The 72,089-nt window shown below is 46.0% G+C and overlaps 1 protein-coding gene across 2 annotated transcripts; it reads right to left on the bottom strand.

The window, feature by feature from the left end:
• Positions 1 to 34,760: 34,760 nt before the first annotated feature.
• PPRC1 (PPARG related coactivator 1) lies at positions 34,761 to 69,648 on the bottom strand. Of its 2 annotated transcripts, none has more exons than XM_044298369.1 (14): positions 69,532 to 69,648; positions 59,234 to 59,380; positions 58,703 to 58,855; positions 58,499 to 58,579; positions 53,764 to 56,548; positions 51,438 to 51,491; positions 50,596 to 50,653; positions 49,366 to 49,433; positions 47,343 to 48,156; positions 41,843 to 42,016; positions 41,690 to 41,747; positions 39,468 to 39,589; positions 38,459 to 38,610; positions 34,761 to 35,155 (listed from the first exon to the last, which is right to left on the bottom strand). In XM_044298369.1, exons 1-14 carry the CDS (start codon positions 69,610 to 69,612, stop codon positions 35,052 to 35,054), a joined length of 4,851 nt encoding a protein of 1,616 aa, XP_044154304.1. In that variant the 5' UTR covers positions 69,613 to 69,648; the 3' UTR covers positions 34,761 to 35,051. The 2 variants fall into 2 exon arrangements, with proteins under 2 accessions (XP_044154304.1, XP_044154305.1); XM_044298370.1 differs by lacking the exon at positions 69,532 to 69,648 and adding an exon at positions 64,955 to 65,102.
• Between the last annotated feature and the right edge of the window lie 2,441 nt (positions 69,649 to 72,089).

The following is a 72,089-nucleotide window of genomic DNA, read 5'->3' as shown; positions in this document are numbered from 1 at the left end:
CCCCTCCCAGTAATCTGTCAACCCGATCCGCGATGTGTCGAACTCTAGCGCCAGGAAGACAGCACACTGTTCGGCAATTACGGTCTTTGTGACAGATTTCCCTATCTGCTCCCCTAATAATTGAGTCTCCCACTACCAGCACCTGTCTGGCCTGCCCTGCTCTCCTGGTCCCCTGCTTACCGGAGCTGACAGTCCCCTGACTGGCAGAGGAAGTGTCCGGCTGCAGCAGTGCCGTCCCTGGACTGACATCCCCCTCATCTGCCAAACGTGCAAACTTGTTGGGGTGTGTCAGATCAGGGCTAGCCTCCCTGGCACTCTTCCCTCTACCCCGCTTTCTAACTGTTACCCAGCTAGCTACCTCACTTTCCTCAGCCTCCTCTCTGTCACCCTCCCCCTCATCTACCCCAAAGAGTGCTTGCTCGGTGAGAAGCAAACTCTTTTGCAAATTGTCAATGCCTCTCAGTGTTGCAACTTGCCCGTTTAGAGACTCGATTAGCGATTCCAAACGGGTAATTTGCTCACATCTTGAACAAAGATATGCACCCTCCAACCGCTGTTCCAGGACTGCGAACATCATGCAAGATGTGCACTGGACTGCGCTGTTAATTGTGCAACACATACTAAATGGGGATTACACCAGCAAAGTAAAAAATACAATATAATGTAGTACTAAGAAACTGGCAAATTACAATCCCCCACTGAAGTCCCTGAATCTAAAGTCACTTAATCTTAAGTCACACACTTAATCAACCACGCGTCGCGGTCAAACTCGCGTTATATATCTCCTTATATAAATAAATATAGATGCAGCTCACTACACCAGCCTGGTTTGTCTCCCCTCTGGATTCATGTCCCATTTGAAGCCCCCCTGATGCACCCTTACAGTAGAAACTCCCAAAAAATGACCCCATTTTGAAAACTAGGAAATAAGGTGCCAGTTTTATTGGTACTATTTTGGGGGTACATATGATTTTTAATTGCTCTAAATCACATTTTATGTGAAGCAAGGTAACCAAAAAAATAGCTGTTATGGCACCATTTTAAATTTTTTTACAACATTCATCTGACAGGTTAGATAATGTGCTATTTTTATAGAGAAGGTTGTTACGGACGCAATGATTTCAAATATGTCTACTTTGTTTGCTTCAGTTTTACATAATAAAGCATCTTTGAAAAAAAAATATGTTTTTTTGTCTCCATTTTCTGAACGCCATATTTTTTTTATTTTTCTGCCTATCGTCTTGTGCAGGGGCTCGTTTTTTGCATAAAGAGTTGATCATTTTAATTTGTACCATTTTTGGGTACATATGATTTTTTTGATCATTCATTATCACACTTTATGGGGAAAGGTGACCAAAAAAATTGGTTGTTTTGGCACAGTGTAATGCTGCAGAACCCCAAGCAACCAGGCAAAGATCTGAACAAACGTGGATTTATTGAAAACACAGCAGTAAAGTGCAAGCCAGAAATCATACAGAAATAACGTAGTCCAAATAATAAATTACCTTTGTGGGAAAACGTCAGAGAAAAGCCAGACCAGGCTAAAAATCATACAGAAGAGTCCGTGAAACCAAATACCTAAGGATGAGACGGTGAAGTATCCAAGGTCCCATCCGAGGCCACACACCAGGCATCCTCAAACTGCGGCCCTCCAGCTGTTGCAAAACTACAACTCCCAGCATGCCCGAACAGCCTACAGGTATCAGCCTACAGCAGGGCATTGTGGGAGTTGTAGTTTTACAACAGTTGGAGGGCCGCAGTTTGAGGATGCCTGCCACACACGGTGCAACTGTAGAGCAGAGACAAGGTTTCCAGAGGCATTCACTAGATGGAGACACACAGAGTTGCATGCATGGAACAAACTTTGTGAATCTGAACCAGCATACTTCCAAGTTGTAGAGACAACAGTGAGCACTGATCACCCCGGGAGATCACCTTTTAAACACCTGTTGGCCAATCACAGAGTGCTGCTTGTCAGAACCTCATAGGTCATGTGATGATCCCACTCATTAGCACCTGTGCAGCAAATTCCTAATCAACTTTTAATTTGTGCACAGATGCTTTACCTGCCAGTGGCCGACGTAGCGCATAAGATGCACGCACACTTGGCCGCGCATTCCTTTGCGAATCACCCCTCGGGCGTGCATGCAGACGCCCAACAGATTCGGCACGGGATTGTGCCAGCATGGACGCCGGAACGGAACCCGCAGAAGACACCAGAGGCAGGACCGGCCGCGACGTATTGCCATCAGCCCGGCAATTCTGCCTCAGAGATCCCCTCGGCCCTCCCCTCCGGCGCCCATGCGGACGCCCCACCGTATCTGCCCGCAAGGGAACCAAAACCGCAGACTCCCTTTTATTCTTTTTTACAGCGTTCACCTGAGGGGTTAGGTCATGTGAAATTATAATAAAGTAGATCATTACGAACGTGGCAATGCCTAATATGTATACTTTTTCTTATTTATTTAAGTTTTACACAATATTAGCATTTTTGAAACCAAAAAAATTATGTTTTAGTGTCTCCATAGTCTGAGAGCCATAGCTTTTTTGTTTTTTGACCGATTATCTTAGGTAGGATCTCATTTTTTGCGGAATGAGGTGACGGTTTGATTTTGATCGCTTGGTGTTGCACTTTATGTGATGTTAGGTGACAAAAAATAGCTTTTTTCGCACAGTTTTTTTACGGTGTTCATCTGAGGGGTTCGGTCATGTGATATTTTTATAAAGCTGGTTGTTACAGATGTGGTGATACCCTCGCCTGCCGCATGCACCTTCTATGCTGCGGTCAGTGCTGACCACGGCATAGAAGGGGTTAATCCGCCGGCATCGGCTTTTACAGCGATGCCGGCAGATACAGCAGGGCTCCGGGCCTATGCAGTGATCATAGGCACACCGCTCCGGTGCCCGCCCGATCACCATGACGTAATAGTACGTCAAAATGCGGCAAGTCACTTGCCCCCATGACGTACTATTACGTCATATGTCGGGAAGGGGTTAAAGAAAACAAACAAGAAAAATAATTGATGAGTGCTGCTGAGTGTTATGGAAGTGGATGTGGATCCGGTTCATCACTTGAAAAGTAATCTCTGTTTAGTTGAGAGCTGGCCCATGGGGATCAAGAGACACGAGTACAGAGCACTAAGGAATCAGGCAAAACCATAGTCAGTAGCAGGAAGAGTTCAGGACAGGCAGAGTTCATGCAATCCAGTAATCCGTCCAAGGGTCCACAGGCCACTCAGGGTTGGTACGAGTAACCAGGCAGAGATCAGATCAGGCAGCAAAGGTTCAAATGTGGAAACAGGCAGAGGTCAGTACATGGCAAGCCAACAGTACTATGATGCACCTTTGCAGGACACTATGCAGCTAGAATTGATTGCTCATGGACTTTCCAGTAAGGAAAGATGTTTAGAATGTTCTAAGGTGGCCAGCCATTGGCTTGAGAAGACTGAGACACACCAACACTGACCCTTTAAGAGCCAGAGTAGGCACACGTGTGGGGAGAGGCAGAGCAAGTGAGAAGGAGGCCTCAGCCTGCGAGCATTGGACAGAGCCGCGCTGCTACGACGTCCCACTGGGAGGGAACAGCAGGATGTCAGCAAGCACAGAGGAAACATCAGTGGAAAGAAGGTGATCACTCCGGTGGCCGTGGCCACTGGAGAAAGAGAGGTGGCGGCAGACGTGGACCACCTGCATAATGCTGAAGACCTCAAGGCTTATTATCATGGCCGTATTAGCATTGCACATAAGGATCATATGTAGAGCCAAAAACAGAATTAGATCCCATCCTGTGAGATGCTTGGGGAAAGCTTCCATGATCTCACAGGGAAGAATCTGATTCCACCCTTGATTTAACTTTAGTGCACAAAGTCATCATACAGCATCATGCACAAAATCTAAAGGAGCCAGTAGACCTTCAAAGGCTGTAAACTGCCAACTCTCCCATGTGTATACATGCTCAGTTCAGCTAAGTGTAGAATAGATGTGTTGTTAATGGGGAGAGGGAAGAAAGCCGCTATCAGACAACTCTGGTGGTGGCTTATGTCCAGGGGGAACAAAAAGGTGTTGAAATTCAGTGAGTCAAATCCTTCTCTCCCCGACCTCATCTGTTGGGAGAGTATCGAGAGCTCTTCATACACGTTACATTGTTGACTCGTCCTGCCAAAAACGGTGGGTTCACCAACAATAGTTTACTGTGTATGGAGACCTTAAAAGTATGTTGGATGTCAAGAGAAAGAAGCAGATCAAAGCTGTTCTTTTTGAAGGCACCAAAAATATGAACATGTTAAAACATGATAAAACTTGGGTCATTTGAAAAGGACAGTTTTTCTCCCAGGAGTTGTAAGTGAATAAGGAAGAAGGTGACCAGAAACAAGCTAGAGACCAGTCCGAAACTCAGGAACCCACCATTAAGAAGCCTAAAACCAAAACCAGAACCTTCCGAAGAATGTTCTCAGTTGTTCCCGTTGGCCCCATAGACATCAACTGTATTGGCAAGGCAGCCGTGCAGTGAGGAGGAACATGGGTGTCCTAGTGATCAGAGACTGTGGATAGGTGATAAATGTCCATTGTGGCGCAATCCCTTTAAAGGCACTTACTTGACTTGGCTGCCGCTATCTAGCAACTTGTTTTCTCCTTGACTTTTCCTTCTACTTTTTCTGCCTTGTTTAAAAAAACATGAGATACAGAATTGTATCTGAAAATAGGGGTCATTTATCAAACTTTTCACTCTGGCGTTTCCCCTCCTTGCTGTCGGAGGAAGCTCCTAATTTATGATGAGGTGCAGGCCCCATCAGAAATTAGGTGCACCTCTGGCAGTCTGTGTACCTTGAGTGAAAAACTATGCCAGAACCTGACTGGGGTCGTTTTTACTCCAGTTTCCAGGTTTAAATGTGATGGGGCCGATGTCCTGGCCCCTACCACATCCCCACAACTCCCAAGTAGTGAGGACTGTGTAAAAACGTCTTTCGCATGGGTGTCGCAACAGTTGCAAAAAGGGGCCTTGCAACTTTTTATTATGCCAAAAACTGGCATAACGATGTTAGTAAATGACCCCCAATATGTGTTGGGTCTTCATTTGGTCATCATGATATTTTTACGGTGATATGTGTTGCGTGACAATTCATGTAATGACAGTTAATGTTGTCACAATGCAACATGCGTAAAGCTGCGACATGCTGGATTTTGTTTAGGAAGTCACATGGCGTGCTCAACTTATAGTCCATTGGCTTTGATGTAAGTTGCCCACAAAACGCAACTCACCCGCGACTTTGCTGTTTTTTTCACAGCTCTAAAATAACCGCGCAACAGCAAGTTACACATATTTACGTGTCGCACAACACACGTCGCTGTGTAGCTGCACATGGTTGTTGCTGTTTTTGCGGTCCTCAAAAAGCAGATCCGCTAAACGTGGTACTGACCGCGTGCGTTACGCATTTTACAGAACGTCCTGCGCTCTGTTGAACAGTTCTATCCTCCTCCATTAAACGGATGTTCTATTTTTATGCGGAACGGACATATGGATGCGGAAAGCATCTTCTGTGGCATCCGACCCACAGAAAATGCAGATCAGACGCGGACAAAAACCACGGTCGTGTGCATGAGCCCTAACACTGATACTTTTGGAGTACCAGATAATACTGCTCCAGGGGTCTGCACCCTCCGGTACTCCAGCTGATGCCAAATACGACTCCCAGCAGTGAACAAACGAATCCAAGACCCTCCGCTTCCTTCAGTCAATTCTAATTTCGTACAATTAAAAGGCGCTCATTTCCGTTAAAAAGACTTGATGGAAAACACTAGCATGTAAACGCAGCGCTGTTAATTATAATCCAGATTGGATCCTACCTCGTGAAGATCAGCCTGATTGAGACGTGATCAGTTCCCCTTTGTCACACGTAGATTAGGTACTTGTATTTAATGGAAAAAGGGGGGCTGAAAAATGAAATTCCAAGGATTCCGTGTTCCTAATCATATTGAAAATCTAAAAACCTAGCAAAAAAATAAAAAATAACATTAAAAAATCCTAACACGACCTATAATGATCAAGCCGAGGCAGGCGGTAAAGGGTTAAAACGATTCTACGAACCCAAATCCTGCACTTTGCTGCTAAAAGTAGACTTTGGAACATATGCCAAGCATAAATATGTTTTTGTCGTACGATATAGATAACTTTTCTTCAGTTGCTGTCTTTCTTATCTGTTTCATTTACTTTATTTCACTGAATGCGACTAATTACTTATTAACAGCTCTCCTACCTCGCCGCACGCCCTTCCACCACCTCCCCCCCCTCTCCCCCCGCCTGCTAGTTAAAAGTCAAATCTTATTAAATTTTAAAAGGAGGTTATTTCCGTAGACCTTTGGAAGGAGGTGGGTTGAGTGCGGCTGCATTTGCAAATTTTAGCAGATTGCCGTGGGGGAGGGGACCCTGTGAAGAAACATTTGTTTCTTTGTGTTAGGATCTGTGTCATGCCGGCAGCACACGTGTAAGAAAATGGCGAAGAGTGTCAAAAAAACATTTAGAATTTAGAGATGTAACAGCTACAGTTACTTTTAATAATTCCGCGACATTTCACGTGCTAAAATCTTGCCGATCTCTCGGTTCTCAGCTCTGCAACGTGCATGCTTGGTTTAATGGCCTCCTAATGAAGATTTGCAAAGAGGGCATAATATTCAAGGCGCGCATAAATATGAAAGAGGACTGCGGATGTATCTGTGGGTTAGGGATCTTATACATGGAAGGCGCGCATCATGGTTTCTTTCATTCCTATCTACCCACAGTTAGGGCTCATGCACACGACCGTATGTATTTTGTGGTCCGCAAAAAACGAATCCGCAAAAAATACGGATGACACGTTCTTGTGCATTCTGCATTTTGCGGAACGGAACAGCTGGCCCTTAATAGAACAGTCCTAATCCTTGTCGGTAATGCGGACAATAATAAGACATGTTCTATTGTTTCGCGGAACGGTCGTAAGGAAATGGGATGCGCACGGAGTAACTTGTGGCTCCGCGTACGGTTCACAAAATAAACCCAGAACGGACACGGAAAGAAAATGCGTTCGTGTGCATGAGCCCTTATATTACAGAAGTTGGATTTTTGTATGGATATTTTCGTAATGATTCTTTGAGGGGATGTCCATATATAGACACCCCTTCCTGGAATACCGGTGGAGAAATATATACTTACCTGCTCAGTTCTAGGGCTTCTTAGCTCCCGGGCTCTTGGTCTTCTGTTCCCCATCTTCTGTTTCCGAGTAGACATGGTCACGTACGTTGCTGCAGCCAATGACTGGCCTCAGCACATCAATGCTGCTTGGGGACACATGAATGCTGAGGCCTGTCATTGGCGCACTTGATCCCATCCGTGTGGAACTTTACAGACAGGGACTGGAAGACCAGTGAAAGGAACCCAGGAGCCAAGATGGCCACATCTTAGTGTCATTAGACAGCGATGCCTATTTCTGTTGCTCTGACAAATAACACAAAGCTGCTGAATGACTGCAGAATGAGCACACGAGAAGTTTAACGAGCTATCAAACATTATCCAAAAATTCCTGTATTTCAGAAGAACTGGCATTGCCAAAAGGAACATGTTGAGCCTTGAAAATATGTTGCACAAGCAGTACTGATCCATCACCTCCATTATACGCAGCCCACATATCAGTGAATGGAGCCCATATTGATAAACTGTTGCCTTTGGACATTCAAGATTAGGCTAGAGTTGAAATTCTTTGCATTGTCAGAGGTTTTTGCAGATATCGTTATCCTCAGACTCCTTTTTAGAACTTGAACACATGGGGGGGGGGGGCATTTACAAAGACTGGCTTTTTACACCAGTCTTTGATACCCCCTGGACTGCCAGATGATTTGCCTAACTTATGACATAGGTGCGTCACAAATTAGAAGCACCTTACGGCAGTTCATATGCCTGGAGTAAAAACTCCTTCAGCCCTTGACTGCGCCTGTTTTAATGTTTAAATCTTAGTAAAAAGCCCCTTGCCATGCCCCTACCACTCCTAAGTGGTGAGGACGGCGACTATTATTACTCCAAAAACTGACGCACGTAAATTATCTCCATGGTTGGAGCCGTGGTGACAGGGCAGTCATAGACCTCTGTGTGGCCCTACTGGATCCTAAAGAAATAAATGTGTGGCATGTTCCCTTGGGGTATTATGGCGATATTCTCCTCTAGAAACATTTTTTCTAGGAGGGCATACCTCCAACACATGGCACTACATGGATCACCATATGGTAGCACACAGACCCACAGAGTCCCTAATGAAGCCACAAGTAATTGCACATGCTGCTGTACAGCATACTATACTATACACGGCTCTGCCATGCACATAAGGCCTTGATAGGGAATTTTCATCTGTTGATTCTGTTATGGAAAGTGGGTGTGGAACCACTGCACAATCCAACAGGCTTGACTTAGGACTAGTCCTAAGAGCATTATCCTTGCAGTCTGGTATTCACCCTTTAACCCCTATACAGGGATCTGGACTTTGCTGCAGGGGAACCACCAGGCCACTACCTCTTGGAATAGTCTCAATGTGGTTGGCTGCTGTCCCATGAGGTCCTGAGACATGAATGCGAAGCACTCAGGGGTTAGGCAATACTTGTAGTCAGGAAACAGGCAGAGGTCAGGCCTGGTAGAGTTCATACAAAACTGTAAAACTAGTCCGACATCAGGGCAAGCAGCAAAGGGTCAATAGAGTAAGCAGGCTAAGGTAAGAGAAGGCAGCAGAGTGTCAGAGTCGTTAAACACACACAGGTCAGTACACGGACAGACAAACAGAACAGCACATCTTCACTAGGAACTAGTAAGCAAGATAACTTAAAAGCTCAAGCACCCTCCCCCCTAGGAAAAGGTGCCTTAAGTACCCGGAAGTGACCAACCATTGGCTGGGGAAGACTATGGTGAGCATGCGCTGGCTTTTTAAGAGCAATAGAGCGTGTGCGTGCCCTAGAAACAAACCTAGGGGACCTGGAGGAAAAATCGCAGGCCACAGCCTGCATATGGAATGCCGAAAGTCAGGACTGCTGCTAATAGCCAGAAGAGGACAAGTGGATCTGGACCACTGGGAAGCAGAGGAGCCGGCTGGGTGACTAATGCAACGCCCGTGTCTGTTCGGAGGAGCTCGGCATAAACCTCCTGCATAATAGATACCATTACGATTTTAGGGCTGAAACGCTGCAGAATAATTTCTTCATATATTATTACTGTGGGCAGAGAGACGTTTTTCGAATACAGAGCTCCAAATTCTCTGCATAGGCATAGAGGTAATAGTTAAGTAGCTACCTGCAGCCACCACTAGAGGGAGCTCAGAAACTTAGGACTACAACCCTCCTCAGCGCCACTGCCACCACTACCATCCTCTACACACCTTTTCCCTGTGGACCGGTGCATTGCAGCTGTAGATACATAAAAGGAAATTTGTAATGCAGATTAGTTGCTTCATTTTTCATTGTAGATGCACTGGGACAATACAAAATGGGCATAGCCTTTAAGCATAAATATTACCCATATCATATCTCAGTTACACTGTATACTCAGGTATACTGTGCTTGGGGTTAGGCCGGATTTTACTGGGCCGTTTGTTTGTTTTCAGGTTCAGTTAAGAATGTGACTGCTGTAGCATGCTTGATTCGAGTGCTTTGCAATCTACATGTGCGCCAAGACTCCCGACCAAAGCATTTTTGCTAAATTCTTCAACTCCCAGGCATTTGACCTCTGCAGTCATCACTAAAGTTTGGAACAAGCAAGTTTTTATTAATTGAAAGAAGCTAGCAATGCGGGGGAGACTTATTGTGGTACTACTGTAGTCCAGTTCAGTCCGGTCTGGTAATGTGGCATCCATGTATTAGTAGTCAGCGGTGCAATATACTGTAAAGTAAAAGGTTCAGTGCTTTGCAGTTCTCTATTTTAAGCTGTACAATGCACGATGCAGTTATAAAGTGTGTACAATGTAGCGGTGTAGACTAGGATTCCATCTGCGGAGGAGGATTGGTTAGGAACCTCCGTCACAGATTCCAGCCCAAAAAGCACAAAATAGTGCTCTATGCATCAGTATTTTGTGCGGCAGAATGTCCGAACCCATACTAGAAATCCAGTGGACCCCATTGGAGTAAGGGCTCATGCACACGGCCGCAATTTGCGGTCCCCAATGCATGGGCAACATCCGTGCAGATTCTGCAGACAGATCCATAACCATTCAATTTGAATGGGTCCGTCTGCAAAAAGTAGTGCACGGACAGAAACCCCACGGAAGTACTCCATAGTGCTTCCATGGGGTTCCATGCCTACGTTCCGCACCAGACCAAGTGAATGGGTCCGCATCGGTGATGCGGTGCAAAAACGGATGGGGCCCGTATATTTCGGCCGCAATACAGGCCCCGTCTGGCACATGGTCGTGAGCATGAGCCCTAAATGAGAACCATTGGACACTGTCGGTGTCTGGCATATGCCTAATTGGGCAGTCCCTGGATTTTCGGGCCCCAAATATACCCATATCAAACCAATCTGTAACTGCAAAGATCTAACTTACCTAGAGATGAGTCCTGAACTTATCCCCAGAGGCATCGGACCAATGCACATTGTGCAGATGAAGATGAGGACGAGACACCTTGCATCAATGCGCATGCGCCCAATGCCTCTGGAGATCTCCTGGTAAATTAGATCTTACATCTTCTTTACCTTTTAGGAACGGGTCAGTTTGCTGTGGGCAGATTTGAGACCTGTGACACAGTGAGAGGTTTTGTCTGGGAAAACAGGTATTTTCCTCCCAGCATGTGCTGCTGGGCTGTTTTACAGTCAGATGAGGTCGAATACCGGACCGGATTTTAAATGCCGGTCCGGGTTTTGGCAGCACCTGGCTGTCCTTAAATAGGCAGCTGGGCTCAGAAGCCAGGTCTCTGTGTTGGGATCTGGGAGCCTTGTGTCTGGATGAAGGCTTGCTACCTGTTTGGCGTGAAAAAGGGTTGGTGCTGCTATCAGCAAAGACTCTTTGGGGCAGAATTGCTGCATGGTGTGAATTACCACCAACAAGGTGACTTTTTGTTTAATTATGACTGCTTGTTTTGTCACTTGCCTAAAGTGTGAATAAAACACGAAACAGTTTGATCCAAAGAACTTGTTGCGTCCGATAATCCTGTCTACCAGAGCGAAACCCCACAGATCCTAAACTTGAATAATGGCATGCTGGTAGTTTAGTGGACCCAAACCAGGTGAAAATCTTAAAATCCTGTAGTTTTCACACCGACCACTGAACCTCATAATAGTCTGACACTTCGAGATCACTCTCATCACAGGCAGCATTACAATGACAGGTAACATCTACAGTATATACAGGTAACACAAGCTCCTACACTGACAATAGGTGATGTCGCAGCTTATCACCTCCCCCTCCCTGCACAATGAACTCTGCACAGGTCACAGAGCATGCCCACATCACTCTCCCATAGAAGTCAATGAACACCTCTTGTTTATTATGATCTAGTATTTGCTAAATAGACACGGCAGCAGTGGTTATGGATCCTCGGTAGGCCACATCCCTGAACTGCACCTCCCCGCTGTTTAACATATGCCCTGAAAAAACTCCTAACATATACGTTTTTAGCAGAGGCTTTGACGGATGCCATACAGTTGCATCTGTCACCGTCACCCGTACATGGCCATATTAAAAAATTTTAAAAAGTCAGACATGATCTGCAGAAGCTTTCAGACCCCAAATGCAAGCAAGCATGTTTCAATTCCCTGACAGCTCACAGTGATTTTGAAAATGATGAAGAAGTGAAACAAAAAAAAATATATTCGAAAATGATAGAACTATTGAGCCACATTTCTCTTCGGAGGATCTCTTGCCTAAAATTAATGTGCACCAGTGCACCACCTTCTCTATGTCCCTCTGATCATCTGGAATAGCGTTTCGTACCTTTCAGGAGAAGCCGATTTAGTGTCGATTTGTAATGGTTTTGTCACAGAGCTGTAGCAGTTAACAAGAATATATGGCTAAATATACCTTCCCGTGCTCTGAGGGAACGCTGATAGTTGTAATATACGTAATGGACTGGACAATTTGCAGCCATCATTTAAGCTGTCATGCCATTTTTCTTCTTTTTCTTAAAGAGACCTTATCAGAAAACCTCCATGTATTGTACGATGGCCTCAAAAAACATCTCCGCACTTAGAGATGGAAAAAGCTATGAAATAAGACAGTCCTTTAGTCTTTAATAACATATAATATTTTATCTGTGTTTCAGGATCTAAGACCTTACAGGGAGGTGAAGATAGCAAATGACGCCTTCCACGGTTATGTCACATTCGGACTCATTAGATTTTCTCTAACAATAAGACAATTTAGAGCGAGCAAGGAAGCCAGGGAAGGGTCCAGACCAAATTTTTATCTGACAAATCACAGAAACGGGGCTGTTAATTTGCCTAGCTCAAGGCGTGGGGTGTAAAGGTGTGTGTGAGGGGGGGGATACGTACGCTGCCGCTATCTCCCTAATACAGGCAAGTGCTGGAGGTGAGAATTCCGCAGAGCTGAGAAGACCTCTGTCTATCTGGATTGGTTATGTGAATTTACAAATTAAAAATAATCTGGTACCGGAGCTAACTCCTTGCTGATTGGACGACTTATGACATTTCTCCCGAGCGCACGGTTGAATTCCCATTTAAAAATACAGGTTTCCTGTAATACAACTTTATTAGCCTTTATCAGTATGAACTTATGTAAGCTAATGAGCGGTACAGCACTCCGGGTGATCGGTGAAATCCTGTACCGTGACTGTCTGATTGTTAAGGCGACTTTCACACTAGCTTTTCTCTTTTCCGGTATTGAGATCCGTCATAGGATCCCAAAACTGGAGAAAAACGCTTCCTTTTTGTCCCCATTCATTTTCATTGGAAACTAAACTGGACTGAGCAGAGAGGAACGCTCCAAAATGCATTCCGTTCCGTTTGGTTGTATTCCCATACCGGAGAGCAAACCGGAGCAAGATGCGGTTTTCTCTCTGTCGTGGGATGCAGAGCAAAACGGATTCGGCATGAACCACAATGTAAGTCAATGGGGACGGATCCGTTTTCTCTGACACAATCCGTCCCTCATTGACTTTCAATGGTGTTTATGACGGATCTGTCTTAGCTATATTAAAGGGGTTGTCTCATCATGGACAATGGGGGCATATTGTTAGGATATGCCCCCATTGTCTTATAGGTGTGGGTCCCACCACTGGGACCCGCACCTATATAGAGAACGGAGCCACGAAAGTGAAGGAGGGCGCAGTGCGCATGCGCAGCCGCCCTCCATTCATTTTCTATGGGGCCAGCGAAAATAGCCAAGCGCTGGCTCGGCTATTTCCGTCGAGCCCATAGAAGTGAAAGGGAGCGGGGGCCGGTTATGTGTGGTGCACTCCCATTCACTTGTATGGGGAGTCGGCTTGGTGGTGGCCGGACCGGAGTCATCCAGCCACCGCCGTGCGGGGCTCCGTTCTTGATGTAGGTGCAGTGGGACCTGCACCTATAAGACAATGGGGGCATATCCTAGCGATATGCCCCCATTGTCTATGATGAGACAACCCCATTAAAGATAATACAACCGGATCCATTCATAACGGATGCAGATGGTTGTATTATCAGTAACAGAAGTGTTTTTGCTGAGCCCTGCCGGATCCAGCAAAAACACTAGTGTGAAAGTAGCCTAAGAATACTTCATGTATAAGGGTGTACACAGGGCCCCGTAGCAAAATGTAGTATGGGCCCCCTTCCCCACCCGGTTTGTCAGTACGCCAAGTGCAATGCTCCAGATCTCTGATAAATTTATGTTTTTTTTATTAAGTATATACAGTAAGATATTTTTATAAAAAAATGGAGTAAAAAAGTCACCCTCCACCTCCACTTTATCCAATTTCTGTCGATAAAAGTGGAATAAGTGCTTTAGAAATATACCGCTCTTTGTGAACACCATATTTCTCAATGTATTCATGCCAGACAAGTAGATAATCTCCTGCTTCCTATCTATTACCAAAGCCGACTGCCTTCAGCCACCACTAGGGGGAGCTCAGTCCATAGGACTTTAGACAATTACCATTTACTGGAATGAAAGCAGAAATAATCTCTTCGCATTGAGCTTCTTCTAGTGGCGTCTGCATGAAAACGCTAGGTTTTCTTGTCAGTGGGGCTCTCGCTTTGCTCCCCGGGCCCCATAGCAGTTGCATGGTCTGCCTCTATTGAAGGTACGCAACTGGTCATGTCATCGGTACAGACACCATGACTACGAGATCAGCTCCTTGTGTCTTTCCAGATCAGGTTTGCAGCTTCTAGACCCCAGAGTTAAAGCTATACCTGGCCCTACCATCAAACTGGAGGCTCCCTGTATATCGTTGGAGCTGCTTTATTAAAGCTAGATAGTCACATATACAATATACCTTTTTTCATCCGTGTCCGTTGTTCAGTTTTCAGTGATTTTCTGCGGACCTATTGACTTTCAATGGGTCTGTTGAAAACTTGGAAAATGCACCGTTTGTCATCCGCGTCCGAGATCCGTGTTTCCTGTCCGTCCAAAAAATATGACCTGTCCTATTTTTTTGACGGACAACGGTTCACGGACCCATTCAAGTCAATGGGTCAGTGAAAAAACACGGAGGCACACAAGATTGCCATCCGCGTCCATGATCCGTGTCCGTAGGCTACTTTAGCACAGACGGATCTGCAGATCCGTCTGCACACAGCTTTTTCAGAGCTGAGTTTTCACTTCGTGAAAACTCAGATCCGACAGTATATTCTAACACAGAGGCGTTCCCATAGTGATGGGGACACTTCAAGTTAGAATATACTACGAACTGTGTACATGACTGCCCCCTGCTGCCTGGCAGCACCCGATCTCTTACAGGGGGCTGTGATCCGCACAATTAACCCCTCAGGTGCCGAACCTGAGGGGTTAATTGTGTGTATCATAGCCCCCTGTAAGAGATCAGGTGCTGCCAGGCAGCAGGGGGCAGACCCTCCTTCCTCCCCAGTTTTAAATTCATTGGTGGCCAGTGCGGCCCTCCCTCCCTCCCTTGTATTAAATTCATTGGTGGCCAGTGCGGCCCTCCCTCCCCTGTATTAAATTCATTGGTGGCCCGTGCGGCCCCCCCTCCCTACCTCCCCTGTATTAAATTCATTGGTGGCCAGTGCGGCCCCCCTCCCTCCCTCCCCTGTATTAAATTCATTGGTGGCCAGTGCGGCCCCCCTCCCACCCTCCCCTGTATTAAATTCAAATTTGGCCAGTGTGGCCTCCCCCCCCCAATTAAGATCCCCCCCCCCCATCATTGGTGGCAGAGGAGAGTTCCGATGGGAGTCCCAGTTTAATCGCTGGGGCTCCGATTGGTAACCATGGCAACCAGGATGCTACTGCAGTCCTGGCTGCCATGGATACTTAACAATTTTAGAAGCATTATACTTACCTGCGCTGTCTGTGACCGGCCGGGCGCTCCTCCTACTGGTAAGTGACAGGTCTGTGCTATAAGCAATGCGCCGCACAGACCTGTCACTTACCAGTAGGAGGAGCGCCCGGCCGGTCACAGACAGCGCAGGTAAGTATAATGTTCTAAAATTGCTAAGTAACCATGGCAGCCAGGACTGCAGTAGCGTCCTGGCTACCATGGTAACCGATCGGAGCCCCAGCGATTAAACTGGGACTCCGATCGGAAAATCTTCGCTGCCACCAATGGCACCTGAGGGGTTAATTGTGCGGATCACAGCCCCCTGTAAGAGATCGGATGCTGCCAGGCAGCAGGGGGCAGTTATGTACACAGCCTCTGTGTTAGAATATACTGTCGGATCTGAGTTTTCACAATGTAACTCAAACCCGATGGTATATTCTAACATAGAGGCGTTCCCATGGTAATGGGGACGCTTCAAGTTAAAATATACCATCGGATTGGAGAGAACTCCGATAGGGACTCCTGACTTTACATTGAAAGTCAATGGGGGACGGATCCGTTTGCAATTGCACCATATTGTGTCAACGTCAAACGGATCCGTCCACATTGACTTGCATTGTAAGTCAGAACGGATCCGTTTGGCTCCGCACGGCCAGGCGGACACCAAAACGACTTTTTTTTTTACTTTCCTTCATGTCTGGTGATCCTCCGAAAATCATGGAAGACACACAGAAGAAGAAATGGACACGGATCACGGAACAACGGAACCCCGTTTTGCGGATCCTGAAAAAATACTGTCGTGTGCATGTGGCCTTAATCTGAAAATTTCCACGATGGGAGGATTTCTGTTTAAATATAGATAATGACATGGAATATTAAAAAATAACCACCAGAAATTCTTAAAAATGAAGTTTAACAGCTGTAGCGAGGAATGTAATCTGCCAATCTGCTTATCTGTCTGTGGAAGGATTGGCTATGTTGGAATCCAACACGTTGAACCTTGGTAAAGTAGAACTTCCCTAAGGCCTCATGCATACAGCCGTTGCCCGGCTGTGCCTGTATTGTGGCCCGCAAACAGCTTGAATGGGTCCGCAATCCGGAAGGTCCGGAACAGAGGCACGGAACTGCACGGAACCCCACGGAAGCACCATGTGCATGCACTACTTGTTTGCGGTGCAGACCGACCCTGGACCCATTCAAGTTGAATGGGTCTGTACCCCTCTGCAGAATCCGCATAGATGTTGCTCAGATGGCTGATCAACGGCCGTGTGTATGAGGCCTTATACACATTAGATTGCAAGTCCTGAGGACATCAATAGAGCTAAGCTAAATTTCGTACTCTAAGGAATACTGAGGACATGCAGCAGGAGCAACCCAATACCAATCACTGCTCCCTGACTAAAGTTGGCCACACACATGAGATTCGGCCGACAGGCTGTTTCTCCCGACTTTGTCATAAAAATGCAAGCTCAACTGAATGTGAGTTTTTCCTTTAATATAAGAGATGGGAAGCCCCTGAAGCCCCTCCACATATATCTAAGGGCAGGGATTTGCAGACTTACATCCATTTAATGCCCTATCAGTCTTGCATATTTCCTGCCATGGATTTCTCCATCATATTGTTGAGTTTGGAAATCCATGGTCACACATTTCAGTGCCTAGGCATACATTTGCAGATTTTCCAGGGTGCTCAGGCCTAGCTATAAGGGGTGAAGTGGCTGCAGTTGCACCAGGGTCCTGATGCCTGACAGTGCCCCCAGAGCCCCCTCATCCGCATGAGAATACACCAGTATTATAAATGGCGCATTGTAGGTGGGGGACCTGTTTCAGATTTTGCACTGGAATGAAGTGTAACGCTGTTGCTTCCTTTCAATAAAACTTGTTCGGCAAGAATTTGGAAATTAGCTCATAACATTTACTGTTACAATATGTTGACTTTAGCTTTCCTGTTGCAGCTCGAATACTGTACCTGTTAGTACATGGGACTTAATCAGAATTTTGTCAGCAGCGCCATTTTTTTTTTTATTAAACTGCTTCTATGGCAGGGGATACCTTTCTGACAAAGATATGCATGCATGGAGCCCGTGGTATAGCGCACGTGGAAAATAGCAAAGCAAAATAATTACAGCTTCCATATGTACCATATATAAGCTAAATATATGTAAGTAAATCCAGTTCTGATTCAACTCAGAGGCATGATTAAAGCTTTACATCCAGTGACTCACATATGACATCTGAATTGGAGATGTTCCATTTCCTTTTCTTCTCCATCCTGCCCAGACCACCATAATGTCTTCTCTTGGACAAGTCATCTCTGCAATTTGCTACCCAGACATCTTTGGTTCCTCGTTACAGCTACTCTTCAAAGTGAATCACATACTCTCCGCCTGAAAGTACTAAATATATGTATGTGCCTACCATAAATATCAGTGCCACGCAAGAGTCATGAAACTGCCCCCTGAAAGTACTGCCACACATGTAAAGACTCCATTACTATGGACCAAGCCTACAGTTTCCCATACTCACAATGTATCTGTTGCATAGCTCAGCCGACAGCTGTCTCCCCTGACCTCCCTATATCATGCCTGTTTATCTAGACCAGGCATGCTCAACCTGTGGCCCACCAGCTGTTGTAAAACTACAACTCCCACAATGCCCCACTGTAGGCTGATAGCTGTAGGCTGTTCGGGCATGCTGGGAGTTGTAGTTTTGCAACAGCTGGAGGGCCGCAGGTGGAGCATGCCTGATCTAGACCAAAGAGAGGAGAAATAAGGGTTCTCTCCCACAGTATTTTCCCTTGCCTTCTGATGGTAAGGAGGCACCTGTGTAATCCTTCACTTTTCATGGAGGACACATTGCTTATACAGAGGTTCTTTCAGAGAAGATACCCACAGTGGGGGTGCCTACAGTCAACTGGTCAACTCTTCCTTCACATAAAGTAATTTTAAAAGTAAAATATTAAAGTAACCTTCTTTTTCTCTTTCTTCTACTGAAATTCACTTGAATTTTACAAACAATCACCAACTATGGTCATTAGTTAACTTGTGGCCTCATTGTTTAGGATCTCAACCACATGTAGACCAGATCTTGCCTATGGTCAGGCTCCTTTCTGTCTTGTTTTATTGAAAGAATGCCTTTATATTTTTGGGAAAATGGAGCCTAATGTGTATGGGGTCCTCTCAGTCTGGTGGGCCCAGGTTGCCCAGATGGCAATTCATTAGAATGGGCACATGTAATACCACTTTTCCCCTGTAGTGGCTGCTGCTGGAGAAATGAGGAGCTGAACCAGCTGATCGCCACAGCAGATCATATAATAACCCTTTCACCACCAGTGCCGTACATGTACAGTCATGTGAAAAAATTAGGACACCCTTTGAAAGCATGTGGTTTTTTGTAACATTTTTAATAAAAGGTTATTTCATCTCCGTTTCAACAATACAGAGAGATTAAAGTAATCCAACTAAACAAAGAAAACTGAAGAAAAGTCTTTTCAAGATCTTCTGTAAATGTCATTCTACAAAAATGCCTATTCTAACTGAGGAAAAAGATAGGACACCCTCACATGTATTCCCTCTTAAATTGGCTCAGATCTCACACAGGTATATCACACCAGGTGCACATAATTAGTAGATCGTTACTCTGCATGTTGAATGAGGCTTGCCCTATTTAAACCTCAGACATTTAGTTTGGTGTGCTCCTGACTGTTGAAGTGAGAGTGAGCACCATGGTGAGAGCAAAAGAGCTGTCAGAGGACTTCAGAAAAAAGATTGTAGCAGCCTATGAGTCTGGGAAGGGATTTAAAAAGATCTCAAAAGATTTTGAAATCAGCCATTCCACTGTCCGGAAGATAGTCTACAAGTGGAGGGCTTTCAAAACAACTGCCAACATGCCCAGGACTGGTCGCCCCAGCAAGTTCACCCTAAGAGCAGACCGCAAGATGCTAAAAGAGGTCTCCAAAAACCCTAAAGTGTCATCTCGAGAACTACAGCAGGCTCTGGCTACTGTTGATGTAGAAGTACATGCCTCTACAATCAGAAAGAGACTGTACAAGTTTAACTTGCATGGGAGGTGTGCAAGGAGGAAACCTTTGCTTTCCAAGAGAAACATCGAGGCCAGACTGACATTTGCCAGAGATAAAGTTGACAAAGACCAGGACTTCTGGAATAATGTTCTTTGGACAGATGAGTCCAAAATTGAATTATTTGGACACAACAGCAGAGGACATGTTTGGCGTAAACCAAACACAGCATTCCAAGAAAAGAACCTCATACCAACTGTGAAGCATGGAGGTGGAAGTGTCATGGTTTGGGGCTGCTTTGCTGCAGCAGGACCTGGTCAGCTCACCATCATAGAATCCACGATGAATTCTACTGTGTATCAGAAGGTGCTTGAAGAACATGTGAGACCATCAGTTAGAAAATTAAAGCTGAAGCGGAACTGGACCATGCAACATGACAATGACCCAAAACATACTAGTAAATCAACCAAAGATTGGCTGAAAAAGAAGAAATGGAGAGTCCTGGAATGGCCAAGTCAAAGTCCAGATTTGAATCCCATTGAGATGCTGTGGGGTGACTTGAAAAGGGCTGTACGTGCAAGAAACCCCTCAAACATCTCACAGCTGAAAAAGTTCTGCATTGAGGAGTGGGGTAAAATTTCCTCAGACCGATGTCGAAGACTGGTAGATGGCTACAAGAACCGTCTCACTGCAGTTATTTCAGCCAAAGGAGGTAACACTCGCTATTAGGGGCAAGGGTGTCCTATCTTTTTCCTCAGTTAGAATAGGCATTTTTGTAGAATGACATTTACAGAAGATCTTGAAAAGACTTTTCTTCAGTTTTCTTTGTTTAGTCGGATTACTTTAATCTCTCTGTATTGTTGAAACGGAGATGAAATAACCTTTTATTAAAAATGTTACAAAAAACCACATGCTTTCAAAGGATGTCCTAATTTTTTCACATGACTGTATGTATATGTACGGCGGAAGTTGTATTTTTAAATAAGCTGTGCTTGCGAGTGGGCGCTAGAGCTCCGGGGTTTCTGTTGTTTTAACGGCGATCACAGACATTTAACCCTTCAGATCCCATGGTCGATTCTGACCACAGCATCTAAGGTGGTTTTCCATCAACGGCTTCCCTGAACACAGATTGAGGAAGCCATTTGTTCTATGTGGTGCCTAGCTCCCTTTGAAGGAAGTGAGGCTACCACAGCAGTAGTTCCCATGGAGGTCTGCAGGTGGCCAGGCTCATAGGAATATAGCAAATCTCCCATAGATGGCAATGGTAATTCATTGCAGTCTATGGGAGAAGTGATCTGAAGATCGCTGTTCAAGTCTCCTAAAGTCCTTAAAATTTTTAAAAAATATGAATAAATCTAAAAATTCAATTCACCACCTTTCCCCATAAAAAAAACAAAAACATCTTAGGCATTGCCACATGCTAAAACGCTGAACTGAAATTATTATTATTTTTTTTAAATGGAACAATAAATGATCAATAAGTCATGCACACTCCAAAATGGTATCAATTAAACTACAGATAGCCCTACATAAAGTTTCCAAAGTTTTTTATTATTTTTTTTATTATTAAGACTCAAGTAAGGCTAGTTGCACACCAAAAATCCTCTGCCGGAAAACAGCCTGCCGGAGTTCATTGTATGCAGCATAGCCGGATACTGCCTGCAATGCCTGCCAGAAGATTTTAATGCTAGTGTGAAACTAGCCTAAAACTACATAAATGTGGTATTGTTGTAATCGTACAAACCCAGAGAATGAAGAGAACAAGTCCGTTTTGACACCTAGGGAACGCTGTAAAAACAAAAGCCATAAAACTGTGGTAGAATTGCATTTTTTTTTTTGAATTCCACCCCATTTGGAATTTTTTTCTTTCCAGCTTCCCACTACTTTGTATGCTATATTAAATGGTGTTATTAGAAAGTGCAACTTGTCCTGCTATGTGATTAGAAAAATAAAAAGTTACCGCTCTGGGAAGGCAGGAAAAATAAAAAGCACAAAACTGGAGAATGGCCCAGGACTGAAGGGGCCATCTTTTTGTTTTGGACAGAGCAAACGTATATAACAGGATAGCATGAAATCACGCTGCGCAGGATCCATATAGCTCATAAAAATGAGGCCATTATCTATACAGAGGGGTCGATAACAGATAGCTCCCTGGTTATAAGACGGACATTAACCTGCGCGCTATTGTAGGTTTTTTCGACGGCTTTTCGATGTGTTCGGCCATCTTTAGAAAATCTTTACAATCATTTATTACATAAAAAAACAACATAAAACTATTTCCCAGGTCCAGGAGTCACATGTGCTGGAATGAATATCAGAGATGATAAGATGGGTAATGAGTATGTGTGAATCATTACACGCAGCAACATTTAAGGAATGAAACCTGGCGGTAATCCTCTTTACTCCCTGATTTCATAGGCCCTCCATAGAACAAGGAGAGCAATTACAATTAAGTTTAACTGTAGCACTTGTCTTTCAAAGAAAAGCGGCATTAAAAGGGAGAGATGTGTTCTGTGGGATTAACCGCGCCAAACATTGTCACTCATAAAATTCAGACTTCAAATAGTGTTTGCACAGGCCGAGCCCGGCACACAAGGAGGAGAAGAAAGCGGGGCCTAAGCAGCGTGCCACTCCCAAATATCCTGGATAAAAGCACAAAAGAGCAACTGCCGAAGATGGGAATTAGGCTGTGAGACCAGAAACCAGGTGGGGGCGACCCACGTGCCTCCAGATTTTGCAGTTTGCAAGTTTCTATAAGGTCCCATGCACACGACTGTATCCGTTTTGCAGTCTGCAAATCGCGGATCTGTAGAGAACAGATGCTGTCCACGTTGCATCCACATTTTTTGCAGACCCAATAACTTAAATGGGTCCTCGGACAAATATAGGACATGTTCTATTTGTGGAAAGGACATGGATCATCTGTGTGCTTTCCGCATCCGTATGTCCGTTCTGCAAAAAAGATAGACTATGGGGGTCAATGATTAAGGCCTCATGCACAAACAGCGGGTCTGCAATATGGGGGCACCGCCGTGTGCTCACCACATCATGGATGCGGACCCATTCACTTGAATGGTTCCGCAATCCGGAGCTGCGTTGCGAAACGGAGTCTCGGAACCCCACGGAGGCACTACTGAGTATCTGTGCCTCTGCACCGCAAGAAAATATAACTTGTTGATTTTTTTTGCGCTGCGGACGGATCACGGACCCATTCCAGTTTAATGCGCCTGGATTCTTCGCGGCAGCCGCATGGATGTTACCTGTGCATTGGGGACCACAACTTGCGGTCCCCAATGCACGGAACGGCCGTGTACAAGAGGTCATTTTTTGGCGGTCTTTTATGTACTTTTTGCGCCAGCATTGCTGCCATAAGATGTGCTTCATTTATCACGGGGAATGCGCGTAGTCTTTCAGCAAATTTTACACTTTTTTTCCTGGTGTAAAATTAGTACATTTCCCAGAGCTGGAGTCACGGTCCCAGCCACCGCCACTCCCTTGTGTAAAAACGCCTAAGTGACAAATATTGTCGCACGGGCATTTAAAAAGTAAATTTTTAGCCAAAATAAGGCATAAAACTGTTCGCAAATGACCCCTTATGTCAACAAAATGCAGACTACTGACAGACTGAAAACAGACCGCATCCGTATTTTGTAGATCCGTGATTTTTTATTTCTGTGGGGCCATGAACGCTTCGTGTGGCCATTCAATAAATTATAGGGCATGTCCTATTCCTGTCCGTGCGGCTGTGCGGATAATTTGCGTGGGGTAATCCTACAGCGTATTAATGTACCAGCGACGTGGATGAGATTTTAGCAAATCTGCTGAAATATCTGCAGCATAAATTTGCCTGCGTTGCAGACTTTAAATTCACAGCGTATCAAAAAACTAAAAACATGTAACATGCCTGCAAGTCTAGAACGATTTTCTTTTTAAAATTCCGTGATAGCTGCAAAAAGAAGCCGTTTTTAGGTATATGTTTGGTGCTTGGCCCAAATTGTGTGACTGTGTTGTGATGGCGCCACCTGCAGGACAGCGGATCGCTGAGCGTTGCACTCTCCTATATTTAGTCCTATAACTGCAGCCACCGGCGATGGTAAAGGAAAGGACATGGCTCGGTGATGCGGGGTCTCTATCCAGATGGACGTGTTTCAGATTAGTGAAACTCCTGATTTCCGATATAATGACACGTAAAGAAATCATATCGTTGTCCGCCATTACCCACAACGTTACGTAAAACCGATATCCTGCAGGTCGCGGTCCATAAGTTAGATTTGGTTCTCTAGTAGCCATGGAAACAAAGGAGACGTCTCCTGCGCACATGGTGAGTCGACGTAAGTTTACAGCCTTGTGGATGTGAATCCTATGGAAGGAAAAGTTCTGGAGTGTTTCTAGGAATCATAGGATAGTCCTTAAAGGGATCCTCCGCCTTGGACAATCCTTAGCTATTAGAAGGATCTAATCCCCCCCTGCGGGGACCTCCAGCGATCTGCTGTGGGAAAGGCTAGCAATAAGTGTTCGGTTTCTCTGCAGCGCCCCCACAGGAGAGAAGAAGCATTACACATGTTCTATGATATCAGTGGGTTATCATAACGCAGGACGGGAGCCTGCAGGTCCTCCAGAGTATAAGAGATGATGGCCAAGAGATGGGGAGCCTGAAAAAGGACCCCCCTTCTATGTTTCAAGGCTTTTTAAAGGGACCCTGCCACCAGGAAATTCGCAGGTACAGTATCTTGTAGCACTAGCTCAGCTGAATGTAATGATTCCTTTCACTTAGTGATCCATTGCTTCATTCTGGAGAAAAAGCACTTTTAATCCATATGCAAATTAGCAGTTAAGTGCACCAAGGGCGGGCCTAAGCCACTCTGTGCACCCTTGCTCCTCCTACTTCCTCTGCAAGTCCCTCCATCTCCTTCTTGATTGACAGGGCCAGGTTCCTGCATAGTCAGCTTCCTTGGGAGGGTCTGGCAAAGGAAGTAGGAAGAGCAGGAGTGCACAGTTTTGGTTGGGCCCGCCCTCAGTGCATTTAACTGCTCATTTGCATATGGATTAAGAAGTATGTTTTCTCCAGAATGAAACAACAGATCACTAAGTTAAAGGTATCATTACATTCAGCTGAGCTAGTGCTACAAGGCATTGTGCTTGGTTTATCAGTGAATTTTCTGTGAGCTCCCCCTAGTGGTGACTGTATAAATCCTTATGCAGTGAGCTCCCCCTAGTGGTGACTGTATAAATCCTTATGCAGTGAGCTCCCCCTAGTGGTGACTGTATAAATCCTTATGCAGTGAGCTCCCCCTAGTGGTGACTGTATAAATCCTTATGCAGTGAGCTCCCCCTAGTGGTGGCTGTATAAATCCTTATGCAGTGAGCTCCCCCTAGTGGTGACTGTATAAATCCTTATGCAGTGAGCTCCCCCTAGTGGTGGCTGTATAAATCCTTATGCAGTGAGCTCGCCCTAGTGGTGACTGTATAAATCCTTATGCAGTGAGCTCCCCCTGGTGGTGACTGTATGAATCCTTATGCAGTGAGCTCCCCCTAGTAGTGGCTGTAAAATCCATGTGCACTGTCCCTAATGTTGGCAGTATAAATTCTTATACAATGAGCTCCTCCTAGTGGTGTTCAGGGGCGGATTGGCCATAGACCTTACAGGAAAGTTTCCCGGTGGGCCGATGCCCAGACGGCCGCCTGAGCCCTCCTCACAGCTGCCAGAGGGAGTTTTTGGGATGCATTTTGTGCTGCTGGCAGTATTTTGTGATGGACTGTGGTATAATGTGCCGCAATATGGTATTGCTGGCCCTGCCTACTTGAGTTGGCCCTGTCTTCTATTAATTTGGACCCAACTACAAAACTGAGCCACTTTTAGTATTTTTTCCAGGGCCACTTTAAATTCACAGTCTATCCCTGGTGGTGTTGGTATAAATCCATATGCAGTGAGCTCCCCCTAGTGGTGTTGGTATAAATCCATACACAATGAGCTCCCCCTAGTGGTGGCTGTATAAATCCATATACAATGAGCTCCCCCTAGTAGTGGCTGTATAAATCCATATGCAGTGAGCTCCCCCTAGTGGTGTTGGTATAAATCCATATGCAGTGAGCTCCCCCTAGTGGTGTTAGTATAAATCCATATGCAGTGAGCTCCCCTAGTGGTGTTCGTATAATTCCATACACAATGAGCTCCCCCTAGTGGTGGCTGTTTAAATCCATAAGCAGTTCCCAGCTAGTCTTACCATGTCGGCGACAAGGCTGTGGTTTCAGCAAGGTGTCTTCTGCTATGCGGACATTGTAGACCCATTCTCAAGGGAACTGCTATCTTTCTCTGCTATTCAGGCTAAACACAACCTCCCCTCCTTGACTAATTACTTCTTCCCAGTAATTTTTTCGCAACCCCTTCCTTTCATGCCTCCCCCTAGTGGTGTTGGTATAAATCCATATGCAGTGAGCTCCCCCTAGTGGTGTTGGTATAAATCCATATGCAGTGAGCTCCCCCTAGTGGTGTTGGTATAAATCCATATGCAGTGAGCGCCCCCCTAGTGGTGTTGGTATAAATCCATATGCAGTGAGCTCCCCCTAGTGGTGTTGGTATAAATCCACATACAATGAGCTCCCTCTAGTGGTGGCTGTATAAATTCATATGCAGTGAGCTCCCCCTAGTGGTGGCTGTATAAATCCATATGCACCTACTGTGTCCTTCTCCCATACCATGTAGATTGTAAGCCCTCGCGGGCAGGGCCCTCTCTCCTTCTGTACCAGTCTGTAACTTATCTTGTTTATGATTAGTGCAATTGTCTGTATTATGTATGTGCACCCCTTATCATATGTACAGCGCTATGGAATGAATGGCGCTTTAATAATAAATAATAATATACAATCAGCTCCCCCTAGTGGTGGCTGCAGGTAACCAGAGCATTATCATTTTATACGCTATGTTTAAGAGAAAGTTTCAGTTTTGTTACTGGGCTGTATGATTCTCTATATGAGAAAGGGCCCCCATTATTAATTTTCTATATTTTCCTCTGAATCGACTTAAAAAATGTCTTTTTTGTGTCTCATTAGGGAAATTAGATTATTTTTTTCCATTCATCAGCCATGTCTACAGGACAATACCGCCCCCCGAAGCCTGTGCACTAGTACAGGAGGGGCACATTGCCATGTTAGGAAGCTGGCGCGTCCACCATGCAGGTTTTCTATTGCACCCGATATTATTCCCCGTAGCTGTCTGGATTGACACGACTGTCTGCGGCAGGCTTTCTGTCACACAATAGCAGCATTCTTACCTGTGCCGTTTTCATTAAATGCATGCCAAGGTTGCGTGCTATGAATACTCCAAGTTTCTATGACAAACCACTTAATATCAGAAAACAGTTTTTTTTTTCTTTGAGCTTTCTGAGCATTTTTAGCAAATCGCAATTATTTGACAACTGTATACTGGAAAGATCTCCTGATGGCTTCCATAAAGGACGACGGCCTTAAAGGACAAACACACTAGATGAGATTTTTCCTGTAGTTGCAAGACATTGCTGAAATGACATGATTTATCTAATGGGTTATCAGAGCAAATGATATTAAAGGGGTTGTCACCTTTTTAAAGGGCATCTGTCAGCAGTTTTGTACCTATGACACTGTCTGACCTGTTCCATGTGCGCTTGGCAGCTGAAGGCGTCTGTGTTGGTCCCATGTTCATATGTGCCCGCATTGCTGAGAAAAATTAAGTTTTAATATATGCAAATGAGCCTCTAGGAGCAATGGGGGCGTTACTGTTACACCTAGAGGCTCTGCTCTCTCTGCAACTGCCGCACCCTCTGCACTTCGATTGACAGGGCCAGGCAGTGAAGCATATCACCTGGCCCTGACTTATCCTAAAGTCTCGCTCTGCACCGTGCCCTTAAGTATCCGGCGTAGGAGCAGTACAGGAAAGAAGCTCGCAGTGAAGACGAGAACTGCCAGCGAACCTCTTTCCTGTACTGCGCCTGTGCCAGTTACCGAAGGGCACGGTGCAGAGAGAGACTTTAGGAGAAGTCACGGCCAGGCATGATGATGTTTTTACTGCCGGGCCCCGAAGTGCAGATGGCGTGGCAGTTGCAGAAACCATTACACCTGTACCTAGGTGTAATGGTAACGCCCCCGTTGCTCCTTGAGGCTCATTTGCATGTATTAACCCCTTCAGGACGCAGCCATTTTTTACCTTCAGGACGCAGCCTAATTTTGCAAATCTGACCAGTGTCACTTTATGTGGTAACAACTTTAAAACACTTTTACTTATCCAGGTCATTCCGAGATTGTTTTCTTCTCACATATTGCACTTCATGACAGTGGTAAAATTGAGTCAAAATATTTTTAATTTTAAAAAAATACCAAATTTACCCCAAATTTGGACAAATTTGCAAATTTCCAAATTTTTATTTCTCTACTTTTATAATACATAGTAATACCTCCAAAAATAGTTATTACTTTAAATTCCCTATATGTCTACTTCATGTTTGGATCATTTTAAAAATAACATTTTATTTTTTTGGGACTTTAAAAGGCTTAGAATTTTAGAAGCAAATCTTAAAATTTGTAAGAAAATTTCCAAAACCCAATTTTTTCAGGACTAGTTCAGTTATGAAGTTACTTTGTGGGGCTTACATATTAGAAACCACCCATAAATTACCTCATTTTAGAAACTACACCCCTCAAGATATTAAAAACTGATTTTTACAAACTTTGTTAACCCTTTAGGTGTTCCACAAGAATTAAGGGAAAATGTAGATAAGATTTCAGAATTTCTGGCAGATTTTCCATTTTAATCAATTTTTTCCAATTATAAAGCAAGGGTTAACAGCCAAACAAAACTCTATATTTATTGCCCTGATTCTGTAGTTTACAGAAACACCCCATATGTCGTTGTAAACTGCTGTACGGGCACACGGCAGGGCACAGAAGGAAAGGAATGCCATACGGTTTTTGGAAGGCAGATTTCACTGGGATAATTTTAAGCTGCCATGTCAGATTTGAAGCCCCCTGATGCACCCCTAGAGTAGAAACTCCCCAAAAAATGACCCCATTTTGGAAACTACGGGATAAGGTGGCAGTTTTGTTTATACTATTTTAGGGTGCATATGATTTTTGGTTGCTCTATATTACATTTTTTGTGAGGCAAGGTAACAAAAAATAGCTGTTTTGGCACAGTTTTTTTTATTCACAATGTTCATCTCACAGGTTAGATCATGTGGTATTTTTATAGAGCAGGTTGTTATAGATGCAACAATACCAAATATGATAACTTTTTTGGGTTGTTTGTTTCAGTTTTACATAATAAAGCATTTTTGAAAAGTTTTTTTAGTGTCTCCATATTCTGAAAGCCAAAGTTTTTTTTGGGGGGGGGGGGCGACTGTAGGGGCTCTTTTTTTCAGTATGAGATGACGGTTTGATTAGTACTAGTTTAGGGTATTATTTAATTGCTTGGTATTACACTTTTTGTGATGTAAGGTGACAAAACAATGGCTTTTTTTTTTTACACACTTTTTATTTTATTTTTTTGACGGTGTTCACCTGAGGGGTTAGGTCATGTAAAATTTTTATAGAGCAGGTTGTTACGGATGCAGCAATGCCTAATATGTATACTTTTTTATTTATTTAAGTTTTACACAATATCATTTTTGAAACAAAAAAAAATCATGTTTTAGTGTCTCCATATTCTGAGAGCCATAGTTTTTTGTTTTTTTTTGGGCGATTGTCTTAGGTAGGGTATCATTTTTGCGGGATGAGGTGACAGTTTTTTTGGCACTATTTTGGGGCGCATATGACTTTTTGATCGCTTGCTATTACACTTTTTGTGATGTAAGGTGACAAAAAAATAGCTTTTTTGACACCATTTTTATTTAATCTTTTTTACGGTGTTCATCTGAGGGGTTAGGTCATGTGGTATTTTTATAGAGCCGGTTGTTACGGACGCAGCGATACCTAATATGTCTATTTTAGTTTTTTACATTTAACACAATAAAAGGATTTTTGAAACAAAAAAAATAAATCATGTTTTAGTGTCTCCATATTCTGAGAGCCATAGTGTAGAGGCTCATTTTTTGCGGGATGAGGTGACGGTTAGATTGATATTCTGGGGGGCGCTTGGTGTTGCACTTTTAGTGATGTAAGATGACAAAAAATAATTTGCAGTTTATTTTTTATTTTTTTGACAGTGTTCACCTGAGGGGTTAGGTCATATGATATTTTTATAGAGCCAGTCGATTTGGAAGCTGCGATACCTAATATGTCTACTTTTCTTGTTTTCCCTAACTTTTTTTGGGGGAAAAGGACTTTTTATTTTCATTTTTTTACTTGAAACTCTAATTTTGTTATTAGAACAAAAAACACTTTTTTCACTTTTTATATTCGTCCCACTGTGGAACTTCACGTTTTCATGGTTTGATCCCTGTTCCAATTCAGTACAATACATTATGTATTGTACTGAATTGAACTATCAGCGTCTTACACAGTAAGGCCTCATGCACACGATCGGTGTGTTTTGCGGTCCGCAAAACATGGATGGCGTCCGTGTGCGTTCCGCAATTTGAGGAACGGCACGTACAGCCATTGATATAACTGCCTATTCTTGTCCGCAAAACGGACAAGAATAGAACTGGTTATATTTTTTTGGTGGACCACGGAACGGAGCAACGGATGTTGACAGCACGCGGAGTGCTGTCCGCATCCAAGCCGCCAAAACTCAGGCTCTGATGCGGACCAAACCAACATGTGCATAAGGCCTAAGACGCTGACAGTTGCCTAGGAGACCCAGCCCTTAGGCTGGATCTCCTGGGCTTTCGTGGCTGGCAGGCTCTGATGCCTGTGTAAAGCTTCGGGGCTGCCATGGCAACAATCGTCCCTGTGCCAGCGCAGCGCGGGGGGCCGATGGAATCAGAGGGAGCTCCTCCCTCTGTGAAGCCCAGCACTAGGGTTGCCATCTTTTCTTAACGCCAAACCCGAACAGAAAGGAGGGAGGGTGGATGGGCGTACAGTATCGAAACAAAGTTTTATGCGAATCAATTTCAGCCAAAGTCGATTCGCTCATCCCTAGTAGTGACCATCTTCATCAATCTCCATGTGCATTCATGTGCTGTAGACCAGATGCATAAAACAGTCTGATGACAAGGTTGAAATGTCACAAAGCAAGCAGCTTTGTCATAGGGACAATGGAACTGTAGAACAGGGTTCCTCAACTCCGGTCCTCAAGGACCACCTGCCGGTCATGTTTTTGGGATTTCTTTAGTATTAAGCAGGTGATATAATTAGTGTCAGTGCATCAGGACTTACCGCAGGTATTCATTGTGTGGGATATAAATCATGACCCAAGGCCTGGAGTTAGAGAACACTGCTGTAGATGAGTGGAATACAATATCTCCTTACCAAACTATGGTCATGAAACAAGTCCTCCTAATGTTTAATGAGTGAGGCCAAGGCCTTTATATCACACTTAACACATCTTCTGATATCAAGCACTAATGGAGGTAAAGGACGTCTCAACTTTTTGTAAATTCCACATTTTGTTTGCAAGAGGAAGCTCCATATAAGCTTTGTTCCAAAAAATTCAACTCCTCCTAATATCAGTGGTTCTCGGCTCATAATGAAAAGATCTGCACTGGAATTTACTGTGATCTTGTGAGAGGAATATAAGCTCTTTTTGATCCAGCTAAGGCGGTGGCTTCACACTAGCGTTTTTTTGCGAATCTGTCATGCATCTGCAAAAACGCGTCCGTTACAATAATACAACTGCATGCATCTGTCGTGAACGGATCCAGTTGTATTAAGTCTTCTATAGCCATGACGGATCAGTCATGAACACCAATGAAAGTCAATGGGGGACCGATCTGTTTTCTATTGTGCCAGAGAAAATGGATCCATCCCCATTGACTTGCATTGCATGCCGTCTCGCTCTGCACCACATCGCTGATTGCAGCATTATTCTGTCCGTGATGGGAGTGCAACCGAACTAAACACATTGTGGAGCATTCCGTTTCGTTCAGTCCCTATTGACAATGAATAAAGACAAAACTGAAGCGTTTTCTTCTGCTATTGAGATCCTAGGACGGAATTGAAAATCCACATCAAGACGTCCACCAGGTTATCCTACGGCAAACTCATTCTGCGGTGGAAAATGCTACATGGATTTTGTTGCAGATTTTTCCGTGATGCTTTCCAGAGATTCTCATACAGGAAATCTGCAACGCGTGGAGGCACCCTAATGTGAACAGGATACCCGAATTACAAATTCATATCAATACTTCTCCGGTGCGGTGGAGAATAGAGGATCATCTGTCGGCTCTCGTATGTGTTAGAGGCTTAAGCAAAGCGAGCTTCAGATCATAGATCCAAAGTCAATCCATTAAAAAATGTATTGGCTGCTTGTAGGCAAAATTCGTATAGGCCGAAGTCGTGTGAGACTGCGCTATTCCTGTGTCTTTAAAAACATTTTAAAATAGGAATCTGAAGTCAGCTGTGGTACCGAGGTACCAGCCAGTACCAAAACAGACTTTGAATTTCTATTTTAAAATCTTTTTAAAGATGCAGATAAAAATACGGAAGTCTCACGCGACTTCAGCCGATACGAATTTTGCCACCAAGGTGCTAGACCGCATTAAAAAGTTTTTGAACAAATCGACTTCGGATCTATGATCTGTTAAAGATGTGTGAATTTTATTCTATATTTTGTATATCTAGGATTGTAATGAGTTAACTTTGTCTACTTCCAAGTGCCCACCCACCCCCCTCTTTGTTTCAAGATTGGAGGGGAGAGAGAGGGGGGCAAAGAGCTGTGCTGTGGGAAGTGTCTGATTTCTCATCTTTCTACAGAGTGTGGTGGAATGCGTAAGCCAATCATATGGCTCGATGATATGTATATATTTTTCACTGCCTATAGAGAAGCACCTCTTTGAAGTGTCACATATGACGTAGGCAGTATTCTTGTTAGAATAAACTCCATTACAAAATGGCGATGGTAACCAGATGTTTACACTAGTTCACATTCCAAAGTAGGACCCAGTGCGCAGAAGCCAGGGTGCTATCTCCTCTCTCATTCCTTTTTGACCAATGAAACAATGTTTTAGCCTCAGTGAGGACTGCCCTCTTCGGAAAATGTATATACGCTTAGCCCCATGTAATTAAAGTTAAAGATTGCTTTGACCAACTTCTGTGTCAGTGTTCAGTCTCTCAGCCACGCGTGGATATTAACCCCTGGGTGGGGGGTACATTGATCTGGAACACCAGAGTATCTAAAATGCCCTAATTTAGGGTGGTTTTAACAATCCAAAGCTCAATTCGATCAAGCCTAGTGTTAACGTTTTGTCAGAGATGACCACACGTTAAGCGGTTCTTCTACAGCATTATATGCATTGTTTCTGGAGACTGATATTTATCTGGGACTAGCACAAGGACCCGGCTTCGCACGGGTATATTTCATTTAATGTTTGTGTGTCTCGTTAAAAGATAGACCGTATCCCCCATAACAGTGAGATCTACAGCACCCCGCCCCCTTAACAGTGACCTACACAGCAGCCTGCCCCTTAACAGTAAGAGCCAGAGCGCCCTCCCCTTTAACATTGAACTCTACAGCGGCAGGCCCTTGAACATTGAACTCTACAGCGGCGCACCCCTCAATGACCTTCACAGCAGCCTGCCCCTAGGGTGGCCAGTGGTCCGTTTTTAGGCCGGACAGTCCGACTTTCAGACTCCCTGTCCTCCGTCCGGTGCAGGGCCTGGGGAGACACAGGGATGTCCTTTTGAACAGCTCACTCTCAGACAGCAGCACTGTGATGTCTGAGTGTGAGCTGCAGAAAGTCACCCTCCCTCCTACCTCTGCAGCTGACCGAAGTTGATTTTTACCTTCATTTTTTCAATCCCTGTCAGCGAGGGGGCGTAGCGGGACCTGGGGGCAGGGTTTTTAAGTCCATCTTTTGAGAGTGGCCATGAATGGCCACCCTACCTGTGCCTGAACTGTGACCTCTACAGCACTCCACCCCTTTAAAGCTAACCTACAGCAGTGAAGAAAAATGGCTGGGTTGTTATAAAAACCTGGTGTAAAACTGTGTGTATGTGGAGACTAAGGACCTGCGAGCTTCTATTGGCTGATAAGGGTCATATGATCAGGCTTCTATTGGCTAATGCATTTTTTGAGAAAATCTCAGGAACGGTACGTCCTAGAGAGCCGAGACCTGGTCTAAAACTTTCCCGGACACCTGAAGTAACCGTGTGCCAAATTTCGTGATTGTAAATGTGACTGTGCAGATTCCTTTAGCAGACAAACAATACATGCATACACTCAGTTTTATATATTAATTAAAGTTGTGCAGAGAAATTAACTGCGATTATGGCGCATGGCAGTAAACCTCGATGTATGGATCTATCAAAATTGGTGCAACGGAAAACTGGCTTAGTTGCCCATAGCAACTAGATTCCGCCTTTAATTTTTCAAAGCTTTAAAAAAAAAAAAATTTAACGATCAATGTGATTGGTTGCTATAGGCAACTAAACCAGTTTTCTTTTGCACTAGTTTTGATAAGTCTTCCCCTTAGTGCTTTCATATGGTAATGTCTTTTGGAGAGTTTGCAAGTAATTTAGGTAAAAGCAATACAGAATCATTACATCCAGCCTAAACCAAGTGCTTTCATTCTCGTCTACTTCATTAACATGATAGTTTTGACATTTTATGAAGGCTATTATCCTACCTTTCCGCCCATGGACATAAGTGTCTCGTATTTACTGAAGCCACGGGGCAATTACACAGCAAGGGGTTTACAGAACAGTCACACGATGTGAACAGGCGCCACCTTGTGGTAGTAAAGTGGCGGTGCTCCTAAAGAGATTGAGAGCTTGGGACAGACATCATTCACACACGTGATAAAAATGAGGGCTACATTATAGGTAGAGCATAGGGGGTATGTGCAATGGGGGCCTCTACCAACCACCCCGGCCTGGTTCTTGATACTGTTCAATCAGTGGTGGACTGCGCAGAGACTCATTACCAACCAGAAACACCCAATTGACAATTCGTTCATAAACTTCTTGTAGGAATAATAAAGGGATGAAAAAACAGTTAGGAAAAGATGCTCCAGTATCTCCCACGTGTGCGCACAAGGCCCTGCAGGAATCTATAAGCACATTAGTGGCATTGTGCATCTAAGCTGCGCTGCCTGCAGACAGCTATATTCCAGAAGAAGGCTGCCACCTAGTGGACAAATGTTTATTAGCAAGACAGGGCTTGTCCTCCCTCTACTTTACACCATGAAACCTACCAACGCTCATCCCCCTGCACCTAAATAATGACAGACAAGGACTCATAGGATATTATATATTTATTATTGATCTGCATAGTGATTTCTCTCCTCATATCTGCACAGTCAAATCCAGAGTGCACATTAAGCGCCGTTAAATAGGTTAGAAAAAGAAATATCGTAGAAAAAAACAAATTATACCTTTTTTTATGATTATTTTTTTCATTTATTTAAAGAAAATAATCCAGCACTTGGGCCCTGGATGTCGGGCGTCGCGTGCTCTTCTTTAGTGAATGGCCTTCATCCAGTGTTCTGAGGTAAAGGTGTTTGGATATACGTTATTCTATAGGCTGACGGCGGGCGCAGCGTTACCTCCTGTGACTCTTCTGTGCTTGTTTTAATAACGTATCGAAATCTAGAGATTCAAATTTACTTCTAACAGGCGCCGGGTCAAAATCATCGCGGTTAGAATCTGGGATTGGAGGAAAAAATAAAAAAAGTTACTCATTAGAATAAGTAGGAATATTTACGGCAATAAATAAACTGATGGAAATGCTTATTTTAAATCATTCAGTTGAGTAATTTCTGATACGTCCACTGCACAAAATCCAGACTAAAGTCAATCACAATAGAGAAACATTAGCGGGAGGGCAGAGCCCAGCGACTGGCAACGACGAAACCACAGGGAGACCAGGCAGCTACGTATTAATCATTATACCCATTAGGGCTCATACACACGACCTTATGTATTTTGCAGTCCGCAAAAAAAACAAATTAATGTTGGGAAACGATTTGATGAACCATACATGTCTAAGATGATGACATCCTTTATTCTTTATGCAATAAAATATTTTACAAACTAAACTAAAAAAAACAAATTAAAAAAATAAATACATGACATCCGTGTGACGTCTATGTTAGTTTTTTTTATTTTGCGGATCCATTGTAACAATGCCTGTCCTTGCCCACAAAACGGACAATAGGACATATTCTATTTTTTGCAGACATATGGGCTGCAAAAAAATCGTAACTTACATGCACAAAAAATACGCTCGCGTGCATAAGCCCTTATACATACAGTACAGACCAAAAGTTTGGACACACCTTCTCATTCAAAGAGTTTTCTTTATTTTCATGACTATGACAATTGTAGATTCACACTGAAGGCATCAAAACTATGAATTAACACATGTGGAATTATATACATAACAAAAAAGTGTGAAACAACTGAAAATATGTCATATTCTAGGTTCTTCAAAGTAGCCACCTTTTGCTTTGATTACTGCTTTGCACACTCTTGGCATTCTCTTGATGAGCTTCAAGAGGTAGTCACCTGAAATGGTTTTCACTTCACAGGTGGGCCCTGTCAGGTTTAATAAGTGGGATTTCTTGCCTTATAAATGGGGTTGGGACCATCAGTTGCGTTGTGGAGAAGTCAGGTGGATACACAGCTGATAGTCCTACTGAATAGACTGTTAGAATTTGTATTATGGCAAGAAAAAAGCAGCTAAGTAAAGAAAAACGAGCGGCCATCATTACTTTAAGAAATGAAGGTCAGTCAGTCCGAAAAATTGGGAAAACGTTGAAAGTGTCCCCAAGTGCAGTCACAAAAACCATCAAGCGCTACAAAGAAACTGGCTCACATGCGGACCGTCCCAGGAAAGGAAGACCAAGAGTCACCTCTGCTGCGGAGGACAAGTTCATCCGAGTCACCAGCCTCAGAAATCGCAGGTTAACAGCAGCTCAGATTAGAGACCAGGTCAATGCCACACAGAGTTCTAGCAGCAGACACATCTCTAGAACAACTGTTAAGAGGAGACTGTGTGAATCAGGCCTTCATGGTAGAATATCTGCTAGGAAACCACTGCTAAGGACAGGCAACAAGCAGAAGAGACTTGTTTGGGCTAAAGAACACAAGGAATGGACATTAGACCAGTGGAAATCTGTGCTTTGGTCTGATGAGTCCAAATTTGAGATCTTTGGTTCCAACCACCGTGTCTTTGTGCGACGCAGAAAAGGTGAACGGATGGACTCTACATGCCTGGTTCCCACCGTGAAGCATGGAGGAGGAGGTGTGATGGTGCTTTGCTGGTGACACTGTTGGGGATTTATTCAAAATTGAAGGCATACTGAACCAGCATGGCTACCACAGCATCTTGCAGCGGCATGCTATTCCATCCGGTTTGCGTTTAGTTGGACCATCATTTATTTTTCAACAGGACAATGACCTCAAACACACCTCCAGGCTGTGTAAGGGCTATTTGACCATGAAGGAGAGTGATGGGGTGCTGCGCCAGATGACCTGGCCTCCACAGTCACCGGACCTGAACCCAATCGAGATGGTTTGGGGTGAGCTGGACCGCAGAGTGAAGGCAAAAGGGCCAACAAGTGCTAAGCATCTCTGGGAACTCCTTCAAGACTGTTGGAAGACCATTTCAGGTGACTACCTCTTGAAGCTCATCAAGAGAATGCCAAGAGTGTGCAAAGCAGTAATCAAAGCAAAAGGTGGCTACTTTGAAGAACCTAGAATATGACATATTTTCAGTTGTTTCACACTTTTTTGTTATGTATATAATTCCACATGTGTTAATTCATAGTTTTGATGCCTTCAGTGTGAATCTACAATTTTCATAGTCATGAAAAGAAAGAAAAGGTGTGTCCAAACTTTTGGTCTGTACATGACCCTTCCTTGTTCATACCAGATCATATCAATCAACATGTTTTTCCAAACTGTAATTGAGGGAATGCTAGTGGACAGCCACAGCTTAAAGGGCATCTGTCAGCAGTTTTGTACCTATGACACTGGCTGACCTGTTACATGTTCATTTGGAAGCTGAAGGCATCTGTGTTGGTCCCATGTCCATATGTGTCCGCATTGCTGAGAAAAAATTCTTAATATATGCAAATGAGCCTCTAGGAGCAACAGGGGCGTTACCATTACACCTAGAGGCTCTGCTCCCTCTGCAACTGCTACTCCCTGTGCACTTTGACAGGACCAGGTGTGATCACATTTTACACTACCTGGCCCTGTCAAAGTGCAGAGGGTGCAGCAGTTGCAGAGAGAGCAGAGCGTCTAGGTGTAACAGCAACGCCCCCGTTGCTCCTAGAGGTTAATTTGCATATATTAAAACATTTTTCTCAGCAATGCGGACACATATGAACATGGGACCAGCACAGATGCCTTCAGCTGCCAAGTGCACATGTAACAGGTCAGCCAGTGTCATAGGTACAAACCTGCTGACAGATGCCCCTTTCACACGAGTGAGTTTTCTGTGCGGGTTCAATGCGTGACGTGAACACATAGCACCCGCACTGAATCCTGACCCATTCATTTCGATCAGTCTGTGTACATGAGCGTTTGTTTTTTTCACGCATCACTTTTTTTTCCACGCATAGTTTGGCACTTCCAAAGATCTGCACATCTCCCTGTGAATATGGCCTTAGGGGCGATTAAGTTGTTTTTGCAGCTGATTTTGAAGCTTTTTCTGCTTCAAAAACCCTCAAATCTGCCTCCTATTGATCTGAATGGGAGTCCGCGCTGAAGCAAGCTCAAAACAAATGCTCTCTCTTCGGGCAGAATCAGTGCTGAAAATCCTATTCAATCAATGGGTAGCAGAAAAAAAAAAGTCTACATCAAAATCAGCTTGTAATACAAAAATCTGCCTCCAAACTCAGTTCGGAAAACAAGGATGTGAACGCACCCCTACGACAGAGCATGCACCATGACATTGCCCTCACATGGCCGATCATCATCTCCTTTCACAGAGGTACTTACCAAGATCGGCATAATTACTTTTACAAAACTGCCTTCTGCCTCCAAAGCAGAGATCAAAAGGTAACTCATCCGGAAGGCGCAGCTTGTGGCCATTTTCTATAGCAGCAAAGGCTTCCTTGGTGCAGCGGTACGTCACAAAGCCATAGTTGTCACTGGGGGGAGAAAAGACCACCCGCATATTAATACAGTGCTGTGTGGACTAACTGCGGTGTGCAGAAAGGAGAATACGGGGATTACAGCAGGGGTCCCACCAGGATCAGCCTTTGAAGGGAAACTGTCACAAATTTTTTGCAACCCTAACTAAAGAGAGCAAAAGCTAGAAACAGGCTGTGGGCAAAAGACGGGGCTTTTCTGAGACTGGATAGGTCATCATTATCTGAGAGGTGGGGTGCCAACACCCGGGACCCCTGCTCACAGTAGTGCCGCAGACTTTTGCAGCTTTTCCTAGGCACAGCCCCCATAGACGTGAATGACACTGAGTGCAATGACCATGTACGGCGCTGTGCTTGGTAAGCCGCGAGGCCAGAGTGCGCCAGGAGCTTGTGGACACCGAGTGCTAATGTCTGATCAGCAATCATGCCGATTACAGACGTTTAACCCCTCAGATTCCATAATCAATTATAACCATGGCATCTGAGGGCTTTTCCCTGGGAGCACCGCACTCCTGTGGCCTGATCAGGAAGGGGTTAAAAAAAAATCTTCGGTCGTCTTAGATGGAATACATGACCACCTTTAGCAACCCAGGCTCTGGGTCGTCCTGCTTGAGAGTAGTCCAGGAACTCGTGTGCATGTGTCCGCTATGGGAGCTGTGATGTCAGTGTGGCTATGAATATGCTGCAGGACGGCCACCGCTTACGGAGACTGAGGCGCGAGCAAGAGGAGAGGTTTACATTTGGTCTTGGCAATAGCCCCTTTTTAACCTGGTAAATTGACATGCCCGGACTGCAGAAACCACCCCGATCAGCTGTAAGAAATAGATTGGCAGAAATGTGTACATGAGACCACTCACCCCTGTTCTCTGAAGTGAATGGTGCATTCCTCGATATCCCCAAAAATAGAGAAACGCCGTCTCAGCTCCGATCTCGTCATCTGGCTGTTGATCTTGCCGATGTACACGACTCTCCTCTCCTCCTGAAAGTTAAAGAGCTATATTACCAATGGGCCCATCAGCAGTGACATACACCGCCATACACACTGCTACAGTATTCTACACCCCAGACGTATATACCGCCATACACTGCTACAGTAACATACAACCCAGACGTATATAGCGCCATACACTGCTACAGTAACATACAACCCAGACGTTTATACCGCCGTGCACACGGCTACAGTATTCTACACCCCAGACGTATATATACCGCCGTACACACTGCTACAGTATTCTACACCCCAGACGTATATATACCGCCGTACACACTGCTACAGTATTCTACACCCCAGACGTATATATACCGCCGTACACACGGCTACAATATTATACACCCCAGACGTATATATACCGCCGTACACACTGCTACAGTATTCTACACCCCAGACGTATATATACCGCCGTACACACGGCTACAATATTATACACCCCAGACGTATATATACCGCGCTAATACACCCCAGAGTATACCGGTAATACACCCCCAGACGTATACTATACCGCCGTACACATGGCTACAATATTATACACCCCAGACGTATATATACCGCCGTACCCACTGCTACAGTATATACCACCCCAGACGTATATATACCGCCGTACACACGGCTACAAGTATTATACACCCCCAGACGTATATATACCGCCGTACACACGGCTACAGTATTATACACCCCAGACGTATATATACCGCCGTACACCACGGCTACAGTATTATACACCCCAGACGTATATATACCGCCGTACACACGGCTACAGTATTATACATCCCAGATGTATATATACCGCCATACACACTGCTACAGTATTATACACCCGACGTATATACCGCCGTACACACTGCTACAGTAACATACAACCCAGACGTATATACCGCCATACACACTGCTACAGTATTATACAACCCAGATGTATATACCGCCGTACACGGCTACAGTAACATACACCCCAAACGTATATACCGCCATACACAATGCTAAAGTATTATACAACCCAGATGTATATACCGCTGTACACACTGCTACACTAATACAACCCAGATGTATATACCACCGTATACACTGCTACAGCAATACAACCCTAGATGTATACAGGTGCATCTCAAATTAGAATTTAATCAAAAAGTAAATCTACTTCAGTTAAAGTGAAACTCCTTCTTTAGATTAATTACGCAGTCCACTCCTTGTGAATCTCCAAATTCCTAAATGGCCTTTTCCTGACCATCCTTTCAAGGCTGCGGTTACCCCTGCTGCTTGTGCACCTTTTTTCCTTTCTACTCAAGTCTCCATTAATATGTGTGCATACAGCAAACTAAAAACAGCCAGATTCTTCACCAACGGCCTTTTGTGGCTTCCGCTCCTTGTGGAGGGTGTCAACGACTGTCTCCTGGACAACTGTTAAGTCAGCAGTCTTCCCCATGTAGCCCACTGAACCAGACTGAGGGACCATATAAAGGCTTAGGAAACCTTTTCAGGTGTTGTGTGGATGAGCTGATTACAGTGTGACACCATGAGGCTACAAGATTCAACTTTTTCACAAGATTCAAGTTTTTATAAAAATAAAATAAAATGTAGCTTGAAATAGATAAATCTGTGTGTAATGAATCTATAGAATATATGAATTACTGAAACAAAATTATTTTGATGATACTGTAATTTATGGAGATGCACCTGTATATACTACAGCACAGACAGGTCAGGCAGGTGACTGAATCATTACAGACCAACCACTAAACTACAGCGTAGGATTGTTTATTGTTCCCGACCACACACAAAGTAGGGATTTTCTCTTCTTAGAATACCTAGGTGTAATGGTAACGCCCCCGTTGCTCCTAGAGGCTCATTTGCATATATTAAAACCTAATCTTCCTCAGCAATGGCACATGGGACCAACACAGATGCCTTCAGCTGCCGAGCGCACATGTAACAGGTCAGCCAGTGTCATAGGACAAAACTGCTGACAGATACCCTTTAAACACCAAAGACTACATCGGCTGATCAGGTAACCCAATTCCTCAGAAACATGCCAAATAGCTCCTGGAGCGGTCCCCACAAAGTTTTTCCCTGTCTGGAAGTACTTACTATGGCTTGCTGTTTCTGAAAAATCCTCCTCCTGTTATAACTTTCTCTGGATTCGCACCTGTCAAACAGACGTCATGTTAACAGATGCAGAATATAAAAAAAAATATAAATAAAAAATACCACCACATAACCACCCAGAGCATGTAAACATACCTCCTACTTCTGCTCCGGTATCTCCGCCTGTCGGGCGATCTGGATCGAGACCTAGATCGACTGGAGGAAGGAGAGCACGATCGGGATGAACAAGAGGAAGATCTGGAGGAGCTACTGGTAGTGTAACTGGATCTGGAGGAGGAACGGGATCTACTTCTAGATTTGTATCTGGACCTAAGAGAGAGAAACAGGAGATGGCGGATCATTTACCATCAGTGTGCAAGCAAATTCCTCCCAAAACAAACCAATAGTATACACCGACGTGCCCTTTTTGCTGCAAGCAGGAAAATTTTACACCCTAAACTCCTTTCCAAAGGGTATAAGGACATCCTAGATAGGACCCCCCATCCAGAGGAACCCCATCAGTCAGTGGAAGGTCAGAAGAATAGTTGGCATGTAAGATTACGTTTCCCTTGTAGGGGCAGCATGGAGAGTTGATCGTTAACGGTTTCTGGGGCGAGACCTCCGGAGACCACCAGGGCAAGTACAAATTAAAGAGGGATCGTCAAGAGGAGCCCACCTCCTTGTCAAACAGCTGATCAGCAGGCGTGTCGGACCCCCGCCGATCTGATATTGATGACCTATCCTTAAGGATAGGTCATCAATATAAATCGCTGCACAACCCATTTATGTCTAACCCAAGAAAGATGCGCTGCAATAATCGCTGCCAGTGCTCTGGACCAACTCCTTAAAGGGGTTGTCCAAGTTATATTTATTGATGACCTATCCTCAGGATAGGTCATCAATATCAGATCAGAGGGGGTCCGACACCCGGCACCCCCTCCGATCAGCTGTTTGAAGAGAAGACGTGCGCGGTGTCGGCGCTGCCTCCTCTTCACTGTTTACCTTCTAGCCAGTTGCATCTGCAGTGGTGAGCAGGTGTAATTACACCCAAGCCTTCCTATTGAAATGAATGGGACGGCTTGGGTGTAATTACACCTGCTCACCACTGCAGATGCAACGGCTAGAAGGTAAACAGTGAAGAGGAGGCAGCGCCGACACCGCGGACGCCTTCTCTTCAAACAGCTGATCGGAGGGGGTGCCGGGTGTCGGACCCCCGCCGATCTGATATTGATGACCTATCCTGAGGATAGGTCATCAATAAATATAACTTGGACAACTCCTTTAACACTCAGCAACAGACCTGAACGGGCAGCACGTCAAAAGTATCGCCCCTCCACCACCTCACAACACTGGGGGCTACTGTTTGGGCACTAAACTTGAAGAACTCCATCTTATGAAATAAATGAAGTTGGAAATATTGTGAGAAATCTGCACCATCCAACGCTGCAGAAAACCTCTACAACATCACAGACTCAGGAACAGTTTACAGACCCCTCTCCCCTGTGGTATAACCCTACCTGGACCAATGTGGTTTTTGGGCAGTTCCAATTGGGGATGTTAGGTAAGGACATTTCGTCACAGGGACAGCCACCGAGAAGTGAAGCTGCCCCTTCCAGGCAGAAGGTGTAATGGTAGAGATCGGGTGAGCCGCCCATATGTCATACAAAGAATTTACGTTCTAACCGCTTATCGATCTCCAGGAACGATGAGGAACGGCCCGATCCTTTGAACATTCATCCAAAAGTGAATGGCCCCAAACACACGCAATCTCTTTGGTGGCATGACCCGGAAATGTACATGTTGACCCCTAATGTTATCTTTTTATATAATTAATTTTTGTGTTGGGGGTTTTAATATAGCAGAGATTAGAAGTTATGACAATCTGACAAATTTGGGTTTTCACAAAGTTTCCCGCTTCTATGTTTTTCTTGAATCTTTTTGACAGATGATTCTGTGGAATACTGAAGTACAAATATACGCATTTTATACGTTTTTTTGTCTTTTAGGCTACTTTCACACTTGCGGCAGGACGGATTCGACAGGCTGTTCACCATGTTTGATCCGTCCTGCGGCTATTTCGCCGTGCCCGGACCGCGCTCTGTCCCCATTGACTATAATGGGGACGGGGGCGGAGCTCCGGCGCAGCACGGAGAAAGCCGCCGGACTAAAAAGCCTTACATGCAGTAATTTTAGTCCGGCGGGCTTTCTCCGTGCACCGGCTCCGCCCTCGTCCCCATTATAGTCAATGGGGACGGAGCGGCGGTCCGGAGGACGGATCCGACATGGTGAACAGCCTGTCGGATCCGTCCTGCCGCAAGTATGAAAGTACCCTTATTGACAAATCCATCAAGCTGACGTAAAGGCTCCATATTTCCAGTGCATGCTGGATATCAGCGACTGATGACAACCTATTGTTGTGTATCAGCGCTTGGAGTTTATCACGATTTCTGTGTTTTTGTTTGTCCGCCCGCTTTTTGAGGATTTTCATCCAATGGTATTTCCTGGCCATGTTTTTTTTTTACAAATCCAGTGAACAAAAGTAAAAAACCTGGGCTATTTTCACACTAGCGGCAGGATGAATCCTGTTGGATCCGTCCTGTTGCTATTTCGCCATGCCCGCTGCTCCGTCTCCATTGACTATAATGGGGACGGGGGCGGAGCTTCAGCGCAGCACAGCGAAAGGCCTGACTAAAAGTACTGCATGTCCGACTGTTTCGTCCGGTGGCCTCTCACCGCGAACTGGGCCGGAGCTCCGCCCCCGTCCCCATTATAGTCAATGGGGACGGAGCCGCGGGCATGGCGAAATAGCGGCAGGACGGATCCAACAGGGTGAACAGCCAGTCGGATCCGTCCTGCAGCTAGCGTGAAAATAGCCTAATGAAAAGTTAATAACTGTACTTCATTAAACCATAGAAACATCTGACAAAAAGATAATAAAAAAAAAATGTTAGTCTCAAAACTTTGGCCACGACTGCAGATGACAGCTGATCGCCGGGGATCACAGCACGAGACACCCTGTGATCAAACAGATACGGGGCATTAAAGGGGCGAATATTACGGCCTCTCAAGTAACAGCCTCACTATGAAGTACGTGTACAGCAGAGCCACCACAAAATTCCCCGGTCTCATGGCGACTATATATCCGGTGTCATTTTTAGCAGTTTTTTGGGCCGGAGAAAATACTGCAGCATGCTGCGCTTTTTGCTCCGGCCAAAAATCCTGAACACTTGCCCCAAGGCCGGATCCGGATTAATGCCCATTGAAAGGCATTGATCCGGATCCAGCCTTAAGCTAAACGTCGTTTCGGCGCATTGCCGGATCCGACGTTTAGCTTTTTCTGAATGGTCACCATGGCTGCCAGGACGCTAAAGTCCTGGCAGCCATGGTAAAGTGTAGTGGGGAGCAGCATACTTACCATCCGTGCGGCTCCCGGGGCGCTCCAGAGTGACGTCAGGGCGCCCCAAGCGCATAGATCATGTGATCGCATGGACATGCCATCCATGCGCATGGGGCGCTCTGACGTCATTCTGGAGCGCCCCGGGAGCCGCACGGACTGTAAGTATACCGCTCCCCACTACTACTATGGCAACCAGGACTTTAATAGCGTCCTGGCTGCCATAGTAACACTGAACGCATTTTGAAGACGGATCCGTCTTCAAATGCTTTCAGTTTACTTGCGTTTTTCCGGATCCGGCGTGTAATTCCGGCAAGTGGAGTACACGCCGGATCTGGACAACGCAAGTGTGAAAGAGGCCTTAGGCTACTTTCACACTCGTGTTTTGGGCGGATGAGTCATGGATCTGCAAAAACGGATCCGTTACAATAATACAACCGCATGCATCCGTCATAAACGGATCCGTTTGTATGATCTGTAACATGGCCAAGACTGATCTGTCATGAACTCCATTTGAAAGTCAATAGGAGACGAATCCATTTTTTTATTGTGCCAGAAAACAGATCCATCCTCATTGACTTACATTGTGTGCCAGGACGGATCCGTTTGGCTCCGCTGCGTCAGGCGGGCAGCGTTTTGGTGTCCGCCTCCAGAGCAGAATGGAGACTGAACGGAAGCAAATTGATGCGTTCTGAGCGGATTCTTTCCCTTTCAGAATGCATTAGGGCAAAACTGATCTGTTTTGGACCGCTCATGAGAGCCCTGAACGGATCTCAGAAACAGAAAGCCAAAACACAAGTGTGAAAGTTGCCTTAATCAGTGGTATAAGCAGAGAGGACGTCAAAACGGAAAAAACAAACAAGTGTCTACAAAGGGGTAGTCTCCCATCTTCGAAAGTGACGGCATATCACCAATACAGGGGTCAACAACTACATCTCTCAGCATGTTCTATCCACCTCTATGGGGATTTTGAGAAAAGTCGAGCAAGTGTGCACGCTGGGAGTTGTAGTTTCACAACAGCTGGCCTGCCAGAGGTTGCTGATCTCTGCATTAGGCTATAACATCACTCTACGATCGTTGGGGGTCTGAACTCTGAGGCCTCCATTAATCTGGAGAACGAAAAGGTGGGGGGGGCGGGTCACAGACCTAGTGTAGCGCTACATAGACTGGCCCTGGCGACACAAGAAACTGCAGCACACGACTACTGGAATGAAAGGGACCATGCCGCAGATTCCTGCACAGCCGGGTGCACCACAAGGGATAAAACTAAACCAGTGCTGTGGCACTTCTGTTCTCGGGATTGGTGCGTGTCTGAGATTGGTCCTCCAGCAGTAATATCCTAGGAATGTACTATAATTTTGTTAGGAATGTACTATAATTTTGTTAGAAAGTCATACTGCCTTTAAACCAATTTTCCCAGTTTCAGCAAATTAAGTGAACTCATTTTTTATTCTAATATAGTGTCAAGATCCCTGCTTGCCATCAGTGACTGGGAACCTTTCACCGATTACAGAGCACAGCACTAGACCACCATGTCATGTACCAGAAATAAGGGTCCATAAGCTCGATCGAAACTGAATGGGGTCATAAAAGATGCAATCAGCCTCAAAAATGGCTAAACAGGCGTTCCCGATCACTGGTCGGGGTACAAAGATGGGGTCACCTTCGGGGTAATTTTTATTATCGGATTTTACCGATTTTGGGCTAAAAAACATTTTTTCAATTGGCCTTCATGAAAAGAATGGTCTGCCATTTCTGAAATACAAGGGTCTTTTCTTTGAATCCAGTCACCTGACAGCTCATGTGTAGCTCTCATCTCTGACCTCAAACACTCTTAGCTCAATTCTTATCAAACTGATAATATGGCTTAAACTGTTTAGGAGGTCAGGAGCTGAACATTTTTAATAAAATTGTTTAGCCCAAATTGCTTAAAATGCAATAAATAAAATGCATCCGAAGGTTTCCATAGGCTTTCATAGCAATGAAGTTTCCCATAAATTATTGAAAGCAGAGACCTGGGAAATACTCAATCTGATATACAGAGTGCACCAGAGCACCAATGCATACCCAGATGCCCAACAACGTCACTTGCCTCCATGCTGTTTCTATTTAATAGCAGGACATGACCAAAATGAGCAGCCAGAAAACCATAGGAGAACCTAAACACAATGGTAATTGCAAAGTGGAGAACCCCTTAAAATCGAGCACAAATCAGTTGATGGCCGAACAGCATGAGAATCCAGCACTAAACTAGAAACTTACGTTCTTCTCCTCTTTGAAGCAGGAGACCCTGACCGAGACCTTGAGGACGAGGAGGATCTTGAATCTGAGCGACTACCACTAGACCTGCCCCTCCAGGAGGATTTTTGGGGACTGGGGGATCCCTTGTATTTCCTATAGCAGCGCAGAGCTCTCCGTGACACCGAGGCATCCCCTTGTTTCAGATCAGTTCTACCTTGTCCATTCTCACTACGACATGGTGATGAGTCTGGAGACATTAACACTGAACCTGGTGGACTGTCGACTGCAGATTCTGCCATAATGTTAGTCCTATGGTCTAGGGGATCTTTGCTAGCTTTCTGAACGCTACCACAAGGTGCAACTGGTTTGCCGATGTCACAGGTGGTACTTTCGCTGGTGACCGGAGGTGCACTTGGAGCAGGCTGCTTTGGGCAAGCTTTGCTTTGCTGACGCTTGTGGAATGGCACGATTGGCTTAATGGTGATGCTCTGATGGTGCTTCACGTTCCAGCGGGAGCCTTCTTCAGAGGCAGATGGTGGAGCAGGAGGTTCGACAGTGCTGGCTGACTGGTTCTCTGGACGCTGGCTGGATAAGATGCAGTAATCATGGTCACCAGATGCCACATGGATAGGAGGTGACATTACCGATGGAGAAGAGGCAAGGTTTCGGTTTTTCAGAAGGCTCTGTGGCAGCGGCTTCGGCTCAATGAGTTTTGTAGTCTTCAGAGGTGAACAGCTTTTCTCCTGGCCATGTAATGGTTTGGATTTGACAGTAAGAGGCCCAGTAAGGACAGACTTCCATAGCTGATGCGGGGGAGTCGCAGGTGGGGTGAGACCTTTAAAATAAAAATGGCTTATTACAATCTGCAATATGTTGTAAACTGTAAAGTCTCTTTAAGGACCGACCCATTTAGGACTTCAGGACAAAGCAATCGTTTTCAATTTTCATTCCTGCGCTTACAGATAGTCTATGAATCATTACCCCAATCCCCTCATGAATACACTGGTGTATTCTTTCGGCGCCGCTTAGTTGTAAATTGACAACATTTTTGAGCAGTTATGGCCACTAGCAGTATGGACCAGTACCATATTAAACCGACAGGTCTCCTTTAAATTATAGTATTTTATCTGCCATCAATCACCACTAGAGGGAGCTTCTGAGTTACCAAGGGCAGCTTTATAATACAGTCCAACAAGTGCGGTACTGCAGGGAGCTCCTCCTAGTGGTGGCTGCAGGCAGATGACCACCTATGGACTCCTGCCGGCTGATACCAGGGGAGATAACCAACAGGCATGTTGGATTCCTGCCCAATCCTTTTGTTCTTGGCGAGATGAGCCTCCATCCTTCACTACATATGCATGCTCGGCCAAGTATGCAGATGTATGGGAGGATCGAGAGAGAGCCTTCAGTCTCTAGTTCTGCCTACAGCCATTTCATGTTTATCGCCAGCTTGAAGTAAAAAGTAGCTTAGGCTACTTTCACACTTGCGGCAGAGTGATCCGCCACTGCCTGCCGGATCCAGCAAGACGTATGCCAACTGATGACATTTGTAAGACTGATCAGGTCCTGATCCGTCTTACAAATGCATCAAAATGCCGGATAAGCCTTTGCCAAACTGATCCAGCATTTATTTTTTTTCACATTTTTTTCGGTCTGCGCATGCGCAGACAGGAAGGACGGTTCCGGCATTCTGGTATTTTGACTAATACATTCCTATGGAAAAAAATGCCGGATCCGGCATTCAGGCAAGTGTTCCGTTTTTTTTTTAGACTGAGATAAAACCGTAGCATGCTGCGGTTTTATCTTTTGCCTGGTCAAAATGACTGAACTGAAGACATCCTGATGCATCCTGAACAGATTGCTCTCCATTCAGAATGCATTAGGATAAAACTGATCAGTTCTTTTCCGGTATAGACAGAACGGAACTCAGGACGGAACTCCATGCTGGAAAAGAAAACAGCTAGTGTGAAAGTAGCCTTAAAATCAGAACAAAAGGCAAAGCATCTACTAAATATGAACTCTGTGTGTGATGACGGCTACTCACCGGCTGTGTTCACCAACTCGGGTGCCAATTGTTTCTCATTAATTTTTTTCTCCAATGTTTTCCCAGTCCTGTCAAAAGCAGCAAAAAAAAAAAAAAAAAAACTTATCACAATGACAGTCACAGCTACACAGGATACCCCAACAACAAGCATCGAACCACAGGGCTACTTAAAAGGGTATAACAGGATTTTAATATTGATGGCCCATTCTCAGGATAGGCCATCAATACCTGATTGGGGGGGGGGGGGTCTGACACCTTGTACCCCTGATGATCAGCTGTTTCAGAGTAGCTCACACAGCTGACCAGCCAAGCGGTACGGGGGTCTCCGGTCTCTCCCCTGATGGCAGAGGTCAAGAGAAAGAAGAATTGGGCATGTTTCACGAGACAAAAGCTGCTGCCAGAGGTGTACGTCAGGGTAATCCTTGCGCCCAACTGAGAACACGAGTGTATGGTGGACGGGGGACAGCCGTCAGCCGAAAGACCGCTCAGCCGACATTTATAGATTGTAAGCTCTTATGGGCAGGGTCCTCTTTAGATGATCCCCTTATTTCTACTGCGCAGCTTGCTGTGAATTTTTGTCACAGATTGCCATTATAAAGAAACTTTCAGAATTCAGATCAAGTTAAAAAAAAAATACATATCTGGAATTTATGAAATTGCAAATGCTTTACACGTGCAAAAAAAAACAAATAAAAAAAACACCATTTAAAGGGGTTCCTCTTTTGGACTTTGATGGTGTGCGATCAGCGCTGAAACTTGTAATTACCTGCAGTACCTGACTCGGCCACTAGTAATTTAAGAATTATAATGTGTTCTAGAACCAGGGGCGTAACTATAGGGAAAGCAGGGGAAGCGGCTACCTTGGGGCCCTGACCCCGAAGGGGCCCATCCAGGAGGAGGAGGACTAAAATATTTTGTCAGGGCCCCCTCAACAGTATTACACAATGAAATTATATACAGTGGCAGTATAGACAGTGTATAAAATGGATGGAACAGCTGCTGGCCCTGGTCTGAGAGAGCGATCTTTACTAGCCACAGGAATGGGGGCGGCATGAAAGGAAGGGGTTGCGAAAAAAATACTGGGGGAGGCGGGCCCCATTCAAAAATATGCTGTGGGGCCCAGTCATTTCTAGTTACGCCACTGTCTAGAGCTATTCACTCCATAAGGACACGCCCGCATATTCTCCTGCAGGCAGCGGCGTGCAGCTGTAGGGTAACTCTACTACTTACCCCGAGTTTCCTACAGCCAATTTATCAGGACTTTGAGGGAGTCGTTCCTCCACTTTAGCTGCAAAGAACCACAGGTGTTAAAACCACTGTCCTCAGGTTTGGTGGAGAGGGTCAACAGGTCAGACAAGACACAAACGGAATAGACTACATCAGGGATGGCCAACCTGCCGCTCTCCAGCTGTTGCAAAACTACAACTCCCAGCATGCCTACAGCTATCAGCCAACAGCAGGGCATGGTGGGAATCGTAGTTTTACAACAGCTGGAGAGCCACAGGTTGGCCATCCCTGGACTACATCATATGAAACCTGGAACTTGCAATACTGCCTAGTGCATTAACCCCGCAGTTACAAAAGCGTAATGCCTAGTGCACACTTCGCAATTTCATTATTTATTTAAATTTTTTTGCTAAAACCATGAGGTGGCTCTACACCGAACACATCGGGAACCTGCATACTTCTCTTCTGCATTTGCTCGATTTTGACTTACAATTAGAAATATGGATAAAAATAAATTCTGATCAGAAGCTCGTGTGTGCATGAGGCCCAAGGCAAACGGATTGTTGACGCTGCTGCTCCACAGAGAGGCCACGTCCCCGCTTTACAATACCGTACTTGATCCTATTAAGTGCTTACTGCAGAGAACGCCATCCCCAGTAAAAAGGGGCCTGTGCAGACTAAGCACATTCTCCCCCCAGACAAAGAGACGGTACAGCTCCTGTACATCACAGGCGGGTACAGTCACCGGCTCAGTACACAAGGAGTGAGGATATTTGGGAAGGGGTTTATGGACCCACCAAATCATAAGGGTTGCAATAAAATCTGGAAATGCGTCCCGTGCTTACCTTCAGACTTCTCAAACTGCTCTAGCAAGCTGGTAAGATCTGTCGCTTCGATACCTTCATTGAATGAGAAAGCCAATTAACATCAGCAAGGTGTCACCGCACCAAAATTATTACTATGGGACAAACAGGACATTTGGCATAGTAGTATTGGAATATAGATGCAATAAAAAACAGCGTTCGTGTTTTTTTTTTTTTTTTTAAGTGCGTCACATTTTTCTCTCTGGTATCGCCCCCTGCTGTTTATCCGCCTTGCCCGCGTACTCACTGGTAGACGTACCATGCTCAGTAGCTTCCCTGCGTCACATTTTTCTCTCTGGTATCGCCCCCTGCTGTTTATCCGCCTTGCCCGCGTACTCACTGGTAGACGTACCATGCTCAGTAGCTTCCCTGCTCCCTTCCCCTCAGTGCCGATGCAGTGATCTCAGAGAAGCGGCCCAGTCGCCTTTCATTCATTCGTCCCCCATATATATCTAGCTACATCTCTCTCTAGACCAGGGATCAGCAACCTCCGGCACTCCAGCTGTGGTGAAACTACGACTCCCAGCATGCTCCATTCACTTCTCTGGGAGTTCTGAGAACAGCCAAGAAGGTGTGCATGCTGGGAGTTGAGGTTTCGCCACAGCTGAAGTGCCGAAGGTTGCTGATCCCAGCTCTAGACAGTGGACCTACCATATGGTGGGACCTACCATAATAATCTCTGCAGCTATGTGTGAGGGACTTTCATATGCAGGTCAGGAAAGGGTTAACAAGAGCTAACCGCAGTGAATCTTTGGGGGGGCGAAGGTGCTTTTTGAGCTGCTGCCTATCCCACAGAAGCCCTACAGATAAGATTTGTGGGATAACTCCTTTAGAGACACCAAATTGCAAAACGTGGCCGCCAGAACAATCAGCCGACTGTGCCGTGGCCCGCCGGGCACTGTACTATCACATGGCAGTCATTCGGATAATTAGGGAATCACCAGGAAGAGTTGGCTTCACATCACTGCTCAACCACCGCAGAAATAGAAAAACTTAAAGGGACACTCCCATCAAACCTTTTCACATTAACAGCCCATCTATGGATTTTTTTATATATATTTTTTTTAATAAATAAAAAAACAGTCCCTACATGGATTATCCTTCTTGTCCTCTGAAGTGACTCCATTAAAGCATCACACTGATTAACACAATGTTCTTCTGTGAGCATCTTTATCTAGATCTCTCAAGATGACGAAGGTCATACTCGTACTCTTATCCCAATTCTACACCTACTATTATGAAGAGTACACTGCAGATAACTGTCCCCCAGCAGCAGGAAACTGACAATGGACTGACCATCTACACTGGAGAATTTACCATTTGTGCCAGAAGAACATGATTTTGCATCACATTTTCAATGACCCTTTCTGATGTAAATGTCCCTTTAAAAGGGGGTTATCTACTAAATATGGGTGTAAATGGAGGGTGCCATACTCAGGACACATTAGCGTAGGAGTAAAACCACTATGCACACAAACGCACCATGTTTCGCCGTCCGCTAAACACGGATGCCACCCATGTGGGTTCCGCAATTTGCGGAACGAGCAGCCCATTATAGAAATGCCAATTCTTGTCCGCAAAATGGACGAGAATAGGACACGTTCTATTCTTTTTGTTGCCGGGCCACGGAAGGGAGCAACGGATGCGGACAGCGCACACAGAGTGCTGTACGCATCTTTTGCAGCCCCAATGTAGTAAATGGTTCCGCATCCGAGGCGCAAAAAACGTGGCTCGGATGTGGACCTAAACAACGTTCGTGTGCACGAGTCCTAAATAGCAAGTCTTACACTGGAGGATCAAGAGGCACCACATTACAGTTGGTTGTCCTTTTCTCTCAGAACCTTGACTTTTTAGACAATTTGTTAGGCTGGAATCACACATGCAGTTTTTTGAGCCATATATGACAAATATGAAAAAACTGAAAGATTTCTGCATATGAAATCGCAGTCATAAATGGATCGCATCACAGAGAACCCCTTTAGTATGGGTGCAGCTGCAGCAATCCGCTTATTTTCAAGGTTACACCTCCTGTAGGGAGATCATGCAGGGATACGCTCTTTGAACATCAACCCCAGCCACACGTGACATTACTGTCCTGTAACATTCATATATTCTCCACTTTGATGCTACAACCTGGCAAAATAGACAGAAAACTGCTGGAATAGCAATTTTCACTTCCCAGGGCTCCTCATGGGAGGGACTTCAAACTACTAATTCCAGTCTTGTGGAATTCTATTGTTTTTGAAGCAATTCACTGCTCATTGACCAAACCATAGCTCCCAAGTGGAGGCGCCTCGTGACATTTTACCTGCTTCACATGTAAAGCTTTTCTCGGGCTCCTTCAGATCAGATTCGGTTATCGCCTGGAAGCTTTCCCCAGATGTAGTCAGGGTTTCAGCAGGTGGAAGTAGGACAGGCTCGTTGGCTTTTTGGTCAGGCACTATACAGGCTGATGCCAGTTTTTCTTCTGCCACTTCATGGGCATTTACACTTCCGATGGCTGGAATCTGCTCAAGTTCTAACTTCTCAGCCTTCAAAGACTGATCTGCTGCCGGTGCAGGGGTTTGTGTAGAAGGTTTGTCTACTGCCTGCACCGTAACATCTGCAAGCACCGCCTGCTTTGGCGGCTCTGGTTTTAAGGCTTCTGCGGATGATGCTACCTGAATGCCCAGCTGTGCGTTGGCAATGGCGGCGTCAGAGGACGGCTTAATTTGGTAACCTAATTTCTGTGCTTTTTTCAAAATTTCCATTATTTTAAAGACCACTTGGTTTGCAGATTTTAGATCTGGCAGAGGAGAATTTGCCTTGTTACAATCTTTGGGCAACGCATTTTCAGATTTCTTAGCCAATGAGGATTTAATGGCATCAGCGGCTGCAGGCTTGTCATGCTTGCCGCTTTCAGGTTTTGCAGCAGTTCTGGTCTCTTTCGGTGGGACACCGTTCTCAAGCTTAGTCACTGGCGCTCGGCCTGTTTGAACAAGAAGAGGGGCAGCAGTCTTGGGTCTACACTCTACGGGCGAGACAGTTTCCTGCACCATCTTCTGGTCAGGCAGAACTTGGAGATTGGTTCGGACAGAATTCTCAGGAGAGCTGTGAAGGGACTGACTTTCATGCATCCCTTGAGCATTTGGCCAATACATAGTTGTTGGTCCCGAAACCCAACCGGTAGGATGTACTGGCGGCATTGCAATAGGTGGAGGTGGAAAGGGAGGCCAACTTATGACTGGTGGCGGCTGGACAGGCAAGACTGATGGCATAACATTTGGATAATGAGGAACGACTGGCAATGGTGGCATGCCAGGATAAAAAGAAGGATGTGGAGGGACAGCTGGCCAGGCAGGTGGATAAAATGGAGGTGATGGCCGATTAGGTTGTGGAGTAAGCGTTGGTGGAGCTACATCCATAGCCATTTCGCATGGTTTCTCATATATTTGAACACCTTGACTTGCCATCGGCTTTGGAGTCACTGTCATTGGAGCAGAAGCTGAACTAACAGGAACGTCTTGGCCAGAAACGCTGCCGCCCTTGTTTGGTGGGCACGTTTTTACCTCGACTGATGGTTTATTTGTTTGTGTAGGGGCCATTAAGCAAGGCAGCTCTGCCAATTCTGTCGGGGGCTCGGGAACACTTGGCCATTTGCTAGAAGACAGCTTCTCGTTGTCTCGATCGGGGTTCGGTTTGCGGTGCTGTAGTCTCTTCCTATATTCGCTTAAGCTAAGTGACTTGGGCTTTGCTTCCTTCGCGGCCTGAGAAGAGTCCCCATCCTGTACAGCTTCCACCTTCAAGGCACTTGATTCTTCATTACTGGAGGATTTCTCCCCACCACAGATATCGGCGGAAACCAAAACGTTTTCTTTATCAGACTGTAATTCATCAACCTTGACAACAGAATCTTGAGTGTCCTCACATTTGGGGTCCTTAGTTTTTGGGTCTCCCTCTAAATCTGTGTCAATGCCACCTACTACTGTAATCTTAGCAACAGGTTTTACTTTTAGATCTGTCAATTTTTTCTCCAGGATGGACCCGTCTAAGCTTGCTCGAGATCTCGCCTTGGTGCGGCTGACCTTGGACATCCGATGCTCGATCTGGGACTCTTTAACCTGGTCCAATGTCTTAGTTAAAAAGTCTGACTCCTGCAGGGAAGGGTTACTCGATCGGCTTGCAGGTGTTTGGGCGACACTTTGCCCCACTGTCGCTTCTGGGGCAACTGGAGATTTGTCTTCAGTAGCGCTCTTAGTTTTACTTTTCGACTTAGATTTCGAGGACTGCTTTTCTTTGCTGGATCTCTTTCCCTTCATTGGCAACTTGTCATTTGCTACTGTGATATCTGGTTCACTACTTTTCTTACAGTCTGGAGCAATTTCCTCCGAAATACAAGCAGAGTCAGTATCTGAAGACCTCTGAACCGTTACGTCAGCCCCTGGAGGTTGAGGAGATAAATCTTGCAATGTAGGGAAAGGCTGGTAGTCCTCCCCTGCAGGTTCCTGATTAACCTCATCTAATGTCTTTGTACAATCAATTTGTTTTTCATGATTCCTTTCTAGCTCTGGACCACGCTGCTCCGATGAGGACTGGTCTTCAGTTTCGGCATCATCTGAAGACTCTGAGCAAAACATTTCCTCCAGGGGTTCTACCACCACAGGTACTTTTATACATTCGCCTCGATCGGACACAATCTCGAGGAACACTTCATCGCTCAGAAGGTTTTCCTCATCTTCTGACTCCAGGCACACGGTTATGGCAGGCAGGCAGTAAGGATGCATGTATTTTACCAAGTCATTAAGGGTGACATTTTCAGTATTTATGATACACGGTGTCCCGTGCCTTAACATCTGCTCATGATCCCCATCATTATTATCCGCTTCAGATTCCACCGAGAAGTTTTTGTCAAATGAAAGTAAGTTATAGTTAGTAGCGTCCCCAAGAGTTGGCACTTCTTCATCCTCTCCGTCACTTCGCGGTTGGGTCTCTTCAGCTTCTGACCTGCGGGGTAAACATACCCTCATACTTTTATGATTGTTACGTCTCTTTGGTGTAGAGCTGATGATATCTGGAAACAGATCCCAGTTTGGCCCAGAACAACGTCCATCAATCTGCAATAGGAACATAAAAAATAAATAAAATAACTCAGCAAACAGGCCTCACAGCAATAGAGAACACTTGTCCCAGAAACCACCCCCAGCAGCTGTTCACCTCTTAAAGGGGTTGTCTCACTTAGGCCTCATGCACACAGCCATTCCGCGCAATGGGGACCGCATTTTATGGTATGCAATGCAGGTACACTATCCGTGCGGCTGCCGCGACCGATCCATTCAACTCAGTTCCACACTGCACCTTCCGGATTGCGGACCCATTCAAGTGAATGCAGTGAGCACAAGGCCGATGCCCGCATACTGTGGACCCACTGTTTGCAGGCTGCAGTATGGGCCACGGCCGTGTGCATAGGACCTTAAGCAAATGGCATTTATTGTGTAGAGAAAGTGAATGCAAGGCCCTTACTAATGTTTTGTTATTGTCCATATTGCCTCCTTTGCTGGCTTCAATAATTTTTCCATCACATTATACACGGCTGATATCAAGGGGTTTTGACCACCGCTGCAGCACAGATACAAGGTGGCCGGAATGAGAGCTGCTGCGCATGTGTGCCCCCAACAGTCCCAACCAGAAAGGCCGACTGCTTTTCCTATAGTGTGCAAGCACGACCACCGATGGTGGTCATAACTCCTGGATATGAGAAGCGTATAATGTGATGGAAAAATGCATCCAGCCAGGAAAGGAAGCAATATGGACAATCACAATACATTAGTAAGTGCCTTGTATTAACTTTGGATGCATGATAGATGCCATCTGCTGAAGTGAGAGAACCCCTTTAACCATTTAAAGGGCTTCTAGAATTAGAAAAATAGGAATGCTTTTCTTCTGCAAACAGCTCCACAGTTGTATGTGGGTCGTGTCTGGAACTGCACCTTAGCTCTGTTGAAGTGAATGGCACTAAGCTGCATTACCACCAACAATCAGCAGAAAGGTTTAGAACGGCTTATGAAAGAAAGCAATGTATTTTCTAATCCTGGACAAACCTTTTGACCAGTGTTTCGGTCCTAAATGACTCGGTGAATATTATATCTCTTTATGGAGAGCACCTAAGCGGCGCAAATTATCAAACTCTTTAGCGATTTTGCAGGTGGTGGTTTAATGACTTTTTGCTTAGCCACCAAAATAATTTCTGCACTGATTTCTTGACACATAATGTGTAGAGTTTTTTTTCCAGTTTACACTTATTTATTCTTTGCATTTGCAAATTCACACTGAAAGAGAAGGAATGAATTGGGAGGGTTTGGCTACTTTAGGGGTTTCATCCGTTTTATCTGTATTTCAATAGTCGTTGGCAGAGCTTATCCGCCATGCAATTACATGACCGCAGTGTCCAATTGGGGCCTCCTCTATTCACAGTATAACGGCCATTGAGTGCTACGTAGGCGCTGTCTTCTCCTTGGGGGTCCCTGACTGTCTCCCATTTTCACTAGACTGCAGAAGCTTTAAAGGGAGATGCCGAAAGAAGTTGCTGCAGAGTCAGGGCTTAGGCTACTTTCACACTCGCGTTTGGTGCGGATCCGTTCAGATAATACAACCGTCTGCATCCGTTCAGAACGGATCCGTTTGTATTATCTTTAACATTGCCAAGACGGATCGGTCTTGAACACCATTGAAAGTCAATAGGGGACGGATCCGTTTTCTATTGTGCCAGTGAAAACGGATCCGTCCCCCCATTGACTTACATTGTGTGTCAGAACGGATCCGTTTGGCTCAGTTTCATCCGACGGACACCAAAGCGGAATGGAGACGGAACGGAGGCAAACTGATGCATTCTGAGCGGATCCTTATCCATTCAGAATGCATTAGGGCAAAACTGATCAGTTTTGGACCGCTTGTGAGAGCCCTGAACGGAAAGCCAAAACGCGAGTGTGAAAGTAGACTTACACCATCCGCCTTCAAAAGTCAGTAGACTGTCATACAGGGGTTAAAATACCACTTGTTTTACTCACTTTGTTGGAATTCGCTCTGCGCTGGCCGTCCATTGAGAACATATCTCGATCAGGCGGTGTACGTGACAAACCGAGCAATCTCTGCAAAAAAAACAAAAGCATGAAAATGACCCCCAAAAACCATAGCTAAATAAAAGGGCGCACACAGTAACACGTTTAGACGTTACACCCCTGTATAACCTTCAGGCATACATCTGGACTTACTAAGCTGCCGTCTCGATCCTTGGACGACACCAGGAGTTCTGTATCCGGAATGGTGTCAAATGGGGACATATTCTCATCATCTGCGTTGTCCAGTATCTCTGTGAGAGCGTTCAGCAGAGACAGTTCGTTTTCCTCATCAAAATGATCTTTGTGCTGCAAAAGGAGGTTACAAGGGGTTATACGGGATCACAAAAACAGCTACACATCTACTGGTTGCTTGTGGTACTGCAGCTCAGCCCCGACGACTGCAACGGAGCCGAGCTTCAATACCAGACAAAACAGGGATGGTCGTGGGCGCTGCCATGTTTTTCCAATTTTGGTCCGTTCCTTTAAAAAGTCCAAATATCAAGAACCTCATCCTGACCAGCTTCAATAATCATGAGCCAAGATATAGGATATCAAATTACCCCAAATTTTATGATCATGTCCTGTGCCCCAAGAAATGCAGCACGTACCACCCGGGAAAAAGATAACCGCCAAAGAAAAAGATCATTGCTGAAGGCCGAATTGTGACAATTCTATGGGTCCTACCTCTGCCTGGGCACCAGGATCGTCAATGATAGAAATGATTGAGTTGTCAATGTATCCATGGAAGGTTCCCAGGATTCCTCCAGCGTCCAGTGACAGAGCGAGATCAGAGAGGCCATGACAGGTCTCATCTTCCTCCAGATCATGGCACTGCAAAACAAGACAGAAAAGGTCAACCGAAACCACTTGTAAGGGACACAAATTGCTTTAATTCAGATTTCTAGCACAATTGTGATCAGGAAAGGACGATATTCTCCGGTCCTGAAGCCAATCTAAATTGAACAGGCAGCAATCAGCAAATTAGCTCTCCTCCAGCGGGAAGAAAACTGCTCCTGCAGGTAACTACCCCGTCAACGTGGACCCACAATGGAGCCTTGAAACACGACCAGGGATTTTAGCCGAGTCTCCATCAAGAACCTAAAGGACTGAACACTGAATTACAGGGTAGAAGCCTATAGATGGCGCAAGAGTTCTCCTCCTCCAGGAAGAGAGCTCATCTTTTCACTACCTGTAAGATTCCCCACAAATGGACAGTAATCAAAACCCCCAAAACTGAAGCTGCTGCAAATTTCTAGGCACATTAGGCTTCATGTGCATCCAAGACGGAGGTTCCGGCAAAATACGCAAATTCCGACACACGCGGAATCTGACGGACCCCCATTATAGTTAATGAGATCTGGAGATTCCGGTATTCTACGCCTATGCCGGAAAAGATAAAAGGCGTCTATGCAGAGGTGTAAGCAAGGTAGCCCCTGAGTCTATGACAGTCCAAGCTATGCACATTATTATTAAAGGGGTGGTCTAATCAAATATAAACAGTGAGTCACAACCACGCTTTAAGAATTTTTTTTATCTCATCCCCTTCAGTGTCACTGTATACGTTTGCAGGTTTTCAGTAAAACTAGTGCGGCCGGACACCAAATCGCTGAGCCGCCGCAGGTCCAGAGGCCACTACAGTGGAGTTGTATTACATCCGGCTATATAAATGAATGCCCATCCAGGCTTTTTGGATGTAGTCCACCTGAGCCGGATTTTTTTTATTTTTTTTACTTTTTTGGGTTCAATGCACTTACACAAAGCAGGTGCGAGAAGAGTTGTGCTCCTTTTGATGCCAAGGAGTGATAACCGTCTGCCGGGCGTAAAGGGAAAGTAAACGCAACTCTGTAGTAAGAACGCCACACAGGTCAGACAGCAAGCAGAGGAGGTAATGCGCCGCATGTGCCTCATACGCGGAGGGGGGATATGGATATATGAGAGCTGTGCTGTGGAACTTTTGGAAGACTTACGCCCCCATCTACAGGATTTGCACTAAACTCAGGCACTTCCCAGGACTGTCAGAACCGCGATAATGCTTGCATACAACGCCATGCAACACAGCCATATGGCGGTCACATGACACCGCCATGTACGTTTCCAATCCAGTTCTTGGGAGATTTTTCCTAAGGAAACGGACAGGGAATCGAAATTAGCCAATCATAACTGGTTATCCAGTAGCCATTCCCAGCGGCCGACGCTCGCCATCTTGTCACACGCCGTTAGTTATTACCATGTGAGCCCGCAGAGAGGATGGGAAGAAAGCTGCGTTGTTTTTCCAGTCAAATAAGACATGTGAACATTTCTTTGTCTTCGCGCATGGCATCTAATATTCACCCCATGGGCGAGGCTTGAGGAGCCCAAATTCTAGTCACACTAAACGTGTGCGCTGCGTATGACATACGGAAGATAACATACAACGCGCCGAGCGCCACAAGTTTCTTCCCATCCTCAAATCGCTGGAAATTCCTCCAAACAAAAAATAAAACGTATCACTCCTGTGGACAAAGGTCGCGGATTGTGCGCCGGCGGGATCCTTGCAGGGACAAGGCGCAATTCTATAGCTTGCTGACCTTTGCTCAGCAACAAATTAGACCAAGTCCTTAAAGCGGTTGTCCCACAAAAACAAAAACTACATTTTTCTTGCCAGGACCTGGACCTGAATACTTTTGGAATTGCATGTAATTAAACATTTAGTATCGCCATTTAGAATTCAATATAATGTATCTGTATAGCGCCACCTGCTGTCTGTCCTTTTCCTTACATCTCTGTCCACCTCACTGAGGTGGTCGCACATGCTTACTTCTATCTTTCATCTGTTAGAAGCAGTTACAGGACACAGCTCCTGAGCTGTGATAGGAGGAGAGCTGCAGAAGAAGGGGCACAGCTCCTGAGCTGTGAAAGGAGGAGAGCTGCAGAAGAAGGGGCACAGCTCCTGAGCTGTGATAGGAGGAGAGCTGCAGAAGAAGGGGCACAGCTCCTGAGCTGTGATAGGAGGAGAGCTGCAGAAGAAGGGGCACAGCTCCTGAGCTGTGAAAGGAGGAGAGCTGCAGAAGAAGGGGCACAGCTCCTGAGCTGTGAAAGGAGGAGAGCTGCAGAAGAAGGGGCACAGCTCCTGAGCTGTGAAAGGAGGAGAGCTGCAGAAGAAGGGGCACAGCTCCTGAGCTGTGATAGGAGGAGAGCTGCAGAAGAAGGGACACAGCTCCTGAGCTGTGATATGAGGAGAGCTGCAGAAGAAGGGACACAGCTCCTGAGCTGTGATATGAGGAGAGCTGCAGAAGGGACACAGCTCCTGAGCTGTGATAGGAGGAGAGCTGCAGAAGAAGGGACACAGCTCCTGGGCTGTGATAGGAGGAGAGCTGCAGAAGGGACACAGCTCCTGAGCTGTGATAGGAGGAGAGCTGCAGAAGAAGGGACACACCCTGAGCTGTCAGCTTGAAGAGAATCTAGCAGTGCTATTGGAGCAATGAATGAGGAGATCTCTGGATCCATGTGAGGTACAGGACTGGATCTAGCTTTGTTAGATTGTCGTGTACCAATTCTCATTATTTCCACATTAATCATAGGATAACCCCTTTAAAGAGGACCTGTCCCCTCTCCTGACGCCTTTTTCAATAGCTTCATGCATTCCCCATGTAATAACAATTCTAGAGCATCTATTCTTATGGCTGTGTTGTACCATTCCTCTATTCTTTCTACTAGAAGTTATGAATAAATTGCTAGCAGTCTGCAGTAAGGGTACAGAGGGGAGGTAACCAGTGGGGTACACCCCCCCCCCCCCCCGACTGGTAACTCCCCTCTGTACCTTTACTGCAGACTGCTAGCAATTTCTTCATAACTTCTAGCAGGAATAATAGAGGAATGGCACAACACAGAGCCATAAGAATAGATGCTCCAGAATTGTTATTACATGGGGGATGCATGAAGCGATTAAAACAGGCATGTCAGGAGAGAGGACAGGTCCTCCAAGAAAATTACTAATCTTAAAAAATAGCCGTGATACAAGACTGTACACTAATGCCTCAGACACAATCTAACTAAATGTTACCATACAGATGGGTTTCACATGAGAAGGCCTATATACTGTTCATCCCCCACCCTAGGTTTTTAGGACAGGACGCAGCTGTATGATACAGATACTTCCCGTCAGCCATACTGACTCTCACGGGGCACATTTCTCCGTCACTGACACCCATACAGCTCGTCCCATTAAAGGGCTATTCCCATCACAAACAACAGGGGCATATCTCTAGGGTATGCCCCCATTGTCTGATAGGTGCAGGTCCCACTTCTGGAACCCGCAACTACAATGAGAACGGATCGGGGAAATGAACGGAGGGCGCACTGCGCATGCACATACTGGCCCTATATTCCTTTCTATGGGGCCGCCAAAAATAGCCGAGCCAGCCCATAAAAAAATGAATGGGAGCAGGGGTGCGTGCGTGGTGCGCTCCCATTCGCTTCTATGGGAGCAGCGCTTGGTGGACGGACCACGGGGTCCTCCAGCCACAGCTCTCCCCGCTCCGTTCTCGTAGCGATATGCCCCCATTGTCTGATGGGAATACCCCTTTAACTCCCCCACTACCACGCCTTTCATTTGTAAAACAGACCAGGCTGATTTAAGAACAGCCACGGACACGGGGTCATGTACTATCCAGAATTCTGCCTATATTAGGCATGGAGCGGGCGGCGAAGGGGACAGGCTGGCAGGCCCATCTCATTCATAATTTTCTACACCTGAACTAGCGCTGGAAACGCCAAAGTTACGTAGAGGCCTGCGCCTCTCCATAACTCCACCGCCAGCGCAGAGTTAGCAAGATCAGTGTCTAAAACGTAGTCTTCAATAACGACCCCCACAGTGTTCCCGTTCTGCTCCACCTCGCGGATGTTCAGCAGGACTCCTCAAGAGGCTTAAAACCTCCGAATTCCAATTCGGGGGCTGGATGCAAATTTAACCCTTCAGAGGACGCTCCCAGATCACGATTGATCCAGACTTATATTTTACAAGACGATCCACTGCAGAAATCCCCGGCTGACACTTGGACGTCTGCCACAGAACGGGCGTGCTCTTTCTCCTTGCAGATTATTTTTTTTTCCCGCAGCACAAACAGAAATCCGCAATTATTTTACTAGCACACGAATGAGGTGTTGTACATCCCGTTCGTCTGCACTGGAGGTGGCAGCGAGGTGCAGGACCCCAGCCTAAACATGTGGACATACCCCAATATGAGATAGCCAATGACCCCCTTAGGGCTCATGCACACAAATGTATGCCGTATGTCCGTTCCGCGAAAAAGATAGAGCATGTCGTATATCTGTCCGTTTTGCGGATAAGCATAGGCATTGTTACAATGAATCTGCAAAAAATACAAAAAACGGATGCAACGCGGACGTATGCATGAGCCCTAATAAGAGCCTATCATCCAGTTGAATCTAAACTTATAACATCCTGTTGCTCAGAATAAGGCCTCATGCACACGACCGTTGTGTGTTTTGCGATCCGCAAAACGCAGATTGCAGAACGGCACGGACAGCCATTGATATAAATGCCTTTTCTTGTCCGCAAAACGGACAATAGGACAGGTTATGTTTTTTTTTCCGGACCACGAAACGGAGCGACGGATGCGGAGAGCACACGGAATGTGTTCATGGCGGCGTCATGACTGACAACTGCTGGCCGTGCGATGGTACGATAATACCGCCTGTTTTCACGCCAACCAACCTCTCCGCTCACCCCTACTCCTTTCAGGTCGCTTGCAACTTTCTTTTCCATAGAGAAGCGTTGCACAAGTCGCCGTCTGCATCGCCCCCGCAGTGCCCTAGCCTAAAAGCGGGGCATCCCTTTAAATATGTAGCAACAGGCAAGCCCGAAAACTAGAATCCTAGGACTGAGCCGGTGATTCACTCCTTAGTCGTCAGTGATTCATCGCTTCTTCAACTGTTACAATGAAATGACTCGGGAAATAATTCTTACGGTCTGACATTAGACGCTATAGGGTTTAACCTTAAAGGGGTTGTCTCGTCTCAGACACTGGTGGCACACCGCTAGGACAGGGATCAGCAACCTCCGGCACGCCAAGTGTTGTGAAACTACATCTCCCATCATGCACACCTGCAGGGGTGGCGCTGCAGGCTGACCCAGATAACTGGAGAGACACCTAACAAATGGGGATTATTCGAAGCTAGCCCTGGAGAGGTATTCCTAACCCGGACTATCCATGGGTATGCTACAAGCGTCCACCCGCACCCATCCCTGACCCACCCGATGTGCGCACCTCCCTCCTATGAAAGTCACAGGAAAACACTTTACACAAATTATTTTTTTCCTAAACAAAAAATAGTTAAGGGGAAAAAAATATAATAAAAAAAATAATAAAAAATAAATAAGCGATTCTGAGCACCAAAGATTACCTAATCCGCGCAGCTGCGACTCAGGTACACGACAGGTTAACTGATGTCAACAAGCCGTGTGGGAGAAACTCCGCACAGACCACATGTCTCCGCAGCAGCGATGTGTACACACGGATCCCGTCCCTCAGACCGCCAACACCGGACAGGAAGAACCCGTAGAGCGCAGCAGTCTGCCGCCAGCTCCAGACACGTGGGACCCCCGCTCCACAGCGCCCCCCTCACGACCAACCACAACATATGGAAAGTGGCGTCCTGCACCGCCCTCATACACGTGTGCGCGCCCGCCCAGAGAACAGAACAACAACTCTCATCATCATCACTGGAACACCACACATCTGTGACGATCTCAAAATCTAAGGGGAAAAAAAAATAGAAAGCGACCGCAGCGCCAACTGGGATAGCGCCACTGTGGAGCTGCTGCTGAACTACAACTCCCAGCGTGCCTGGACAGCCAACATGAAAGATTTTACTTTTATAAGAGCTGAAGAGCGCTACTGTAATGTGTGAGGTCGGCCATAGAGGTGAGATGTCCCGATCACAGGCGGGGGACTTACTAAGAAAAATGCGCCAAAAACCGGCGCATGCTGCGCCAAACTCCTATTTTACACACCTACCCGCAGTAAGATGCAAAATACGCCAAATGTACTCAATCCGGTCACTTTTTCTTTTAGCTGATAAGTACTGAGGTAATTGACCGCCTGCCGTGAGTGGCACCAGCTTTACCGCGCCACGAGTACCGTTTTCACGTCATTTTGATAGCCCCGCGTCTGCTGCAAGACGCACGTGGCTGGTATCCGTGTTTTGCGAATGCGCAAAACGCACGCGGCAGTCTGAAGAAGCCCTAAAAGGTGAGACATATGGAAGTCTAAACTGATAAAACCATGCGCCTCACATTAGTAGTGACCCCACCAAGTACCGCCTCACGTAATGGACAACATGGGGTTAATGCATGAGGTACATGATGGAGTCACCTCTATGTGCCTCACATTCATAGTAAATAACCCCATCATGTATCATATTAACCCCGTGTGGCCCATTATGTGAGGAGGTACATGATGGGGTCACTTACTATTAATCTATCAGCAGATTTGCACCTATGACACTGGCTGAACCGTTTTACTATATGCAAATGAGCCTTTAGGAGCAAAGGGGGCGTTACCATTACACCTAGAGGCTCTGCTCTCTCTGCTTTGATTGACAGGTCCAGGTGCGACATCATTTTGACTGCCTGCTCCTGTCAAAGTGCAGAGGACGCTGCAGTTGCAGAGAGAGAGAGCTGATCCTCTAGGTGCAATGGTAACGCCCCCTTTGCTCCTAGAGGCTCATTTGCATATATCAAAACTTAATTTTTCTCAGCGATGAGGCCACATATGGACATGGGACCAACGCAGATGTCTGCAGCTGCCAAGTGCACATGTAACAGGTCAGCCAGTGTCAGAGGTACAAAACTGCTGACAGATGCCCTTTAATATGAGGCACATGGAGGTACTGAGGTACTAACACCATGTGCCTCACAATAACAGACCGCAGAGTCTCCATGAAGCACAGACCTCTGTCACCTGCTCCTGAGGAAATCTCCACATAAACACAGTAGGTAACTTCTTCCGCAGCAAGACTCCTCCAGGAGGCTCACAGGATAAACAGCCTATGATGACATCACCAAAGATGTTACTGGTCACATGGCGATGATGTCATCACAAGTCCTGTATTCTACCAGCATTCTCCGATTGGAATTGATGCTAAACTACACAATATTGAAAAGTGGGTAAACCTGGTACCAAACCGAGCACTATCATGTCTTTTATACCCAGTGCAACCCTTAGCCAGAGTGGACATCTGCCAGACCCCCATGACGACGTCTCCATCTTCCATCAGGAAGGGGATGATATCAGGTGGACAACCCCTTTAAATTCAAGGCTGGACAGCTCCCAGGTCCGCAATGCAATTTACTACTGACGTCTCTGGACCTGGAGGGGTTCACCACCACCCACAAACAGCGCTCCCCTGGTCCCGTGATGAGCGGGGGTCCCACCGTTCGGATGCCCACAGTCTAATAGTTCCCCGGATTCGGCTGCTGCTAGGACGGTCATGGACGTGAAGTTATAGGAAGAGATTACAGACTGGGAAGAGGGGGGAGGCGCGGCTGCAGGTAGTCAATTACCAGGGAGATTTCTACTACTGAGGAACTGGATGCTGGGGGTTATAGTCTATTATGGGGGTGGGGCAGATTATGCACATTAGTTTTATAGCTATGGGGGCGGGGGGTGTAACACTATAATTAGTCTGGAAAACAGCGTGCGGGGCATTAGTGTGAATACTGGGGGGGGGGGGGATATGAAGTCAAAGTATTAAGAGTCTGAAGGGGTGGGGGCAGGGAAGTCCTAAAAAGTTAAAGTATTACAGGTGGGGGAGGGGGCAGACAGCATTATAAAAAGGGTATTATAAAATATGAATTACCAGGAGCTGTGCATTAGCAGTGGGAATAACAGGAGGATAAAGTATTGCAGATCAGGAACAGTGCATTATTAGTGGGAATAATAGGCAAGGAATGGTGCGTTATTAGTGGGAATACGAGGATATTATAAAAAAAAAAAAAAAAAAAAAAAAAAAAAAAACAAGGGTGGTGCATTAGTGGGAATAACAAGAGGAGAGTATTACAGATCAGGCTCGGTGTGTTATTAGTGGGAATAGTCTGAGGATAAAAATTACAGACCAGAGATGGTGCACTATTAGTGGGAATAATATAGGGATACAGTATTACAGAGCAGGCGTGGTGCACTACTAGTGGGAATAACATAAGGATACAGTATTACAGAGCAGGCGTGGTGCACTACTAGTGGGAATAATATAGGGATACAGTATTACAGAGCAGGCGTGGTGCACTACTAGTGGGAATAATATAGGGATACAGTATTACAGAGCAGGCGTGGTGCACTACTAGTGGGAATAACATAAGGATACAGTATTACAGAGCAGGCGTGGTGCACTGCTAGTGGGAATAATATAGGGATACAGTATTACAGAGCAGGCGTGGTGCACTGCTAGTCGGAATAATATAGGCATACAGTATTACAGAGCAGGCGTGGTACACTGCTAGTGGGAATAATATAGGGATACGGTATTACAGAGCAGACGTGGTGCACTACTAGTGGGAATAACATAGGGATACGGTATTACAGAGCAGACGTGGTGCACTACTAGTGGGAATAACATAGGGATACGGTATTACAGAGCAGGCGTGGTGCACTACTAGTGGGAATAATATAGGGATACAGTATTACAGAGCAGGCGTGGTGCACTACTAGTGGGAATAATATAGGGATACAGTATTACAGAGCAGGCGTGGTGCACTACTAGTGGGAATATAGGGATACAGTATTAGAGCAGACGTGGTGCACTACTAGTGGGAATAATATAGGGATACAGTATTACAGAGCAGACGTGGTGCACTACTAGTGGGAATAATATAGGGATACAGTATTACAGAGCAGACGTGGTGCACTACTAGTGGGAATAATATAGGGATACCGTATTACAGAGCAGGCGTGGTGCACTACTAGTGGGAATGATATAGGGATACAGTATTACAGAGCAGGCGTGGTGCACTACTAGTGGGAATAATATAGGGATACCGTATTACAGAGCAGGCGTGGTGCACTACTAGTGGGAATAATATAGGGATACAGTATTACAGAGCAGACGTGGTGCACTACTAGTGGGAATAATATAGGGATACAGTATTACAGAGCAGACGTGGTGCACTACTAGTGGGAATAACATAGGGATACCGTATTACAGAGCAGACGTGGTGCACTACTAGTGGGAATAACATAGGGATACCGTATTACAGAGCAGACGTGGTGCACTACTAGTGGGAATAATATAGGGATACAGTATTACAGAGCAGGCGTGGTGCACTACTAGTGGGAATAACATAGGGATACCGTATTACAGAGCAGACGTGGTGCACTACTAGTGGGAATAATATAGGGATACAGTATTACAGAGCAGGCGTGGTGCACTACTAGTGGGAATAACATAAGGATACAGTATTACAGAGCAGGCGTGGTGCACTACTAGTGGGAATAACATAGGGATACCGTATTACAGAGCAGACGTGGTGCACTACTAGTGGGAATAATATAGGGATACAGTATTACAGAGCAGGCGTGGTGCACTACTAGTGGGAATAATATAGGGATACAGTATTACAGAGCAGGCGTGGTGCACTACTAGTGGGAATAATCAGGGGATAGGATAAAGTGCTGCAGGTGTGCGGGGCCGGCAGCGTGCTCCCCGCCGGCTGTTCTCGGGGCGTCTCCTCCCGTCCCGGGCTGCACCGTCTCCACATGTGGCCGGCCTCCAGCACGGGCGGCCCCGGCACCAGGCGCACAGAGCAGCCGCGGTGTGAGGCGGTGTCAGCGGCGAGCCTCCCCGGCCGGGCCCCGGCACACACACGCGTGTCTCTCCCATCCACGTGTCACAGGCAGCCGGCTCCAGCAGCGCCCCGCGCCTCTCACAGCGGCCGCCCCGGGTCCGGAGCGTCTCAGCAGGCTGCCGCCTTACTAGCGCCGTACCTGGAGAGGGCCACAAGCAGTGAAGAGCTCCATTCCTCCGATGGTTAACGTCTCCTCGCCCGTTCCCCACCGCGCCGCCATCTTGGCCCCTGAGTTCCGAGCCGGCAGCAGCAGAGCCGTCCGGGAACACGTGGTGCTTGCCGCATGGGAGGGGGCGGGGCCAGACGTCAGCCACTGCCAGGACTAGAGCAACTAGGAGGGGGAGGCGGCCATCTTGGTGGTGGCAGACAGGATCACGAGAACTTCGATGTGAAGGAATTTTCTGAGTTGTAATCTAGTAATACAGTCATGACGGGAACGAGATGCCCGGAAACTATATGTATATGTTCTGTAATGATTACTGCTGCAATTAATTAGTAACCACCAGGAACGTTCAGAACAAGACAGCCATAGTGACCCCATAAGACTGACAACGACACTGCCCCCTTAAGACAGCCACAGTTCCCCCTAAGAGAGTGACATCCACAGTGTCCTCATAAGTGTCGTCCACAGCGCCCCCATAACAGCGTCGTCCTACAGCGCCCCCATAACAGCGTCGTCCACAGCGCCCCCATAACAGTGTCGTCCACAGTGGCAGTGCCCCCATAACAGTGACATCCACAGTGCCCCCATAACAGTGTCGTCCACAGTGCCCCCATAACAGTGTCGTCCACAGCGCCCCATAACAGTGTCGTCCACAGCGCCCCCATAACAGTGTCGTCCACAGCGCCCCAACAGTGTGTCCAAAGCGCCCCATAACAGTGTCGTCCACAGTGCCCCCATAACAGTGTCATCCACAGCGCCCCATAACAGTGTCGTCCACAGTGCCCCCATAACAGTGACATCCACAGTGCCCCATAACAGTGTCGTCCACAGTGCCCCCATAACAGTGTCGTCCACAGTGCCCCCATAACAGTGTCGTCCACAGTGCCCCCATAACAGTGACGTCCACAGTGCCCCCATAACAGTGTCGTCCACAGCGCCCCCATAACAGTGTCATCCACAGTGCCCATCACTGAGGACAGTGCGAATAACATCTCACATTATAAAGCGTGTGGGGGAGGCTGGCTGGGGAGGTAGGTGACCGACCACCTGTCCAATGATGACCATTTGCTGTAGGACATTGTCACATTCAGAGCTGTCAGTCAACATTCAAGTCCTGGTCACAGGGAGCTGCCGCCTCCTCTACTGCCTCCATGGAAGGGAAGCTGAGCCCGTCAGGGGGTCCGAGCTGCGGGCCTGAGCCCGTCAGGGGGTCCGAGCTGCGGGCCTGAGCCGTCAGGGGGTCCGAGCTGCGGGCTGAGCCCGTCAGGGGGTCCGAGCTGCGGGCCTGAGCCCGTCAGGGGGTCCGAGTTGCGGGCCTGAGCCCGTCAGGGGGTCCGAGCTGCGGGGCCGAGCCCGTCAGGGGGTCCGAGCTGCGGGGCCGAGCCCGTCAGGGGGCCGAGCTGCGGGGCCGACCCCGTCAGGGGGTCTGAGCTGCGGGGCCGAGCCCGTCAGGGGGTCTGAGCTGCGGGGCTGAGCCCGTCAGGGGGTCTGAGCTGTGGGGCTGAGCCCGTCAGGGGGTCTGAGCTGTGGGGCTGAGCCCGTCAGGGGGTCTGAGCTGTACAGAGCCGTAAACTAACACAACCTAACATAAAACCCCATAACCACAGCTCGTTTCCAGAGTAACTTGTGTGAAGCCGCCTGATAAGGTGAAGGCGTTTTCTGGATTATTGCTAAAAATTAGTAGTTTTTCACCACGGACTTCCTATGGGTCTCACCTGTAGGTGCCTCCACCATGTACAATGCAGCGGTGGTGCGATGGGAGAAGAAGCTGTAATTACACCGCCCGGCCGCTACAACCCAGACGCCGTAGCTTTTAAAATCCGCACTGTGTCAATTTTTTGGGCGGCTCTGTGGCCGATGTATTGTGGGTTTCCCTCCGTGTGTCCCAGTGATTCCCCATTGTGGACTCTGCTCATTTTGCAGGAGTGTACGGCATTGTACTGATTTATAATACTGTGTGTCTCTGCATGGCCTTACTGACAGTGGCATTTCAGTACGGCTCTGCAGATACAGGCCACGCAGAGACACACAGCATTATAAATCATTGTAAGGCCTCATTCACACAGTAAGTGTTCAGTCAGTGATTTCCACCAGTGATTTTGAGCCAAAACCAGGTGCGGCTCTAAACACAGAACAGGTGCAGATCTTTCCTTTATACCTTATCTCTGTGGAGGCTCCAATCCAGGTTTTGGCTCACAATCACTGATGGAAATCACTGACCGAACACTGACGTGTGAATGAGGCCTAAGGGTCTATTCACACGTCCGTTTTTTCGTTCCTGATCTGTTCCGTTTTTTGCTGAACAGATCTGGACCAGATCTGGACCCACTCATTTTCAATGGGTCCTGAAAAAAATCAGACATTGTGCTGTCCGTTTTTTTTCAGGACCCATTGAAAATGAATGGGTCCAGATCTGTTCAGCAAAAAACGGAACAGATCAGGAAAGAAAAAACGGACGTGTGAATAGACCCTTATTACTGTGTTCTTCTGCAACACGAGCAGTGTCCACAACGGGGAATCACGCTCACACACGA

This window comes from Bufo gargarizans, chromosome 6 (genome assembly GCF_014858855.1).
Source record: "Bufo gargarizans isolate SCDJY-AF-19 chromosome 6, ASM1485885v1, whole genome shotgun sequence".
Lineage (NCBI taxonomy): Eukaryota > Metazoa > Chordata > Amphibia > Anura > Bufonidae > Bufo > Bufo gargarizans.
The sequence above is the reverse complement of the archived record's forward strand: the minus strand, read 5'-3'. Positions and strand labels throughout refer to the sequence as shown.

Excerpts from the sequence above, each read along its gene's own strand:
- PPRC1 (XM_044298369.1), bottom strand. The coding sequence starts at position 69,612 with ATGGCGGCGCGGTGGGGAACGGGCGAGGAGACGTTAACCATCGGAGGA. Across the intron at positions 49,434-50,595 it reads TTGGCTGTAGGAAACTCGGG|GACTGGGAAAACATTGGAGA; the intron begins GTAAGTAGTAGA and ends TGCTTTTGACAG. Across the intron at positions 38,611-39,467 it reads ATTCACTTCAGAGAACAGGG|TGACAACTATGGCTTTGTGA; the intron begins GTGAGTGGTCTC and ends TTCTCCCCCCAG.